The sequence below is a fragment of the Panthera tigris genome, chromosome B4, assembly GCF_018350195.1.
Source record: "Panthera tigris isolate Pti1 chromosome B4, P.tigris_Pti1_mat1.1, whole genome shotgun sequence".
NCBI lineage: Eukaryota > Metazoa > Chordata > Mammalia > Carnivora > Felidae > Panthera > Panthera tigris.
The window spans coordinates 26,845,894-26,917,982 of NC_056666.1; the positions used below are offsets into that span (position 1 = coordinate 26,845,894).

A 72,089-nucleotide genomic window follows, 5' to 3' on the forward strand; every position below is an offset into this window, starting at 1 on the left:
GTTATCTCCCCGGACTCTGTTCGTGCTTGTCTTATTTCAACTCCTTTCAGCACTCAGTATTGGCTTGCATTCCAGAAAGAAGGTGTTTTCAATTGTCTCCTTCATTCAGTCTCTCCCTTGATGGCTTCTACGCCTTAAGATGTTAAAAGGGTGGCGAATGATCTCACCTTGACATGTACTGTGTCTCAGTTACTTTGTATGCATCATCTCGCCTGACCTTCACATGCATGGGGTAAATACTCTTAACATCACCTTTTCAGGTAAGGACCTGGGGAGTCAGACCATTCGGGTTCACACTGGTGTAAGTTACGGATCCGTGTTTGTCCGATTCCAAAGTTCACAATCCTTTGCTGTATACAACATTGTCTTCCGATTGTATGATTTTATTCAGATTCAACCAGAGTACTGTCTTTCAAAAAGTCTGTATTTGGACATCGGAGTGTCTGAGGTGGGGACACCACACCTTACTTGATCTTAGCCAAAAGGCTGAGAAGCAAACGCCTACTTCTCTTCCAGAGCTCACAAGTCCAAGTTCTGATGGTGGATACTGCACGCAACACCCTTGGATGACAGGGTTTGTCCCCTAAGAATCTCTCCAGCCAAATGGGCTTCCCTTGAAGATTCTATTAAATTTTTTAAGAAAAACTCACCAGGCTGAAGGCTTTGTGGTTTTCCTATCACTGATCCAATTACATTTCTTATATCTCACTTTCAAAAATATCTATAATTTGAATCCATCCGGCCTCATCCTCCCATTGTAAACTATGACATAAGAGGCTTCTCTTCAGTGTCTTTTGGACCATGTTGCTTACAAATAGGACAGAACCAGTCAGAAAAACCTAAGCCTTCATTCTGGTTTTGACTCCTGGCAGCTGATGGTCTTTTAGACCATCTTGGAAGATTGTCCCAGCAGCTCTGAATTAACAGAATTCTACTAAATCCTTCCTAAGGTCTCTTTTTTGCTTTGAAAGTCAGTGATCTTTTCCCCCTTATTTGCTTTTCAAGGGTTTTGTAGCCTTAGACTTTTTTCAAAATGGTGCTAAAGCGTTCTCTTTAGTTCTGAATCCCGATATTAGTCCTGACTAGCTAATTCTAAATGCAGCAGTTTAGAATCAACACCGTTTTTCAGACTAGGAAAACTCATTTCTCCAAAGACTTAGATGCCAATGCTATCAGGTTTCTAGATGGGCAGGGAAAGAAAGAAAAGGCGTGGGAAGGAAGTGGTGAGGGCAAGTTACCGGTAGTATACTCAACAAGGTAAACAGTGGTCAGTGAAGTCCAGGGGAATTTCTCTCTCGGGCCCTGCAAACAGGACAGCACGCTAGAGTGATTCCCCTAGACACCTCTTCCAGAAGTGTCCCCGGTGCCCTCCACTGAGACCCGGCTGTGGGCCTTGACTGACCAACTGGTTCCCATCAAGTGGCCGGGGGAGCGGCTCTCACTCTTTCTCCCCTACTCTCCTTTTGAAATGGAATTTCAGCTTTGCGAGCAGTAAGGCTTTGAACGAAATTTGGTACAAATCCAGAAGCTCGTGTACTTACAAACCTGCAACTTCATAAAAATGCAAACAGATCAGTCGTCCAGAGCAACAGGGCATCGATGTGCTTGCAAGTCTTGGCGTAGCAGAGCCACTCAGATTTCAGCTGCTTCAGGGACCTTTTTATGTGCTTGGCTAATCAAACAAACTATTTCCAAGGTACACCCAAGCTCAATATTTAACATTTTAGGGAAACTTGAAGACAGACCAGTGAGGAAGACGAAGACAGGGGAAATCCACAGAACTCTGGGCAGCGGCATGGACCCAGCAGAGTCCTGGACCCCGATGGAAGCCTAGAGTTGCCTAGAATCCTATAGGTGCCCGGTGGAGATCTGAGACCCCTCCCCCCAACACCTCCTTCAGCGTGGACCGAACTTGCAGAAGCGTGGGGATACGGTTGCCAACCTAGTGTGCTGCGAAGGGCTTGAGAAGGATAATTATTCCTCTGTCCTTCCTGCAGGACAGTCTTCCTTACAATGCCTGCAATTTTGCTACCTGTCATTTGTTCTCCTTCGTCAAGCATTGCCCTCTCTCCAATTTTCATTCGAATTATAAATACTCTCGGAAAATAGATCACACTCACTCCCTGGTACTTTACTATGAATAAGTCTACCACGTGGTACCAAAAAGCAGGGAAGGCTGTGGGGACACAGATCAGATAGAAGGGGCAGGCGGTGTCTCACTAGGAGCAAGCCTTCTGCCCACATCACAGATTTGCCCGGAACCAGCCCCATCCCTATGCCGCACACTTTACTCCCACTGCGAAGGAAAGCCTGAGATCGTGGGTGTGTTTTCTTGAATCATTAAAGCATCTCCCAAAGATGGCCTCGATTTGGAAGCAATCTGGCAAAGGAAAGACACCAAGTAGAAAAACAGAGGAGCATCTCGCGTGGTACCTGTGGCCTCACGGGCGTTCAGTGACTACATGCTCCTTCCTTCTTTCTCTGGTGCTTCAGTGTCTCTGCTGTATTAATTCCTTCTCACAGAGTTAGATTCCTTCTGAGTGTAGCTTTCATGTCAGAAATGACCAGAAATTCCAAATAAGGCTCATAAGAAATTGATCTTTGGGAAGGAACCGTCGCCATGAAAATCAGGAACTCACACCTGTTCAACGTAGGCTTGGCTGCTTCCAGCTTCCAGTTTCACTGGAGGTGGGAGTGAAAGCCAGCAAAACAAGGAGGTCAAAACATTCTCGAGTCACGGGGAAGGCACTGCGATGGAGCTCGCTCCTCTCTACGTTATTTATTCCTGCAGATATCTCTATTGCCCTTCCATTTATAAGCGCTCTCACCATACAAGGCTGATTACATAACTCAATGTGATCCTAGCTCCTCGGCTTTCCATAGTAGTTGGTACATTTAAAGGAAACAGATCTTTCTTGTTTCCTTTCATGCATGTGGAATGGAGATCCCATCTTCACTAACCCCGCGAAGGTCTTCTCCAACTGATTCATTCCAATTCCCGTGACCGAATGCATGACCACGCTCAGTCTTTCCCGTCTCACATCTCCATCCCTGCAGCCTGTGCCTCTAGCCTTCACAGTGCATTTACAGCCCTCTTTCCTCTTTCACCATTTCTTGGCAGTTAATTTTTTTTAGGCCCTTGCTTGATTTTTCTGTTCTCTCTTTTCCCCGCTTTCATGCCACTTCCTGTGTTTCTACTCCTTACCCTTGCTTTTCTCCCTTAGTACGGAGACATTCATTTCTTAATGAATTCCCAGAACACACAGTAGTACATTCAGGGGAAACAGAAATGAAAGGCGCAGCCTTCCTCTAAGGGACTCACAGTTCAGGGTAACGGATGGGTGGACCACTCTTTGTCACACAGCACAAAGAACACAAGCCACAGAGGAGAGACAGAAGGTGGCAGGGACCCTTCCTAGAGAAGTTGACGCTTGAGCGGTTTCCTAAGAACCCAAATGCGTGGCGGTTAACCAGGCAGAGGAGGGGCTGGCGGGTGGGAAGGACATTCAGCGCAGAGAAATGAGTCTTGGTCAAGGCAGGACACAAGAGAAAGCATGCACAGAGCTGGTTGCCATGAGTCTCGCTGGAATGGGAAGGGCACGAGGGGGAGGGTGTTAGGAAACAAGCCTGGAGAAGTGCCAAGGCAAGGTCATTGTGCACTACGTGCAGGGTTAAGGAATTTTAATTTTATGTGGAAAGGATGGAGAGCCGTCATGCTTAAGTACAGAGAGGCTCGCTGAGAAGGACCATGGCCGGCAAGGCCTGCCAGGAGTCCCCAGGCGGGAGGAGGGAAGCAGAGGGGAGTCTGATACAGGTTCAAAGGCGGCAGTGCAGGGGTGGGTGACACAAGTCAGACACAGAAGATACAGCATTTGTGGGAGGAGTTGTGGCCAAGGAGAAAAGAAGAAAAGTTCCCTTCTGATCCATCCGTGACTCACACACGATGATCCGGGTGGGGGTGAACAGAGCTTGGAAGGGAGTCTGGGCTGGAGGGACCCAGTTAGGTCTCCGAGATGGGGTGGTGGCAGGTGGGTGCAGAGAAGGTAAACCAAGGGCTCTTCTCCCCAGAGCTGGCGGCCCTCTGTGACCTGGCCCCCACCCACCCTAACTCCCCCGAGCAGGACCGCCTCAGGAGCCGCTGCCACTTCTCACCAGCCCAGGGTGGCCAACAGTACCAGGCCCTGACGCGCCCCAACTCACCCAGCACATGTTTGCCACCAGGAGCGTGATGGCCGCCTATGACCCCGGCCCCCTGGCTGCCGCCTGACCGTGGCCTTTGTGGCAGGGGCCACATGGCCGTGAGGGAGGTAGATGAGCAGATGCTTAACGTCCAAAACGGGAACAGCAGCTATTTTGCTGAGTGAGTCCCCAGTAAAGTGAAAACAACTGTCTGTGACATCCTGCCCCTGGGGGCTAAAAATGTCCCCCACCTTCATGAGCAATAGCGCGGGCATCCAGGAGCCGTTCCCGTGCATCTGGAGCACTGGCACGTGGGCAGGGGCGTGGACCACATGGACTTCCCGAGGCCAAGAGCCGCACGGGCCTCTGGTGGCCGAGTCCCAGTAGGACAGGACTCCCCGCGGAGGAGGGAGAGCGTGCGGAGGGGGCCGGGGAGGAGGTGGCCTGGAGCCTCCTGGTACCCGGTAAAGCACGGAAGCCAGGCAAAGGCTCCGTCACTCACAACCTGTTCCTGACGGCCACGTGACACGTGTGGACACTCGCTCCCCTTCCCTCTGGGCCTCACACGCTGGACAGATCCACCATGCAAGCATCTGCTTAGCGAAAACAAAACAAAACAACACGTCAAACACACCAAGCTCTGTCCCACCCGAGGCCCCGCTGATCGCTATTCCGTCCGCCTGGAAAATTCTCCGGCTTGCCACCTACTTCGTTCTTCTGGTCTTTGCAGAGAGGACTTCCCCGCCCTTCCTGACAAGATAGGGGTAGCTGTTATTCTCGGTGCCAGCCCCCTGCCTGTTTCCTTCCTCGTACTCAGGACGATATGCGGTTTAGTCACTGACTGACTTCTCGGTTTTCTCTCCCTCATTTCGCTTCATGCGGGCAGGGATCCGCTCTGTCTTGCTCACCAGTGTATCCCTGCGCCTAGCACAGCGCCTGGCACACTGCAGGCCTCAACTGCCATCTGCCAAAGAAACGAACGAATAATGAACCCAAAGTCTCCACGAAAGAGGACTGCCGTCGCGAGGCCCCCGCTGGAAACAATGACAAACTGACATGAAGGGAAATTTAACGAAGTCACCGCTTTTCAAGACGTGGAAAGAGGGTAGAGAAACCAAACGGTGTAGTGCAGTCTGTCGGGGGAGGAGAAGTGGGTGCTCCATTACCGTCTGAAGGCCCAAGGGACGCGGAGGAAGTGGTCACCAGAGCCTGGAGAGAGAGCAAGCTAGGAGAAAAGGGCCATATGGCAGCACCTGGGATCTTAGTACGAGCAGAACCAAGGAACTAAGAGCCTGAGCTTATTCTTTTCCTCGTCTCCCACTGGCCCTCTTCATCCAAATGCAACTAGGAGCCAGGAAGGAGGGTGACAAGGGAGGCCACACACGCTAATGTGGTTGTACAGGTCGGTCCTCTCAGTAGAGGGCACTCACTGGAGCGGCACCTGGAGAATGCATGGTATAAGGACCATAGGACCCAAACACACACACACACACACACACACACACACACCCTGGGATTCCCTACTAGAGACTCTTATTAACCAAAAGAGCATGGCCGTATGTTCACACCCCTATTGCACAGGCTTCTAGAAGCAAAGGCAAAGAGGCACCCTCAACCCCAGAGAAAGTGGGTGTGTTCTAAGCAGCCAAGGACTAGATAGATTGCATTTTCTTAGATGTACATCACAAAAAGTTCTGCGTCGCCTAGAAAACGGGTACCGTAGTCAAGTAAGTTCAGAAAGTCCTGGGTGACATTCATTTTTCACTTCAAGGTCTGTGAAGCCCTTTACTATCCTAGTGTACATGGTTAATTTCCAAAATAGAGGGCTTCTCAGCAGCCTTGCATGGGCCAGTGTTTTGTTTTGTTTTGTTTTGTTTTGTTTTAATGTCTATTTTTGAGAGAGAGGAAGCTGGAGAGGGGGCAGAGAGAGGGAGACGGAGGATCCAAAATGGGGTCCTCACTGAGAGTGGAGAGGCCAACGCGGGGCTTGAACCCATGAACCGCGAGATCACGACCTGAGCCGAAGTGAGACGCCCAACCGACTGAGCCACCCAGGCGCCCCTGGAGCAGTGTGTTCTTTAAAATACACCTGAGCACCGCCTTGAGAATCGGGCCACTGCAGTTCTAGCTCTTGAACTCAACCCTGCGTGGACACGGCCAGCTGCTTAACTCCCTCGGATCTCCTTCGCACCGCCTGCCCAAGTTAAGGAGTGGCTCCTAGATGGTCATCTTTTCAGGATTCAATGTCTATCCCCGAGCCGAGTTGACCGGCACCCCTGGATTTCTCAGAGTACAAAGCATGAATCCTTCAGAGAACCTCAGAGCAACAGCCCCCTTGCGTGTCTGTCTTCTCCCCTTGACCTTGGTGAGTCCTGAACTTGTTTGTCATCAGGTCTGCACAGCTCTGGTCCTTGGCAGCGATGCATGCTGATCCGACTGTTTGCAGCAAATTACTCAGCCTCGGATTCTGCCCGGTCTGGTTCTACCTCCATGACTCACTCGGCTCCATCTGTGACACTTCAGTGTCCTCCAAGGTCATCCTCGAGGTGCCCACCAGGATCACATGTCCTTGTGGTTCTGAGCTCATCAGACCTCCTCAGCAGCTCCACCTGTCCTGTCCTCAACAGTGTTCTGCTGGCTGCTGGCTTTTTCCCGTATCATTTCGTTTTTTTCTTTACAGCTTCCTCTTCTTTTCCCTGCCAACAGTGGGCAGCAGCTTCATTTCTTCCCCCCTCTCTTCCCAAAGCTGTCACTTTCCTCCTCCTCTGCCTCTCGCTGCTCCCTTTCTGCAGAAGTTACCAACAACGGCCACGTTGGGACCTTAAACCCAACCCTCCCTTCAGCCGTGACACGGTGGTAAGTGAGCTATTCACTAAGGCCACCACAGAAGCTACCATTCAAACCAGGATACTTTTGAGTCAGAAAGAGGGTGCCGTCAGTCATCATGCCAAAACACTAGGTGTAAACCAGGACTGTCCCAAATGGGGTCTTATGGTCACCCTGGTGTTTGCAGACATACGACCTACCAGCTCATGCAGACTTCATGTAATTTTCTTTTATGAGAGGCATTTATGTCCTAATCCTGCAGATTTGATCGCTGTTCTTGACGGTATGGTTTCTTGAGTTACATGGATTGCATGTCTCAGACTGTCCCCGTCTAAATGACAAATTCCTCAGCTAAGCGACAGCAGCACGTGCCTCCTCGCCTTCTCTCCCTTCCCCCTCCCCAGGTTTCTTCGCTGCTTCCCTTACCCACCCTCCCCCCAACTTTCCAGGCACCTGCAGCAACATCCACCAGGACACCAGGACACTCCCAAAGTCACATGCAAGAATTTGTGGGTCATGAATCCCCGGACTGTCCCTCTTCCTCGGCAGCTAGATCCTTTCTGGCAAGTGCCACCCGCCTCCACCGGCCTCTGCGTACTGTTTCAGGGGTAGGGGATAGAAACCCAAGTCAAGCCAGTTTAGCTCCAAAGGGGGATTCATTGATTCAAGGACCAAAGTAAATTTTTGACAGTAGGAAGGTCAGGGATGCAGTGGAGCCTGAGGGAAGACCAGAACCAGAGATCTCGAGTGGCACCCGGACTCTGTCTGTGTCTCTTGTCCTATTTGGGGACACCAGCTTCAGTGTCCATGATGGCAAGCATTACCATTTGGCAGGAAATGTGGTTTCTGAGCTTTCAAGTGTTATTCCTTAGGGGTGTGTGTGTGTGTGTGTGTGTGTGTGTGTGTGTATGCACACACACGTGTGCAGACAGCCACAGGTATATTTCCATCAATTCCGCATGAAGTCGGGGCATGACAAGTTGGAGCCCTTGAGGTCACACAGGGCTAGGAGGACACAGGAGGTGTAGGCATATCCCCTCTTAAGAGTATTGGTGAGATCTCTGCTTGGATACAGGGGAGAGATCTCTCCAAGACATTTCCTGCCTTGGTTACTTAAGGCTTCTGCGAGAAATAGGTTTTCTACACTGGTACCCTGGTGATTTCAGCTCCTTCTCAGATTCTTAGAACTTATTTTGTTTAGCTGACGTGCTTGCTGAGTGTCCGGCACACCTTAATGCTTTTGACCCCGAGGGAACTAACTTCATGGCGGTGGGTCTCCAGCCCAAAGATCCAGGCAGAGCTTGGCTCTGACTTTACATAACTAAACACACCAGCCAGAGCTGGAGGAGAAGCACAGGGGCGGTTTCCAGGAAGGCAGATTTGCCAGACTGAGAGGGCCCGAGGCTCCCTGGACGCTGAGTGTTCTGGACCCCTGGGGAGCCAGCCACCTCAGCTGGGGGAGCCCTTCCAGCAGCCCCACGTCTCACGCCCCACCGCCTAGGGGGTGCTCTCTCCAGCCCAGCACGAAGCTTGCTGTCAGTAGAACTCCCACCAGCTTCCTTTGGTGGTGGTGTTTTATTTCGTTTGTTATCGTCAGCTGCTGCGAGGTTGTTATTTTAGGAAGGTCCTTACAAGCTGTCATTACAGGATTGCCCCAGCCTAGCACCAAACAAGCCAGAAGTTGTCCCTGACACTCACCTCCACCCAGTTTCTTCCAGCACAACAAACAACTTCTCACTTCCACGCCCTTGCCGGCTTCTCCAGTTCCTGCCTCCTTGGGCGGGACTGTGCCCCTCACATGCTGGGCTAGTCAACTGAGTGTCACCTCATGGTGATTTATTCATCTTTGATGAAGTCCCAAGTTTTCTTCACCTTTGACACCTTTTCTTCTGGCACCTTGCTCTTTTTTTTTTTTTGATAAAACTGGATGGTCCCTTTTGTCAACTTGCGTATACCTTTCTTTGAATTTCCCTGGGGCTCTTTTTTGAGGGCCTCATTGCCTGTGTTGTGATCCACACACCCACACACTCCCCACCACACATCACCACCACCACCACCGAGGACAACCTCAATTTCTTCAGACTCCCCTTCATCCCGCCTCCCTCCTTCTCTCTGTGGATCTAAACCAAGCAAGGCCATCCTTGTCCCCGTGGGGATGGTCGGCTCCAGGCTGCTCCTGTGACTTCTCCACATTACCCCTAGCATCCCTTCACATTTCGTCAGCATCCACTGGTATATCCCCATTTCTGCCGAAAACCTCTCTTGCAGGCTTTGCCCTCTCACCAAGTGGTCTCCTGCCTGCCCTGTAGGCAGGTGCTATCAGGCTCTGGCTTTCATTTCCCATCTCACTCCGTGCCTACCTCTCCTGTGGCTTGCACACGGGTAGTTTATATAAATGTCACTTCCCTCCACCCAAAGGTTACCCCAGCTTTTTTTCTTCTTAATTCAAGTCACAGTTACTGGCGCTATGCTTGAAACACTAACTCTCAACTGCATGGTTGAATTCAAAGAGTTTCCTCTTTTATGTTACATTTTAAAAATAACAAAGTGATTCTTTGTCTTTGTAAAAATAATACATGGTTGCAATAGAAATTTAGTAATTAAAATATTAGCGCTTTGTTGTAAGGTATGTCTTTCCTGTTGTTTAAAAGGTATAGTTTAAAAAAAATACTTTATATCACGCATACAGTGTGGGTCCTTCTATTTTTACTCAGGATGAAAACTGACTCATCAAATATTCATTAAGCATTTTTTATCTGTGAGGGATTGTGCAGGCTCTAGGGATACAAGTCTCCTGACCCTCACCAGCCTACTGTCTCCTGTCAGAAGTAAGGGGACAGTTATGACACTGTGCAGAAAGCAAGTGCCATGGCCCCGGTCTAGTCTCAGAGAAGGTGGTCGGGGAAGGCTTTCTGAGTGAAGTGAGGCCCAAGCCAGGATCTGAAGAATTAGCAGGAGTTGCCTGGGCAATAGGAAAGACCCTTCTAGGCAAAGAGAATAGCATGCATGCAAGACAGAAGGGAAGCGGGACAGAAGGTTTGAAGGTTGATTCTAGAGATAACAGACCATATAAACTAGGTTACTGAGTTTGAATTTTATCCTAAGATCAATGAAAACTTCCTTTTGAGCATAATCAGCCTTTCTGATCAGACATCGCTAGCTACAGTAATGGAGCATAGATCAACTCTTTTGTATAATTACTAACTCTTCCTAATACATATTTCTACTGATAATACAAGACTCATAAGTAAACATCCCATATTTACTTAATCGTTTCCCTGCTGTTATTAACATTTTACAATTACGTTGCAGTGAACATATTTCTCTTTGCCTCTCTCCTACGTAAACTAAAACTCTTTTTGGATGCCTAACCGAATAACCTCTTCTATGTAATCAGCCCTATCTATCTTTTCTTTTTTCCAATTTCAGTTCATATTTTATGCGTCCAATTCGAGCCCTGCCCTGGGCTACAAATTTAGCAGGGCCTATTAGGAATAGCAGCTAGATAGGCCGTCCCACCTGGCTCATGACCATCGATGCCTACCTACCCACGTCCACTACCAAACTTCCAACGGAGCACTCCCTATCACAGGAGAGACGGTGCATTTCACATCAAAAAGAAAGCCCCATGGGCCAGATTGCATGTGTTTCTGAAGTGAGCTGGGAGTCCTAGTGGGGAGAAAGCACAGTGATATAAGTTGCCAGCATAGACACTGTCCAAAAATGTACTGAAAATTCACACTAACCATTTTCACACACTTCCTCTTTTTTTTTTTTTTTTTTTTTGGACCTTTTTTTAGTTATCCCAGCTTCGTTCTTAATTACCATCAGTGAGTGTAGAAGGGGAAGGAAGCAAATACCACCCTTCTTGAGTAGTTCAGCTGTTTTAGGTCAGATGTGATGGATCCACAATTGAAGCTTTGAACTAAAAGTTTTATGAAGCTTTACACTAGCGTCATAAATTACTAAACCTCATTTCTCCGGTTTGGGTGTCAAAGAGCCCAAAACACATGTTGGCTATAACTCTTTAGGTAAGGTATCCCTCTTTGCCATGTTGTTTCCTACTCATTGCAAACTTTTTTTGCTATTTGCCTCTCTTTCTTGACCACTTAGCTTCCTCTCAAATTAAGGAAACAGGCTGTTTTTATAGTTCATAATTTTTTGCTAAGTAGGCTGTGTACAACCAAGATATTAAAAGCCACACCAACGTTTATAAATCTTCTGGAAACCTTACGCTGATAGACTATCTCATCCTTGGTAGATTATTAGTATATTTTTAAAACCCTTCGAAGTCCTATTAAGATTCCACATGCTCCTTTGTGCAGAGGGGGATTGCCAGATAGAAGAGTCCCTCATTCACTTATTCGTTCACTCATTTGTTCAAGAAATGTTTATTAAAGCACCTACTATGCGTGAGCTTTGTGATACACCCTCTCCTCTACCATAATCTAGCTAAAGCAAAACAAGATTCAAGTCCCAGCCTTAGTCTTAAAATCTGATCAAGAGATGGGGCTCCTGGGTGGCTCAGTCGGTTAAGTGTCCGATTTCAGCTCAGGTCATGGTCTCACAGTTCATGAGTGGGTTCAAGCCCCACATCGGGCTCTGTGCTGACAGCTCGGCACCTGGAGCCTGCTTCTGGATTCTGTGTTTCCCTCTCTCTCTGCCCCTCCCCTGCTCGTGCTCTGTCTCTCTCTCTCTCTCTCTCTCTCTCTCTCCCTCAAAAACAAATAAACATTTAAAAAAATACTTTAAAGAGTTAAGAAGCTATTCTATGTTATTCCATGAATACCTTGGCAGAAAAGGACCTCTTAGTACAACTTGCAAAGAGGAGTCTATCACAATGGCAGACCTAACATCACCCCCAGAGCAGATCACTTTTTAACACTTACTTCCTCTCTAGGACAGAATCATCTTCAGTCATGATCATAAAATGAAGTAAACTGTAGTTGTGACCAGAAAAGAAGCCTAGACAATGAAAAGAGTTTCTTATTAAACTTCAACTATGTAACCATGCCAGTAAAAATCAATAAAAATAAATATTACATTTAAGAAAGAAAAATGTAAAACATAAATGTCTTTAATTATATGAATGTATCTTTGAAAGAAGAAAAAACTATATTCTTTTCTGTTTCAGTAAAGAATAATAAATTACAGTCTCTGTTTTCCAGCTGTAACTCATGCAAATCATCCAATGACAGATTGACCTTTGATCGATCTTCTTTGCATATTTATATGCAATATATTCTATGTTATGGTCAGATTTATACATCTTTCTTCACTCATAGTTCATTGAAGAACAAAACTTATTAATTTAACTCTGGAAAGTTTCTTCTGCATGAGATAACAGATATACACCCAGTTACAAACATATAGTTTAACAGAGATTCATATAAATGGCATTTCACGATAAATTTCAGAAATTAGAATACTGTCCATTTTTTTTTCCCCTTGGGGGTTGGTCCCGGTGACTTTCAAAAGTCTTCGCATTAAAAAAATTTCCATTCTCTTGCAAATATCTTCTCTCGAAAATTCATCATAGATTTTTTCTACATGTGCCAAAAACTTTCAAAGTTTTCCTTCTTCTACAAAAATCAGAGCATGAACATTGACATGATCTGATCTACTCCTTTAGAACAAGTGTCTAGTTCTTGGGGCAAACAGTTGGGACATTCAGACACTGCCCTTTGGGTTTCTTCTGGCAATGGAAGGCCAGCATCCTTTGTCATTTCTCCACATCTTCTTCAAAATTTAATTCTATTTTCTTTTTTTTAAGTTTATGTATTTATTTTGAGAGAGAGAGAGAGAGAGGGCACCTGTGCATGTGGGCGCAAGATGTGGAGGGGCGGAGAGAGAGGGAGAGAGAATCCCAAGCAAGCTCTGCACTGTGAGCACAGAGCCTGATGCAGGGCTCAGACTCAGGGAACCGTGAGATCATGATCTGAGCCGAAATCAAGAGTCTTGACGCTTAACCGACTGAGCCACCCAGGCGCCCCTAATTCTGTTTGTTAGGGCAACAAGACTTGGTCACATTTTGTTGCTGCAGGGTTAAAGGCCTTCTTCATACAATCTAAACTGATCCTCCCAGCGTCAAAGTTGGGATTAATTTTTCAAAATTAGTCTTTGTGATATGCACAGCTTCATACCGAGCACTTTATTTATCTGGGAAGGGCTTTGGGGATTTGTTACCTACTGTCTGCAGAGTTTTTAATCGATGGGTGAGATTACTAAGAATGAATGAAATTTCCCATAATTCCAAAAAGGATCACATGTGAAAAAAACATGTCCCAAAGTGTAAACTACAAAGGTGCAGAGGATGATGTGCAGAAGGACCCAAATAAGAACCTGATCAGTCTCTGAGGTCTTTGCTGAACACCGATGCCACGTTGGGTGTGTCCACCCAGATCCATTGTTCCAAGATTTCTTTGATGTGTTCAGTAGCAATCTTCCCTGAAATACAACTGATGCTCAAAACTGGTTACTTTAGGGGCGCCTGGGTGGCTCAGTCGGTTGAGCGTCCGACTTGGGCTCAGGTCACGATGTCGCAGTATGTGAGGTCGAGCCCCACATCGGGCTCTGTGCTGGCAGCTCAGAGCCTGGAGCCTGTTTCAGATTCTGTGTCTCCCTCTCTCTCTCTGACCCTCCCCCATTCATGCTCTGTCTCTCTCTGTCTCAAAAATAAATAAATGTTAAAAATAAATAAATAAATAAATAAATTTTAAAAAAATTAAAAAAAAAACTGGTTACTTTACTGTAAAGTAATTTTCCATCTCCAATAAGGACACATCTGATCACTTCAGATATTGAATAAGTGAAAAGGATCAGAAAGCCAGGATATTCTGCTTTTTTTCTTAACCTTGGCCACTATTTTCAACTTGATGTCATTTCCCAGAAGGTAAGTGAATTGATTTCGAATATTTCAGAAATGTGCGTGAAATAAAGCTCTCTTCTGAAAGAATAGTGTGCTTACTTTTTACAAAATGTTCTTTCAAAACCAGATTGCATTTTGAGTCTGGAAATACCCACCGGAGCCAACAAATTTCTTTTGATTCAGGATGACCTATCTGCTTCTAAACCACAAGAAAAAAAAGTTTGGTTGGGCTAAAAACACAATTTGGTTCAACTGATGATATAAAATTTTTCACAAGTTTTTCTTTCTTTTTTAAAAACATTTTTTTAATGTTTTATTTTATTTCTGACAGAGAGAGAGAGGCAGAGTGTGAGAGAGGGAGGGGCAGAGAGAGAAGGAGAAATAGAACTCGAAGCAGGCTCCAAGCTGTCAGCACAGAGCCCGACGCGGGGCTCGAACCCACAAACCGTGAGATCATGACCTGAGCTGAAGTCGGATGTTCAACCGACTAAGCCACCCAGGCGCCCCAAGTTTTATTCTTTTTTTAAGTTTATTTATTTATTTTGAAAGAGAGTGAGAGAGTATGGGCACGCACACACACGTGCGTGCACACATGAGCTGAGGAGGGGGAGAGAGAGAGAGGAGAGAGAACCCCAAGTGTAGAGCTCAGCTCACGACTCCATCTTGCCGACTGTGAGATCATGACTTGAGCAGAAACCAATAGTTGGATGCTTAACCCACTGAGCCACCCAGGTGCCCCATCTATTTTTTCAGTTTTAAAACCAACAATTACTAATGTAACACTGTGTGTCCATTGTGCTTCCATAAAAAAAAAAATAAAACTAACAATTAGGAACTAGAAAATGATTTCAATTAAAAAAAAATTTTTTTTAACGGTTTATTTTATTTTTGAGACAGACAGAGACAGAGCATGAATGGGGGAGGGTCAGAGAGAGGAGACACAGAATCTGAAACAGGCTCCAGGCTCTGAGCGGTTAGCACAGAGCCCGACGCGGGGCTCGAGCTCACAGACCGTGAGATCATGACCTGAGCCGAAGTCGGACGCTCAACCGACTGAGCCACCCAGGCGCCCCTGATTTCAATTTTAAAGATGTCATTCAAATTTAAAATATTTCATGTATGAGCCAAAGTTTACACTTACCAAACAAAACTATTTCAGCTCACAGTGGGCCCTCTATTTTACTACTTTAAAAATTTTAAACAGAAATAAGAATTCCAAATGGTCACAAAGAACGACAGAATTAAAGTGTCTCAAGTCCTCTTTCTTTTTCTCTAAAACAGCTGGGCTGTCAATCATTGTTCATTTTGATTCTCCTGTTTAAGCACAGAGCTGTGTGAGGGGTGCCTGTGTGGCTCAGTCGGTTGAGTGACCGACTTCAGCTCAGGTCATGATCTCAAGGTTTGTGAGTTCAAGCCCCATGTTGGGCTCTGTGCTGAACACTTGCTTGGAAACAGAAAGACTGAGCATGAGCGGGGGAAGGGCAGAGAGAGAGAGAGGGAGACACGGAATCTGAACCAGGCTCCAAACTTTGAGCTGTCAGCACAGAGACCAATGGAGGGCTCGAACTCACAAACTGCGAGATCATGACCCGAGCCGAAGTCAGACGCTTAACGGACTGAGCCACCCAGGAACCCCTAAAAATAACTAATTATTTTTAAAAAAATAAAAAAGGATAGGTGATTAAAATGTGCTAACATTAAGCTCATATGTGTTGCTAAGAGTCAATAGTAATCACAGCAGTTGTTTAGAATTTAGACCAACGAAGGAGCATTTTATCACTGACCAGAGCATAATCGTAATCAAACGCACATAGACTTTTAGTTGATTTCATGATTGTCAGTTGTCTATAGACGCACCCCATTGTCCCCTGTGCTCTGGAGCCCCCCAGCCCCCCGCCCCCCCCTCCACCGCTGGCCCAGCTTTGGTGCACCATTGCTCTGTTCTTTCATGGGTGATGACCTTGGTCACACAAGTCAAGAAGAAGAGGCGATTAAGTAGTGGGTTATCCCTGGGGCGCCTGGGTGGCTCAGTCAGTTGAGCGTCCGACTTCAGCTCAGGTCACGATCTCACGGTCCGTGAGTTCGAGCCTCGCGTCAGGCTCTGGGCTGATGGCTCAGAGCCTGGAGCCTGCTTCCGATTCTGTGTCTCCCTCTCTCTCTGCCCCTCCCCTGTTCATGCTCTGTCTCTCTCTGTCTCAAAAATAAATAAAACGTTAAAAAAAAAAATTAAAAAAAAAAAAAAAAGTAGTGGGTTATCCCAAAGTCAACATGTCCCAGCCATCATCACTTCTGTCCCCATGCTTGCCCTAGAGGACCATCCACGTCACCTTCCTCTCTCGGTGAAGCACAATGCCTTTCCCGTCACCCAGACTTAACCATTTATGTTTTACCTGTTCGTTCCTCCAGCGATATGCAGCACCTACCAATTTTCCCTTTGACGCACGTCTTATGATTATATCCCCCGCCATATTTGAATCCACATCACTCCATTCTGTATTTATGTAACAGTTTCCCAGCCAGACACCCTGGATCCAATTCCCCTTTCTTGTAAAATGGATTCATTGTTCTGCCTCGGCTGATCTTACTGAGTCCTGCTTTCATCTCAGAACCTTCAATAGCAACCTCTTTCCTGCCACACCAAGGGGAAACGGCCCTGCCTGCTTTCGGTGCCCTTCAAAGGATGATCCCACCCATTTACCAGTATTTCTCACAATCCTTCGACTTCTGTTGGGTCAGGGTGACCCCATTGGTGCTCCACAAACTTGCCTTGCCCATCCCTGCCCCTGGGCATTTGTTTCCTCTGCTTGCCTTGCCTGTGGCTAGCTTCCCTGCGCGCAGCCACATCACCCTGCAAAGGTCTCTCCCAGTGCTAGAACCTCAAGCAAGCTACATCATCTCTCATCTAATTACAAAAAAAAAAAAAAAAAAAAAGGCAAGAGTGAGAAAGTCCTAGACAGTGCTCTCTGAAACCCTATGCTATAGATTTGCCAAATGTCCCTCCAGACCCAAAGTCCTCACTTCTCCACCCAGCTTTTAGCCCCATGGCAGAGCAGGGGTGAGGGGTGACCTGCTTGGACTACCTCCATAGCCTCTCATTCTCTGGCTTCTGATTGGAGTTGATATTTTCTGACTCCTTTGTGATATCGCCCTGGGGTTGGCCATGACTTTTGACCAAAGGTCACTGATCCCTTCAAGGTGACCTCTGCTACATGTCTATCTTTCTGAGCTTAGTCATTGCTCTCTCCCCTAATTCCTTCCAGCCTGGAGTTGATAACAGAGTGAAGGAATATCCCCCGTGGCTCCCCTACATTGCTGTCTCTGGAAGAGTGTCACTGAGAATAAATTTTTCTCAGATTACCTTATCTCTTGAATAGGATACTTTAGAATATCCCCTCTCTTTTGTCTTTGAACTCAGTATCAGATAACAATTTACACACCTCCTCAGATTCACTTGACCCCGCTTGTCTCCAGTGCCCTTGGTTTCTTCCTCGTGGAGACTCCCCCCTACCACCGCCCCGACCTTCTCCAAGTCTCCACCAAATTCCCACATGGCCTCTCTTGCTCCTGTTCCGGTGGGAGCCACAAGCAGCTCCGATGTCCACGCCGGACAGGACCCAAGAGGTTCCGGTCCCTCCCCTCCCTTATGGGTTTAGATGAAATGATCAATTGCAGCCCAGGGAAACCGGCTTCCCGGCAACTGCCCAAAGGTGTCTGGAGCCACAACCCAGACATGCAGGGAAGCTGACTCCCATGCAGCAACCTTGGCCAATGAGACGGGAGATAGGAGGGAGAGAGAATGAGTCTCTTTCCCATCATCCCTTCAGAGGGCTGTTCTGGGAGGTGGCATTCAGGAGGGCCCCTCTGAAGATACTCCAGGAGAGTGAGCAACCAGCTGTGTCTTTTCCTAAGGCTGTGGCCGGTTCAGTGATACTACAGTTTATCGCTTCCCGGCCTTTCCCGTTTTACTGCCCTCTTCCTTCTCTTTCCTCTTCCCTCACTCTCACAGCTCTAGGATTGTGTGTCCCATCGGCACGTAGACTCTGCCTCATGCTCTGTTTCCTAGGGAGCCTGGTCCCCAAGAAAGACCCTAGCTGATGCAGACTCCTTCCCGCTCTCATTACAGCTCTTGTTACTTTAACTTTATATTCGCTGTGGGCTTGTGCAGTACTCCGTGCCACGCAGGTAAGTTCTCAAATACACGGAGTAAAGTTTTTTATGAGCTAAGACCACATTCTCTACAGTTCTCCTCGTGCTGGAGAAGCGGATGTGCCCCAGTAACAAATATTATAATAATTCAAGTGACTTTATTTCTAGAGGTAGCCATAATGTAGGAGTCACAGGATTTGGATTCTCACCGTAATGAGGTTTCATAGATGAATTTCTTGCTTCTCATCCCTCCAGTGACATATGGGGAAGCAGTTGGGGTTAGTGAGAAGGGCATGACCTTTGGAACCCGAGGGACCGGGGTTCAGATCTCAGGTCTGCCATGTTCTAGCAGCATGTCCTCACATTGGTCACTCAACCTCTCAGTCTCAATTCCCTAATTTACTAACATGCCTAGACGTGATCACCCAGATGTCATTCACAGTGCCAGCACTCAGTAAATGTCAGCCTACATTTCTTGTGAGGCTGTTCCCTTACTTGACAATATGAAACCTCACACAACCGTGGTTCAGTGACTTTTGGGCCACTTCGGAGTGAACAGACTTTGTAAATCCTGAGCACAGCCTTCCCCTGCCCAGGCCAGGGCTCTGGTCGGCTTCCAGGAAACAAACACGATCCACTCTGGGCTCTGCGTTCTGAGTCTCCGCCACCCAGGCACCTGACAAAAGAAACACACTCGCAACATACCTGCCAACTCGAAGCTTAAAGTGAGTTTGGAGGAGCTTTGCTTCCAGGATATTTGGCATCACTTTGCTGAATTCACTATTGATTCTGGGATTCTACTGATTCTAAACAGAAATAATAATGCTGCGGTATTGGGATTTATAGTAAGAAATATATATTTGGTCTTTGTCTCCATTTCCCATCCTAAAACCCTTGGAATTTATAAGAGTGATAAAGTTGTCTTGATAGTCACAACAAACCCTTTTCAACCACACCTGAGTTTATGTTAATGAGGTCACTTTTGAAAAGTACCTAAGGATGGAAACCAGATGCCGGGAGGTTCAACCGTGTGGTTAGAGGGTTGTCAATTGCAGTCCCTCCCTCCCTAACCTCCAGGAGGGGAGAGGGGCCAAAGGTGAACCAATCCCCAATAGCCGAAGATTTAATCAACTGAACTTGTGTAATAAAACCTCTATAAAACCCAAAAAGGATAGGATACTGAGAGCTTCCAGCTTGGTGTACGAGAACACTTTTAAAGCTTATTTTTTTTAATTTTGTGAGGAGGAAGTGCAGAGAGAAAGAATCCCAAGCAGGCTTCGTGCTATCAGCGCAGAGCCCGACTCAGAGTTCGAACTTCCGAAACTTGAGACCATGACCTGAGCCAAAATCAAGAGTCAGACGCTTCACAGACTGAGCCACTCAGGCACGAGTTGTGTCAGACGCTTTTAGGCACCACCATGCCAGGCCCTAAACTCCAGGATGACAAAAAAAAAAGCTCCTTTGTTCAGAATTTCATCCTATGTATCTCTTCCTCGGGCTGTTGATTCATCACCTTTAATATCCTTTGTAATACACTGGTAATCTAACAAATAAAATGTTTCTCTGAGTTTTTTGAGCCGCTGTATTAATCGAACCCACGGAGTGGGTCATGGGGACCTCTGATTTATAGCCAGTAAGTCAGCAGGCTGGGTAACCACCTGGTCTTATAACTGGCATCTGAAGCATGTTTGTATGTGGGGGGGGGGGGGGGGGAGACAGTTTAGTCGGACTGAACCCTTACCCTGTAGGATCTGACACTGTCTCCAGGAAGGATGTGTCAGAACTGAGTTGAGTTATAGGGTGCCCAGAGGGTATCTGAGAATTGTTGGTGTTGTGGGGAAACCACCTTCTACATCGGAATTGGTGACTAGGTTTGGTTAAATGCCAAAATTACGGTATGGTTTACAGGGAAGGAGTTTGATTCCCATAGAGTTAGTTCATTGGAATATGACTGTAACCACAGCTACATCCCCAGATCTTGAGCTCACAGCTGGCACTTAGCAACACGCTTTGTTATCAACATTCGTTATTGAGCAGCCCATGGCTTTAATTTCTGTACCAAACACCGTCAATGCTTCTCCTTTACCATCACCCTGAATCTGTCTCTAGACGTGGAATCTTTTCTCCCCTGCCTCCTTTATCCCAGAACCTATTCTCATCCACGTAGATCACATCTCATGACATCAGCTAGAGACAGGATCCAGCCTCTTGGTAGCAGGAGAAAGGAAACTTGATCAGTCTAGACAGATAGTTCCTATCTATTCCCCATGCCCCAAAGCTAACATGGGCGTAAACTGCTCTCTTGTCCCTGCTGTGGGATTCCCCGGGCCCTTGACAGCCAGAAGGCAACAGTAGGCGGCAGACTGCAGTGTGCTCTTGGTGGCAAGGTCACAACGGGCAAGTCAGGGCTTTGGTTCCCATCCCTGCTCTCTGAACAACTACATTCAGACCTCAGATCCATTAACTTTTCGCCATTCCATTTCCTTTCCCATAAACTAAATTCTACACGTTTCAATGGCCAGAAGCAGCATTAACAGGTAGTTCTGCCCCTCATTCCCAGAGGAGAAAAGAAAAGAATAAGGAGAGCCAGATTCGTGACAGAAGTGGTCGCGAGAGGCTTTGTCTAAGACAAATGCAAGATTTACGTTAAGTAAGATTATTCTTATTAAAATATTTCCTTCCGTAATCTCTGGGAAATATTCTGTCAAAAAAAAACCAAGATGTAAACTATGTGTAAACCACGCTACCAGGTGCAGATTTTATTGTTGTTGTTTTACAAAGAAGGGTATTATATAATCACATGTTTGTAGCTGCGTAGACCGTCTTTTGCGAGCAGCAATTGCTTCTGGAGAGCAGAACCCGGCAACTGGGAGGCGCGGAGGTGTCAGGGGCGAGAGGCAAGGCTGAAATGGTGAATGAGGAAGACACCTGCCAAATCTTTCTGTTCGCTCTTGCCCGCCGGCCAGACGAAAAAAGGAACTCTGGGTTTCAGTGAGAAACTCTGAATCAATTACCACGTTTGTTCTCCTTCTTTCCTATGTAACTGAATTAAGATAGAAACAATTGGGCCTTTTGGCTCGCTGGCCCTTGGCATAGACGCACGTGTTAAGTCCACACAGGGAAGTTGTAAGAGTGACAGAGAGTCCCCTCGGTCCCGAGTCCCCACCCAGCCTTCTGTCTTATTGGGACCCAAACTTGGGCAAGACCCGAATTTCCGATCAGAAGAAATGCCTGGGCCGAAAGGGGGGCAGTTGTGCCAGTGGGGGTAATGCCAATGCCTTTTCACACAAGCCCAGAAGTTGTCAGAAGACCTTGATGGCCTCCCTGTTATCCCCTAACCTATCCGTTACCCCCACTGCCCGGGGGCTCACAGCTACCCAGTCCCCACAGGCGCTTTCGGAAAAAGCGATACTGAATGGGAAGTCAACGCCACTCCTAGCTCCAAGCAGGCTTTTGAAATTTACAAATGGTCCTCTACTTGTTTCCTGTGCCAACGAAATAAGCAAGACAGTCCCTGCCCTTTGAAGTTCTACGTGCCCGTGTGGGAAAGGTAGGCCCGAGGTATGTTAAGCTTCATCGAGAGAAAATTCAGCATGAGTTACAGCCAACGTTTGTACGGGAATTCTGTGACTCCTCTAATCCTTAGTGTTACTTGTGTGATGACACAATTACCAGGCCGACTCCGGGCACCTCCCTGTAGACACAGAACTGTAATAAGAGGACGCTGTGCTCTCTGGCGGATGCCTCAGTGGTTTGTATTTCCAGTCAGCTTCCCCCTTCCTGGGTCTGTTCACCGGAAAGAGCAGGACCTCACGGGATCAGCTATTGCGCTCTGGGCAGCCAGATAAGCAGCTCTTATCTCTCTGTCATTTGTGATTCAACAGATATGTCTGAATTGGTTAAGTACCCAGAACTTAAACCAGCACTGATCTCACATGGGATTGCTCCCGTCTAACTCTGATTTGAAGGGAGATGGGACAGATGACCCACAGCGAGGTTAAATGTGGGTCACATGGGAAGGCATTGTAGTCCGTGTGGAGGGATGAGCTAAACTCCAGTTGCCTGCTCCCAGGCTGAGGGCCCTTGAGCAGTGGAGTCCAGAGCATTGATTGCCGACCACACCAAGCTCTCTCCCTCTTCACTCCTCCCTGCACACCCTTTCCAGGGAGCCCAGCAAAAATCCTGGGGAGGGCGCATACAGAGGAGTACAAAAAGTGCTTTGTGCGCAGCTAGTTTGCATCTCTCCTCTCCCTGGCCCAAAGTGGGCTTTTGAAACCATGTTATTGTAATCATCGCTTTCTGGTGCATTTGAGATTACATCGACATTTAAAAATCTAGCTCGCAGGAAGTAGGTAAAACAGCAAGTGAATGCTTGGCCAAAACAGTCTTTGTTGACACGGCAGGGCCCGTATGTCAAAACAAAGAATCTTCGAACAGTTGCAAGGCGGAATGCGCTTCTTTTCAGCAGGGACTGGATTCGTGAGGGGCTGGGCCCTCACTTACTTACGCTCCTTGCAGGGACCAGCACAGTTCTTTGCCCAGCGTGGGTCCCCAGTAAGGCTTCAGCTCTCCACCAGAGTCGGCCTGTCCTCCACTAGATAGGTCTGCTCTCCCCCCGGTGCCTTCCCTCTTGGATACCCTGGAGGGCCTGGCCCTGGACCCGTGGCATCGAGCAATCTTTACTCCAAATCACACTGCAGAGCTACACAAAAAATTCCCCCCGGGCCCTCTAGAAAAACACTGGAGTTTTGTTCAGGGCAAATTAAGCTCAGAGACTGAGATTCTTTGCCAATGGTTTATTGGACACAGGCTCATTACGGGAATTACTATACTATTTCACAAGCCAATAGCACACCAGATAATGCCTCTTAAGAAGGCAATAAAGAAAGAACGTACTCCAAACCAGTGATAGATTAATTACACTATGGTTCCAGGCAAAGGGGAGGTGACAGAAAGAAAGGCCAAATTTCATTGAGGTGTACCTTTCTACAAGCTGGTTCTCAGTGGACTCAGTCCTTCCAATCAAAAGCTGGGGATCAGCTGCCAGATGAGGTCCCTCATCGTTGGGGCGTGTAGCTGGTGGGTGATGGCACCATCACTGGAAGGCAAGGGGGGGCGCTGTCCCACTGGTTACAACTCCAGCGACTGCTATGCAGCTTGTACTACTGCCTACGAGGAACAGACTCACCAAGACGGGAATAGACGTCCCGTTTCTTCCTGAGATTGTTGCATGGTTCAACAGCACTGCTGACCAGGAATACTCTGGCCACAGTAGGAGCAAGTGTCTCAAGATCTTTGGAGAGCTAATCAGATCAGGGAAAAGTACTCTCGTCAAGGCCAAACGCTCTCAAATAGCTGGTCCAACCTCTTGGCTTTTGCGGTTTAAAAGTCCCTCAAGTGACAGACGCCACTGCTGTCACTCTGGTGTTAATGACATAACGGTCCCTCCCACTCCAAGTGTGAGAGTTTGAGAACAAAGTCCTAATATCTAATCTCAAAACAATTTCACCAAAACAAGTGACTCAAAACAAGTTCAAACCACAAACAACTTTGTCCATGAAGAGCTTTCAAAACATGGAGTTGAAATCATAACACGTCTGTACACAGCAAATTGCTTTCATGTTAAGTTACACCGTGGAGATTTGCTCTCGATAAAAGATGGATTGGCTTCAGTCTGTCAGATAGTAGGCATGCACTAGGGAGGAACACGGGAGCTGACAGAAGTCAGTGTCACTGATTTCAAGTCCTACCATGGTGCTTAGCGCCATGATGGATATCTGGTGACGACTTAGCTCCAGAGGTATCTATGTAGTCACTGGCTGACCCCAGATGGGAACGATCTGTTCAAGGATGGGCAAATCCCCATGAGGTCCAGCAAATTCCTGGTAGGCAGTCTTCATCATCATGTTTCAGGTCATTTTACAGACCTCGAGGCAAGTACAAGGTTGGGGCGGGGGGCGGGGTTGGTGATGATCAGAAGACATGGCTTTAGCTTTTGCCATGTGATGACGAGCAAGTGTAGCTATATACTAACCTATCCAACGGGGGGCTGAGGCAAGGTGATCTCCAGGACCCGAACTGGAGAGGTCCCCATCTGTCTTCCATGAAGCATTCCAATGACCCTGCACAATCAGAAAGCTTTGCTGCCTGAAACAGGAATTCTCGGGGGCGGGGTGGGGTGGGGAGAGGGAAGGACAGAAGCTTTCAGGATATGATCATTCTGTCCCCGCTACATCCAAGCCCGAAAGCCCCACTGCTTGCCTTCTCAGGAAGCAAATGGTGGATTTCCTCAGAACCAACTCAGGGCCTCCTTCTCTCAAGCTGACTCTGGTGGCCCATCCCAGGCTGCAACTCTTTGCTTCCTAGGTCAACATCTCTTTGGGTGCTCAGCGCATAGGTCTCAGCCCTGAACCTGCCCTGCTAGCCCTCATGACCACTTTTTCGGCCACCACTGCCTATGGCCATCTTTTGGCAAACATTCCCAGATCTTTCCATGAGAGCTCCAATTTACTTAGAGAGCCTGTTTTCCCTCCGAGTGGAATTTGTTAACTGGAACTCAATTCATACGGACTGTTTTAGTTTTTCATGCAAATCATCCAAAATTACACACCTTGCCCCAGGGATGGGTCCAGGTTTTGTTGGACCTGATCTAGGTAGTATAAAAGCAGGCGCAGGGCCATGGGGCGGCATGCAAGTGATGGGCCCCGAGGCTGAAGCTTCATTAGCTTGGTGGTGAGTCCACTTTTGCCCTTATTTGGAGAACTGAATTCCAGTGAGAGCATCGTGCTTTCTCTGCAGCAAGATGATCTATCTCTTGTGATGGTCTATCACTTGTGAGCAGCACAGTATGAGGAAGAAAATACACACTGGGGACAGAAAGGCCTGGGTTCTGGCTCTTAACTCGCTCTGGGATCTTAAGCATAAAGTTGTCTATCCTCACAGTGTTTCGGGTCCCCCAAAATGGAGGTAACGGTGCATCTTTTATCCACGAGCTTGTGAGGGTTACGGAGATGGCTTTAGTAAAAACCTAACACACATAACACACGTAAAAGTATGTCACACGGGTCACTCGGTGAATGACAAATCAGACTCCTATCTGACACTTGTCGTTAGAATTTGTGTCCTCGACTGAAATCTACCTCACACGGTAAGGTTAGTTAATAACTAACACAAGGCAAGTTAGTTATTTACCCGACAAACGACAGACATAGAACATGCAAGCATATATTCAAAGGTAGTATAAATGTATAAAAACAAGATGCAAAATAGAACCAGGCTTGGTCTGCACCGGGGGCTAACAAGTGTGTTTCTGCACCACTGTGCCGAAGGCATGCGGTGTAACCCAGGTGACAACAATGGCTTAACGCAGCAGTGATAGACGAGGAGCATACGAACCGTTTGCAAAACGCTCAGGTGTTCTTTGCTTCCTCGTGATACATGTTCTCCTCCCACCTCTATCCCAACCCCCATAACCCACCCCCAGTCCCAGCTGAGAATCGCACTCTCCACAAGAATTAAGGCAAAATACTGAGTTTATTCAGTTGATTTGACCAATCACGCTGGATAAAAGTGCCGGTTTCATTTGCCTGGTGTAAAAACGTACTTTAGGTAGGAATACTGACGTAATTACAATGTTAAAAATATGTGTACGTGTAAGAAAGATTCATGAAGGCATTTGATATAAAACATACACAGTATGCTATTTTAATATACAAATGCTTACGAGGAAGTGTTCAGGAGAGTTACAAAAGTAGCATCATTAAGAATTTAGAAAAGTTCATTTTCCTTAAAGGTCACGTTCTCATCCTTTGGGATGTACAGAAATTATGTGGTTTAACACAGTTTTATCCACATTCAAAACACCATGTTTTAAATGTTTTAAGCATAGCATATACAGTACAAAATGTTTCCATAGGAACATAACAGAACCTGTCACTAGTGGCTTCTGTCAGATGGCTCCTGAACAAGGAGCCATTTTTGAGACACCAGTTCAGCTTATTGCTAGAAGATTCAAGTTGTTCTATTCACCCAAAATATGACGACTTTAATTTATACTAGAATCTACCCACAAAGGCTCGAGGAGTTATAATATACACCCATATATACAAGCCAACTATTCTGAGTTAAATGAAGTTCCCGTACTTAAATCAGAACCAAGAATGGTAATTTCAGGCTAACACATTATCCTTGTGGTTGGTATTTTGTAAATGGTGAGCAAAGTGCACAGTGAATGGAATCAGTCACTAGAAACGATCCTGCCATGAACCCTCAGCTCCCTTTGAGTCATACCATCTGAGAAATGAGAACCTTTAGACCTGGCAGCTACCAGGGCGGCTTCACACATCAAACCCATGGGAGCCATGTGGAGTCACATTCATGAGTCACGGGAGCCCACAGGGCCAAGCTAACAAATGGCACAGTTCGTTATCCAGAGCCCCAGTGTAGACTCAGCAGGACCAGCTTCCAGGAGACCAACGCTGAGTCTTGATTATTTAGAGAAAATGATAACATCAGTCAGCCATATTCTAGTGTTGGCGGACCCCGTACAAAGTTGAAATAGCCAGCCAGGGCCCCAAGGTCTATGTAGAGGGAACGCTGTCTCTTTAGCATCTCTGATTCCTCAGTGCTTCCTGTGCATGAAGAATCTGAAAAGGAAAACATTGAAAAAAATAAAATAAATGATCAGGTGACATGTTCAATAATAAATACCTGTTCCTTCCAGCTGGGGAGGGGGGGGAATGCAGGGCTGGGGGGGGGGGTGGTACGAGGAAACTTTGGTCTTAATGAAATAAGTGTTTGAGCTATGGTTTTATTAAAAAATGACAGACTTAGAGTTGAACATTATGGGCTAGTTTCTGTAATATGACACAGACAAAAGGGTTCGAAAAAAAGTCACCGATGACAAGAAATTAGCTAGAAATTCTAGCGTATTTTCCAATGCCCCAGATGGTTCTCTTTAAATACAGTAAAGTCAGACAAGAAGACAATGAAATGCAAATAAACATTCCAGGCTTGACATCTGGGTTTGGACCTAAATGGATTAAGAATGCCACAGATTTTAATAATAAAAATAGAAACACTCTCCGTGCATGTTCAGTGTTCCTGGAATGCATACTGACTTTCCTAAGTGGGAAAGATTCATAGCTGGCAAAGAGGTTTTAGGCAGAGGAAGACAAAAATGCAAGTTGACTTCAGACTCAGTATTTTATCTTGATGTTTCCAACCAAGGACTGATGTGGCTTTACCGTAACCGAATTAAATAAAAGTCTGTTCAGAACCAACAGCAAAACTGCCCTGCTTGATCCGTTTTTAAAGGCACATGATACTCCCTATTGCAAAAAAGCAAGTCAGAGGCAGTTCTCAAGGACTGCGGCTACCTGCATTTGCACTGAACCATGCCCAGATTTGCTGGTCGATTAGCCAATTTTTGTTTTTTTAAATGCTTTTGCTAAACTTCTTGCTTAAATTTCTCAAACAACTCTATGGCACTCGAGAAGTCACTCCAGTTTTTTGTTTCTGAGTGCTTTCGTGCACTCCATCAGAAGTCTGATGCAGACAGAAAAAGAAGGGAAGCAGGGGGGCATCGGGCACAGGAGGGTGTCCATACCAGCAATGTTCTCTGGAAGTTCCAACTCCTTCCTGCTCAGCAGCCTCTTCCGCTCAAGGAGGGCGGAGTCCAGACTCTGACAGCGCGGCTGATCCTCTCTGGGGGGGTTCAGGGCGTCATGTTTTAACAGGTCTGCTGCCCTCGGGCGGTGATTGGGGTTCCTCTCCAAGGCGGCCTCTATCAACTCTCTCATGCTGGGACTGCAATCATCTGCAATATCTTCCAGCGGAGGCGCCTGCTTGTGGATCTAGCAACAAACAAGCTCTCTTAAGCACCAGTAGTACGAAAATACACCCTCAACAGGAAAAGCGTTCCAGTTACCAGGACCTGGAAAGTCGTTTTGCCTCCCACCGCACGCCCCGCACCATTACGGTCCTGTCTTAACCACATTTGCCCGGCATGTCTTAAGAGCCCCCAGATTAAACGAATTCTGTGGGTTAACGATGTTCAAGGGTCACCGTGCCATAACGGGGACGTATCTGCTCTCTCTCGATGGTAAAATGGAAGTTGCAGGGTTCGCTATGTGCCAGGCTGCCTTGGGGATCTATAATCTAACATGTCTTTTCTGAAAGTGGACAAAGAACAGACACAGCTTCTTTGGCTCGGAGATGTATGCTACTCGGACGGTGCTAAGTGGCACTGTAGGATGACACGTATAACAGAATATCATGCAACTGACGCCCAGTGCAGATTTTATTAAATGCCCAGCAACGCATTCTCTGCAGGAATGGGATTCTGCTCCACACGGGAAGAACTTTCCAGTTCCGTCTCATGGGTCACCAGTTCACATCTTCCCCTAGGGTGGGCTACAGGAGGGACGGCGGCTCTCCCGAGCGGGCAAAACTCCCCCGCGCCCCCAGCCCTGGTTGACCCTCTACTTACTATGTACAGGTAGGAGGGATAGGCAGAGCGAGGGTAGCGCTTCACCCAGGGCGGGGTGCCTGTCTGCATGTGGATGAGTGTGGCCCCCAGGCTGTAGATGTCTGCTTTGGTTGAATGACCTCTGCATAGGATCACCTCTGGGCTCATATAAATCTAAAAAAGAAGCAGAAAACATCAGTCTGACTCCCTCCATTTGTCTGGGGGTCCATTTCCCTCAGCCAGTTCTGGAAGCTAGCTCCCCCAGCTTTACCGTATTTATTGCACGCTTCAGTCCTTCAAAAGACTGTGTCACTGCTGTGTTCCCTGATGCTAGGGAGAGTGACACAGACACCCTCGGGGAGCCAGCAACTTTGGCCCGAGATGTCTCTGCAGCCTAATGAAAAGCACCGCTTTTGAACATACTGAACACGCGGCAGCCAAGGACCCACCTGGGACACCCACTCGCCAAGGTTCTGGAAGGCACCCACCTTGGTTTAATTGTTCTATTAAAACACCAATTCCTTGCATATTTAAATGGATACTACAGATCCACTTTTTCACTTCATGTTTGTCATTAAACTGCCGACCCTCTAATGATCTGCAGTAATAAAAGGTAGCAGAAATACCTAGGGTATTAACACCCATCACACGGGAGAGAGAAACTTAAAATAGCATGTAATGTTGTAAAAGTGGTCCTGTCATTGATATGAACTACTTTTTCTTCTTCTTTTTTTAATGTTTATTTATTTTTAAGAGAGAGAGAGAGAGAGAGAGAGCACAAGCAGGAGAGGGGCAGAGAGAGAGAGAGAGAGAGAGAGAGAGAGAGAGAGAGAGAGATTGACACACAGAATCCGAAACAGGTTCCAGGCTCTGAGCTGTCAGCACAGAGCCCGACGTGGGGCTCGAACCCACGAACTGTGAGATCATGACCTAAGTCAAAGTTGGACATTTAACCGACTGAGCCACCCAGGTGCCCCTACGTGAACTACTTCTTATTTCTACCTACGAGGTAGCCGGTGACTAAATATTAAAGGTGTGACATTTTATCACTCTGTAAGTTCTATTTGGTTTCATGCTGGAAAAGTAGGGCTAGTTTCAGAAACAGTTTCTCTAAGAAGCGTTTGCTTCTCAACTTAAAAAAGAAAGAAAGAGAGCAAACACTCGTAGCCAATGATCCATATTTATGGCTGGTACAGACATAAATATAGAGTAAATATCCATATTTAGCATTAAGAAATTTTCATGCTGTCCATCATTTGAATATGGAGAAAGGGGTAAGTGTTCCTGGAATATACTTCAGAGTTAATAAGTAAAACAACTGGCTTACAAAAACTGGGGAAATTTCCCAGTTTCCCCATCCTAACCATCCTGAACAGTATCCTACAACACACTTCCTGGCCTCCCTTGCTCATTCTGTCTGTCTGTCTCACCAAACAGGCTACACTGAGCTCCCTGTTCTCAAGCATTTCCTAAAGTAAAGGCACCACCTTTGCATCCCAACAGACTTTCTTACTAAATATCATCACAAAGCAAAACGACAGATGCAGCGGGAAGGCTTAGCTGTCAATGGAGGATGATCGTCTCCTCCCTGCTGGCTTGCTCTCCTAGGCAAAGATCAGGCCACCTATGGCTCCTTGGCGTGGGCGACGTCAGCTCTGGAGGCTGTCAGTGGTGGATTTGGGGATGCAGCGTCCCACCCACCTGGCGACCTGACCGCTGCCCGCGCCGGGCAGGTCCCCCAGAGTTCCGTGGCTCAGAGCTCCTGCTTCCTCAAGCTCTAGGAGAGCGAGAGCGGCAGGGCATGGCGTTCGAGAACTCTTCAGGCTGGCCGACGGCAAGCATGAAACAGGCCCAGTGGGAACCACGGAAGGCTCTCGGAGACCTGCACCCCCTCAGGCCTGGGGCACTAGAGCAAGGGAACCTGTCGGTTGGGGGTCAAGGCTTCACCTCTCAACACGTGTATCAGAAACAGAAAGAGACTGTGCAAAGTGTGTGTGTGTGTGCGTGCGTGCGCGCGATGATTAATGTGTTAACCTCTATCAAGTAAGACCAAACACAGACTCAGAAGGAAATAAGAACTTTTAAAAAAGAACCATGCTATAAAAGTTGTTCCAATTAGCTATTTGCATTCATTATTTATTCTTTCTCTCTGCCATGTAATTAAAAAACAATAGATTGAACATATGCCAGATTAGCCCTGTTCCGAATCTGAATGCTGGGAGAGAGATCAAAGACAGGTGACCAGTGTTTGCACTCATGAGTTACACAGCAGGGATCAGAAATCATCTCTGGCTATGCAGTAGCCAAGTAATCCAAGTTCCTTTTTTTTGTTTGTTTGTTTTTTTTAATTTTTAATGTTTATTTTTGAGAGACAGAGCATGAGCGGGGGAGGGGCAGAGAGAGAGGGAGACACAGAATCCAAAGCACAGGCCCCAGGCTCTGAGCTGTCAGCACAGAGCCCAATGTGGGGCTCGAACCCACAAACCATGAGATCATCACCTGAGTTGAAGTCAGATGTTTAATCAACTGAGGCACCCAGGCACCCCCCCCCGCCCCGACAAGTGATCAAGTTCTAATGGAAAGTAACTCTGCTCAGTTGACTTTGGCAAATGACATCTTATTGACCCTTTAAAGATGAAGAGTCTTGCTAAAAGCTTTTAATGGTGACTTTACCACCTTACTCATCAAATTTTGACTTGTGAGTACCATACACAGAGAGTAAATGCAGATAGGCTGATTTGAAGAAAGTTGATAACTCTGGACATTAAAGTCAGTTGAGCACTCTGTAAAAAGCAATTTACATTTGCTGAAAATAACTCAATCCAAATACTATTTAAGAGCAAACGCTATGCCATTATCTCACATCCAAGCACACACACTCTGTCTGCTAGAGAATCCCAGAGAAGACATATCTTCCTCCAGCCATTGCAAAATGTTCAATTTGATCACACTGCCGGGAAGAGAAAGGTATTTTCTATCTATAATACCATAAATAGTTTGTTTCTCAAACCGACTCCAGGAAAAAGGGTAGAATGTCACGTATCTGAACTTCTGACTAATGCCAAAATATGCTGAGACATTTCCCAAAAAAAACATGTCGTAAGCATTAAGTCTTAATTAAATTTTGTGCTCTGGTGAAGTGTTCTTAAGATCTGGGGACTAAAACATTCTTTTAAAGAAGTTTACAGTTTTCTCTTCTAAATATTACTCTGCTCACAGACAACTTATCAAGGATCGTTTCTCAAGTATTTTCCGGAATAACTTCAGTACTATCAGCAATTTCTGCCGCTGCCCAGGAGAAGTCTTTGCTTTGAGAGAGTTACGAAAAAGCTCCCACAATCTTGGTTTAAGATGAAGTCTGCCTGCTTGTTTTTATACCGCGGTTGGGTTCAGTGCGCTGAGCCTACCAGCTGGACTAACGGTTGTCATCTGATTGAACACCAAGACTGACCCGGTGATCTTAAGGTAAAGGTGCAGCCAAGGGCCCTCTCCCCATTTGCTGGGGACATTTTCAGCAGGGAGAGAACCTGGGGCTGGGAGGCTCTAATAGTTAAGCACCCTACCGTGGTGGACACGAACCAGACAGGAGGCTTCCATACCCATTTACCTTACCATTTGCATCCAACCCCACGCCCATCATAGTCTACTATGAACTAAACTGTTGCTTTTTGAAGAATTCGGGTAACTTTAAAACAGGTCCCTTCACCAAAGAGTGGGGCTGCTGAAATACCACCAAAGGCATGGTCCCTGCTGGCCTTGTCCAGTGGTCCATCCCTGATACCTACAACAGCCTGACACATAGCTATGCTCAACAGACGCTTGTTATACGAATCAACTGTTCAGCCTAATCATGCGTACGTTAAATTAAATACGTTAGCTGAAAGCTCATGCATGCATCTCATTTACATCCAGAAATGGCTGTGGTTTGGTTTTGCTTTTGCTTGACCACTGACTTAATTATAGCTAGTTTGGATCTTCGAATACAATTTATTTGCGCTATAATAAATTTGAGATTCATTACAGGTTCTCTAGAATGAAAGGTAAGCCTAAAATGTGGTTGGTCCTCAATATATACTATTAGTAACTACGTCAGTTATGGCTATACTTGAACCAAGACGGTAATACAAGTTACACTGAGACTGTATATATATATATATTAGTTATCGTAAAAAGTGACGATATTTAGGCTCCGAAAAAAATTGGTTTAAGTACCGGATCTGTCACTTGCTGAGTAACTTTGGGCCCTTTATTTTAACCCCTCCAAGCATATTCCCTTATTGTAAAATGGGAATCCTAATAGTGTTTGCCTACGAGAACAATATTTACCAATAACGAGGTAATTTGTTACGAGGATTAAATAATATAATTCATTTAAAATGCTAAAATTAGTACTTGGCACAGAGCAAGTGCTCACTAAATATGCTCCAGTGATAATCCTATTTGATGCAATGGTTTTTCACCCCCTTTTCCGTCCTTTCTGCAAGAACGCTAGAACATTTTTTATTTTTACTCTTAAAAAGACATCGACCATCCCTGGGGGAATAGAATTACCTCTGTTCCACGGAGGTCCTTAGGAAAATAGATATCTTCAGTCATTTGAACACTTAGGCCAAAATCCACCAAAACGGCTTTTGTGGACATGAAAACAATGTTGCTAGCTATAAGAAGAAGACAATTTTTTAGTATCAAACTGTCTATATACCCATAAATAAAATAAAAACATCATCCAAAACAGTGAGTCCCAAATCAGAATAGACTAAAATGCGCTCCCCTACCAGGATGATCATATTATACTCAAAAGAGCAGGATAAATCTGGGTGAGAATTTAAGTGAAAATCGCTTCAGATGTGCCAAGAACGCAGTCGATGTGGGTGTAAATGGTTGCACACACTAATAATGCTCAAGATACAATGGCCGAGTCATGGAAACGATTTAAGGGTACATGATGGAAGAGTGGATAAAGAAAATATGATATGTGTGTATATGCAATATAATAGAACGTTACTCGGCCATAAAAAAGAATGAAATCCTGCCTTTCACAACAACATGGAAGAACCTTGAAGATCCAAGTGCAATGACTGAAATAAGTCAGACAGAGAAAGATGAAAGCTGTATGAATCCCACTAGTATGTGCAATCTCAAAACAACTAAACTCATAGAAATAGACAACAGATCGTGATGGCCAGGGGCTGGGGGTTCGGGGAAACGGGTGAAGGTGGTCAAAGTGCACAAAACTGCAGTGGTAAAATGAACCAGTTTTGGGGGTAAAATATACACCGTGGGTGACTATAGTTAATAATACTGTATTGTATATTTAAATGTTGCTGAGTCGATTAAAATTTTTTTTAGTTTTATTTTTTGAGAGAGAGAGAGAGAGAGAGAGAGAGAGAGAGCGCGCGCGCAAGTAGGGGAGGGGCAGAGAGAAAGGGAGACACAGAATCTGAAACAGATTCCAGGCTCAGAACTGTCAGCACAGAGCCCGATGCAGGCCTCAAACCCACAAATGCGAGATCATGACCTGAGTCAAAGCGGGATGCTTAACCAGCTGAGCCACCCAGGCACCCCAAGTCAATTTTAAAAGTTCTCACCACACACACACACACACAAATTATAACTCTGTGAGGTGATGGATGTATTAACTAATCTCATTGTGTTAATCATTTTGCAATATACACATACATCAAATCATTACATCACATACCTTAAACTTACACAATGTTATATGTTAATTAGATCTCAATAAAGCTGGAAAAATATAATGCTTGCGAGCTTGGCTTTCAAATTCTAAGATATAAGCATATGATTATCATGCCACTTTCCTAAAATGAAAAAGTAAAATACCCATTTTTTGTTAAAGTAATAGTTTCACTAGTGCGATTTAGCATTAAATATTAAGGGTTTACAGTGGGTCTCTGTGTTGTATTTCCCACCATCTCTTACCCCTAGAAAGCAGTCAGCGAACGCCTGTTTAACGAATTATTGGCAAAATGGTGTTCAAAATTAAAAAGCCATTTGTTTCCCAAAAACGACTGGACTCTGTGTGTGTTTAAAGTAAATTACTATTTTTGAAAGCCTTATTAACAAGGGCATAGCCAGGACTCAACAGATGTGTGGCTCTAATCTTCCACAACTGGATAATCCTCCTTCCTTATGACTTTGAAAGCTTTAGTGAACCCTATTGCGTTCTAAAACATGTTTCAGGAGCGCAGGGGAGGACAGTGAAAAGTGCTCCAGGGCAGCTGCCCTCCCCTCCACTGAGGATCTTTGGATTAAAGACGGGAGGAGTCCATTTGCCTCCTATCTAAGAGCCTAAAAGGTTCACATGCAAAGGTTACTCACGTTTAATATCATGATGAATCACTTTCTTTGAGTGCAGAAAATCAAGTCCCTTGAGAACATGCTTTGTCACCCAAATAATTTCAAATTCTCTCATTGGTCCACAGCTCTCCAGTTTCTCTAGGACAGACCCTCCCTCGCCTGCTTCCATGAAGAGGTGCACGGTTTCACCCCATAGGACTGCGCCATATAACTCGGCGATGTTCTCATGCCGGAAGCAAGCCTGGATTTCCACATCGGATGGCTTAAATTGATCTACTGGGATCTAGGACACAGAAACTCCAGTAAGATGCTAACCAACCCAGGACAGTGAAAGAATATCTATAATAGAGGTCAACCCACAAACCAGAAGGCAAATAAATGCCCCCAAGGATCCCTCAAGGATCTGCATGAAATTATACTGCCAAGTTCAAATAATGTTGACTTCAAACCTGCATTTACATTATGTCCGCTTTAGGTGATGGCCGGGGCCTGGGGGCTTGGGGAAATAGGTGAAGGTGGTCAAAGCGTACAAACTTGTACAATTCACAAGAAGAAAATAACAACATATAAAGTATTATTTTCATTTAAAATGTAGCAATCCAACCAAAGAATTATCCATGATTGAATCGAAAGGGTGATAATTTCCCATCCATTTTACATACACTTTTTACGGCACCTAGATTTTTAGGCTCTAGCATCAATATTTCAACTTGTCACAAAATAATATGATGTCTTTGGATCCACAGCTCATGCTCTAGCACTGGCCATCTATTCTATGGAAAATCAAAGTTACTAATAAAGAAAAAAGTAGATCTTTCAGTGCAGATGGAAATGGAATGTCTCCAAAATCTAGTGTTAGACAAAGAAAGCAAAATGCAAAAGTACATATTTTATGCTCCCACTTGTAAAAAACTTTTAAGCTATACATACACATGTCCACAGACATTTGGAAAGACACAGAACTCGTTAACAGTAGCTGCCTCAACCAAAGGGGTCTCATTCTTCAATCTACATTCTTTTGAATCTGCTAGGGGTTGTTAATCACCCTGTATGTTCTTAAGACAAAAAAATACAGCTTAAAAATTGAATGTCAGTATTCTGAGAACAACAAAGGTATTTTTTCATGCCTTTTCTGACAAAACTGTACAACAGGGCACTTTGGTTCTAAGCTTTTTCTAAAATGTCCCCAGATTCTTTTAAGACAACTGAGACACGTCTCCTCTAAATGCAACCTTCAAATGGCTTGTGATAACACCTCCGTTTTTTCTTTTGATAACAGATACTCTAGCAAATCTCTATGAAGGAATAAATGAGGCCAGTATATTGGTGAGCTTTTAATTACAATAACATAGACTAAGGCCATAGTCAACAAATCAAAAGTGACTTCAATTTACTGCACTTCTAAAAACCTTTTAAAGTAAACCAGACATACAAAAAAGCACAAAACTGGTTAACTAGCAAATTCAACGAATTTTCAGCTGAACACACCCATGTAACCACCACCTGGATCAAGAAGCAAAACTCTACCAGCACCCCAGGAACCCCTTCCTGACCTCTGCCAGTCACTGCCTCCCAAGAGCACCCACTATCCTGACTTCCAGCAGCATGGATCTATTTAGCCTATTTTGGGCCTTTATAGAAGTGGAATCTCACAGAGCAGATTGCTGTCTGGCTGTTTTGGCTTAACATGTGTTTATGAGTTTCGTCTACATTACTACAGGTATAAATCATGTGTTCTCTTCACTGTACAGCATCCCATTGTATAAAGAGACCATGCTGCAACATCTAGAAACTTCCCAGTTTGGGACTATTACAAATAGTGCTCTGATGAAAATTCTAGTACACAGCTTTTGGTGACCACGTGTACATGCCTATGGGGTGTGTACCTATAGGAGCAGAATTGCTGGGTCATGGGGTGTGTATACGTGCCCAGCTTAGGCAGGTACATGTCCAAAGCAGGGGTACCTCAGCAATGACCGTTTAATAACAAGTGATGGCACCTTTACAAGAATTGACCTATTTAAGTTCATCCCTTTATTATTTTTTATTTTCTTTTAAGTTACTATTTATTTTTGAGACAGAGAGAGAGAAAAGGAAGGAGGGAGGGGGAGGGAGGGGGAGAGAGAGAGACAGGGCATTAATGGGAGGTACAGAATGAGAGGGAGACACAGAATCTGAAGCAGGCTCCAGGCTCTGAGCTGTCAGCACAGAGCCCAATGCAGGGCTCGAACTGATGAACTATGAGATCACGACCTGAGCCCAAGTCAGACACTTAACTGACTGAGCCACCCAGGGGCCCCTAAATTCAGCCCTTTAATCTACAGTCTTGAGAAGCCTGGCAGCTTGCCCAGCTTCTGCTTCCCTACCTGGCCCCTTCCCCAGTGGGTGGGATTAAAGGAGCAGCACACAGATTTGCTCCTGCAGGATAGCTCCCCTCCACTCCACCCTACCACAAGAGGGATGATGATATCCAAGCCGGGTACAGAAGCCAGCGGCATTTTCTTTTTTATCAAGGCAAACTAGAGTAAAACCAACTATGCACTTAAGCAGAGTTAGGGGCTGAACAGCCACAGGCAGCAAGCAAATCCAAAAGGGAAAAAAAAAAAAAAAAGAGACAGCAAAAGGAAAAGAGGATGAAAAAGAGAAAGAGAAAGACGAAGAGAAAAAGAGAAAAGGTGACTTTGGACAGGGCACTCGTACATTAAATCCAGTCAAATGGTAACAACTTCTGAGTAATGCAAACGAGTAAGAGCCACAATGCCGAACATAGGAACATACGAATAGTAAGTACTATTTTTATCTCCATTTTACAGGATGTCTGGTTATGAAGTACATACCAATTTACAAGCCATTCTTTTCTTAGTCTTTATATCTTGTGCTAAGTATACTTTTCCAAACGCCCCCCGAGGTATGAAATCAGAGCCAATATTCCTGTAGGTCAGCTTCCAAGGGATGAGGAGAACATCAGAGTCTATTTGATAGCGTCCATTTTGGGGAGTGATTACCTACAACAACAACAAAAAAAGGTGGGAGGGTGAGAACTTCAGCAAACTCCTTTTCTAAGACACACCCTTCAGACTGGTTACTTTAGATTGCATTCCTCCACGCAGTGTTTGAAATTAATGTCACTGTTGTGTAATCCTAACAGTGTACAGAGACTATATTTAGAGCTGCAGCAAGACAGAGAAAGCATGTAACAGAAACACATCCCTGGTCGGACCTGATCGTATTTCCACCTACTGGTGAGTAATTCATTGTCAAACAAAACTTTAAAAATTATTTATCGAAGGGAGCATGACTACAGCGACCAAAAGGCTGAAAATAAAGATTGCATAAATATAAGCTATGACTGCAAGTTGACTTGCTTCCAATTAAAATGTGCTAACCTGTTAGTCCGCATAGCTATTACTCACACATGACGCATACAGAGAGAGCGTGGAAATCAACTGGTGATCGTGGAGGATTCTGGAAAATAATGTGGTATGCCAGAGCTATGAGTTGACAGTGCTGCGTAAATAAAGTAAGGGCAGAATTATCCCTCATCTACTCGCCCACTGAATAATTTACTGAGCGCAGATTATGTGCTGGCCACTGTGTTCGGTGGTGAGGAGGCAGCTATGAGACCCTTAACCTCCAAGAGCTCCCGAGCAGGCAAACACACTGGGAGTTTCAAAACCAATCGATTCAAATATTAAAAGAGATGAATCCCGGGGCACCTGGGTGGCTCAGCTGGTTAATGGTCCAACTCTTGATTTCAGCTCTGGTCGTGATCTCAGTTCGTGGGTTCGAGCCCCGTGTCAGGCTCTAAGCTGACAGTGCAGAGCTTGCTTGGGATTTTCTCTCTCTCTCTGCCCCTCCCTAACTTGCGCTCTCTCTCTTTCTCAAAATAAATAAATAAACTTAAAAAAATAAATAAAAGAATTGCATCCTGGTAGCAGTGTGGACTGCAAGGGTATGTGCTTTTGTCAAAACTCAACAAACTGGACAATTAAGGTCTCTGTATTTTGCTGCACATCAAGAATATCTCAATTGTAAGAGAGCAAAAAATTACAAGGGGAAATAATTATAAGTATAATGAAAACAAAGTAATAAGATAGTCCACGGGAATTATGACCTGGAGCACATGCCTAAAACAGGTTTAAAATATTCTTTCAAGGGATAAACGGTCTCAAAAATACAAATTTTTCCTCACTGCAATTAGCAGTATTAGGACTTCAGTTTAAGAATTCAGGAACTATGAAACTGTCGTGACATTAAGTTATTTCAAGTGCAGAAGAGGCCAAAGGGGAACGTGGACCACATGGGAAAAGAATGAACACCTGATTCATGTGCAGATGCGTGGGCCTGTCGTAAGGTCACTGCTGCGGGAATAGTTCTAATAATCCCAGGGTTATTCATTCCGTCTCCATTACCGCCTATCTTAGCTGCACCCCCCCCCCCCAACAGATGCGTGTGCTATTAGTCAGGCAGTGAAGCAGAGGACAGCTCCAATACTAAGAAGTGTGAAGTCACTAAATTTAAAATGAAATATTTCCTGAGCACTCCCCGGAGCCAGCTCCTGCACGGAGTCCCAGCAGGAAATCGAATACGAATACTTACGACAGCCCATAGACTTGCCTCGTTTGAAATATGACCTCCTTTCGAGAAGTGTCTCACCTCCAGTGACTGGAGGCCTCTTTTTACAGCATGCTAAGAACGTGATAAATTTAGTCCCTTTCCACATTTAGACAGAACCATACCCACGGCACTCCACTGTACATGCTTATTGCTTCTTTCTTGTTATTAAATATTTACATATCCCACGTCACCTAGACTCCAGTTATCCACTTCAGGGTATCATTCGCCTTCGTAGAAGTTTTACTTCTGTCCAACTTTGTTATAACCCAACCTGATCCAAGGGATAAAGGAGAATAACAGCAGCCGTATGTTGGGTGATTAATTTAAAAAAATTTTTTTTAAGTTTATTTTTGAGAGAGAGAGAGAGAGAGAGAGAGAGAGAGAGAGAGAGAGAGAGAGAGAGACGGAATCCAAAGCAGGCTCCAGGCGCCGAGCTGTCAGCACAGAGCCTGACAGGGGGCTCGAACTCACGGACCATGAGATCATGACCCGAGCTGAAGTTGGACGCCCAACCGACTGAGCCACCCAGGTGCCCCTGTTGGGTGCTAATTATAAACCAGGCACTGTGCTGCGGCCTTATCAAAGGCTCACAACGATCCTGTGAGGTAAGTATGATTTTTATCTCCATTTTACAGATAAGGAAACCTGTTTCAAGAAGTTAAGTAACTCACTAGGCAATGGCAGAGTCAGCATTCGAACTCAGGTCTGTCTGACCCCAAAGCCACAGCTCTTGCGTGCCTCTGATCTTCTAGAAGACTGGAATTAAAGCTAAGCCATGATCAAAAGCCAGTTATTAAAAGTCTGCACTCACAAGTCACTGAGCACTTAGCCTTCGCCTCTTTAGAGGGAATACCGCCAAGTTCCTCCGGCCCTATTTTGCAACCTTGCATGTTCTGGGGACCCTCCTCCGAGGGCCGGTTCTCCTTTGATGATAAACCCCGAAACACACAGTGTGATACGCAAGCACCAACTAGTCTATAGTTCTGCAAAGTCCCTGGTTCTTCCCCTGGCCCTAGACCTTCCCTTATTTGGGTTTGCAATGTTTTTTTTTTTCCTTCTTCTTTTAGGGTCCCTGCAAGATAATCTTCTGGAAGTCCACACTGCTCATCTCTTGCCAGTTCTTCAGCTTACCAAAGCCACCATTAAGTGCAGACATATAAGCACGCTTTGGATCTCCTTCTCCAGATCAGTGACGCTCAACAATACTGGGCCCAACAGCAGGACTTGAGAAAAACTCTTAGGTATTTTAAGAAGAATAAACTCCGTAGGGAGCCTGTGTTTATGGCTGCTACAACACGAATACAACTTAGAAGAGGCATATTATGGGGAACACAGGCAAAGCTGGCTCTTTTCCACTCTGCTGATCGCACAACAAAGGGACTGCCACATTCAGGTTCTGGGCTGTAAGACAGGCACTGACCCAGGCTGGAGTTCAGAAGGTGCTGCCCAGGTGACAACGACAGTTAATGATCCAGTGAGTGACAAGTAGCACAATGAGAAGTGTTTGGGACGGAGGAGAGAAGATGTGGGGAACATTAAAGTTTCAAAATACTGGAAAGACTGGGGCGCCTGGGTGATTCAGTTGGTTAAGCAACCGACTTTGGCTCAGGTTGTGATCTCACAGTTCGTGAGTTCGAGCCCCATGTCAGGCTCTGCGCCACGGAGCCTGGAGCCTGCTTCGGATTCTGTGTCTTCCTCTCCCTCTCTGCCCCTCCCCGGCTCATGTTCCGTCTCTCTCTCTATCAAAAATAAATAAACGTTAAAAAAATAAATAAATAAAATATAGGAAAGACTGTCCTAAGGAAGGAGAGTAATAGCTGTGGACAACAACGGCCATGACAACAGCTGGCATCCTTTCAACACTCACAATACATAAACAGCTCACGTGCCTTCGTTGTTTGTCCCACACGACACCCCCACAGAGTAAGTGTTACGATGCTGCCCATTTTACAGATGAGTCAACTGAGCCATCGAGGGGTGTAATGACTAGCCCCAAATCACAGAGCTAAAGCCAGAGCTGAAATACACACCCAGGCACTTTCATTCATGGGCCTGCACCCTCACACTACCCAACATATACACTTTTTTATGGCTGAAAAGTAGGACTAGGGCTAAGGGGACTCAGAGATTTTAGTTCTCTAGAAGGCAGGAAGGACTTTCCTACAATCGGAACGGGCTAAGTATGAAACTTAATGCCCCAGTATGCGATCAACTCTTCGTCACGGGACATTTTCAGGCACAGACCAGAATGTTCCAACAATTATTGGATAGACCGGGATGATTCCAGCATCAGACAAAGGGCTTGACTCAAGTATCTTTAAGGGTTTTTTCAGGCCTGAGAAGCCAAGAGCGAGCCCTCTGGGGCCCTGCAGCGCCCATACAATCACCAATGAGTCTGGTGGTGGCAACCCATTTTCGGTTATTCATCCCCCACTCCGGTTACGAATTGTCTGGAGTGTAAACAACTCACAGCACTGTCCTACAAAGCAATGCCCAGGTTAGTCTACAAAAGCTTCTTCTCCAGGTCCTGCTGGACGTGGGTGGAATCTTTATGAATATTATTTTTAGAAAAACAGCACGCACTTGCATACGCGTGCAGGCCAATTAGATGCCTAGGCTGGGGGATATTTTTGCAATTCCTGGTCCTCCGCCCAGTCTCATTAACTCCACGGGCTTTACTGTTGTTGGTTGCCAGAAACACACGACGTCTCCATGCCTCTGGGCTTTCGTATGTGCTATTCCCTACACCTGGAACACTCTCCTCCTCTCTCCATCCCCTTTTATCTGGAGGACTCCAGCTCGAGAGCTCAGGCACCAATTCCTTGTAGAAGCCTGTCTGGCATTGTCTCTTCCCCCTCCCCACCCTCACGGCTATGTAAAGTCAAGGCGTCCCGTCTGAGCAGCCCCACTGCAATCAAGGTGTAGTTGTACTGGGAAGTAGCACGCTGCATTCATTGTAATTGCCTGTTTACTTTTCTCCCACATTCACCAGACAGTAAGCTACCCGAGAGCACAGATTCTTCCATACTGGATCTATAGCACCTGGAAAAGTACCTGATACGCTGTAGATATTTGACCTACGTCTAGCGAATGAATGGATGAATCCTGGAAAGGAAAGCATTTGGTCCATGTGTAGATGCACTTCATAGATCAATTTGACTTCGGAATCTATCCGGCTGTTAGATAATTAGCTATCGTTTTTTAAAGCAAAGAGACAGCAGTAAATGAAGCCCCGAGTGGAAAAGCTTTGATAAGGGTATTAGGAGGAGGGCCACAGGAAGACAAAGGTCTTACCCAGGGGATGGTTCCCAGGGGAGCACCACATGCGGATGAATGGGAGTCAAAAGCCGGCTGTCCCTCCTTCCTCATCTTGCCTCCGACTGCCAAAGACCAAGCACTGCAAATCACGATTCCTAAGCCATTATTTATAAAGCACGAGCCTGGCATAGGTTACTAGCAGTCATGGGAGGTATCCGATTCTGAAGCTTAGTGACAGAAAAGTCAACCACAGCCCCGAGAGCCACTGACCACTGGGCTGATTTGCCCAGGGAGGCCTGGTCTACATTCCTGTGGATTTTAAGGTTCTTCTGTTATTCTACTCCAGTTTTAAATCTCCTTGCTTTATGTTCTTGATCATTTTTAAATTGAAAAGCTTTCTAAAGTCTTAAAGGTCCCTGCTTTTATCATCTGTCCTATTCTTAAATTTTCTCCTGAATAAGCATCCGTTCATTTATAGAGCACGGGCCCCATGGCAGGGACTGGCAACATACTACTCTCAGCCTTTGCTGATAGAATTGCTACTTCCTTTTAATGTCTTTGTTTCTCCCCTTTTCTGCATTGGCTCCCCCCCCCCCCCCACACTCAAACCCTTCCAGAAGCTGTTTCTTTGTATTCTTTATAATTTTTCTGAATTCCTTTCTGTACACCCCCAATGAACTTCTATGGCCCATCTCTCATCAATCTGATGGACCGGAGGAAATGTTCCTAAGTCTCTGCATATTTATAAGCAAAAGAATTTTGTGTATTCTGCATGTGTTCCCTTAAAATACCCATCTTAACATATGCGTAGATTAAAAAAACATACGATTATTTCTCATTATAGGTACTTTTTAACCAGAGCTCTCCACCTAAATTTTAGTTAAGAAAACACGTAGTGCTCCTAGCTGAGGATTACCTCCATGTAGAAGAAGAGCTAATATTATCAAGGTAAAGTACTTCGTCAACTGTTACATACAACTTGGAACCAAAACAAGTCACGCAAGGATGCAAAACGTAACCTTGCTCCAAACTGAGCTAGAGCTGAACACGACTGGTTTCTAACAAAACAGTATACTACAAAGCTGACCTAAATTACTGTGTTGTTTTTTAATTGAATGTAGTACACGAAACAAAAAAAAAAAAAAGAAAGAAAGCAAAACCCAACAACGAAATAATTAAGTACTTTGTCCAGACTCTAATCATTCAACACTGACCTTCCCCCGACATTATCCATTTTGCCACACAGATGCACCAAAGGAAAAGGAGTTACTTTCATTAATATACACATTTTGCACATTATTACCTCCTCCTTTGCCAATTGTCCTTTTTAAAAAACTCAGTGACTTTTACCCAGCACCTATATTCACCTCTGACCCACTAAGACTGCCAGAATCCCAGACCCACCCAAACACATCATCTGATCAACTTCTGTGACAAAGTACTGTCACAACATTTTGGATTATTTGCATACCTGGTATGACTAAGGAGGTATTTCATTTGTCATTCATACTTTGCCAATTAAAGAGAGTGAATCTGTGGATAGCTATTTATGGCCTGCAAACTACATTTCTGCAAGAACTCAAGTTAGCCAGTATTAACATCGGGACATTCCCAAGATGTGACAAGAGACGAGCAAAAAATTCAGCTTTCAAAAATATTAATTAAAGTCTGCATCCCCCTCTCAGATGAAGGATTCTCATTAAGGCTTTTTCTTCTGCCTAACTAACGAATGAACTTGCTAATGAATTGTTAGGTTAAAATATGTTCTTCTTAATGGCCTGTTTGTACAACGGACAGATGGAAAAGGTTCTTTAAGTGGAACTCCTCATGAAGACCTTTCCTGCATCTTTAACACAGAGGTGATTCTCACGGACACCACATTTTTAAAAGTCATACCTGGCAGCCAGTCTAAGCCTGGTTCAAATGCCCCTCTGCATTAAATGAAACTGCCGTAGCAAAGCTGAACCCACAGCACTCAACGATCGGGGAAAAAACATACCATATTTAATAAAATTCCAGATTCCTGTGGTCGGTGTCCGTAAAAACGCTTTGCCGTGTTGGATATATGGTTTGCAAAGGCAAGCAAATCCTCCACGGTGCCATATCTGACGGAGGACAACCAAGGCACCTCCTGGCCACTGAGCAGCAGAGATTCTGAACGCTCCTCATTTTGATTACTGTCTTGACACATGGTCATCAGACTGGGCTCATAAACCGCTGGCTCTTCACTCGTGTAAAGATTTTCCATAATGTCTATGACATCGGACACGTTCAAGTGTTTAATTAATAAATCGATCTCTTCTTTATCGTCACTTCCAGTGCTCATGTACTCCATCACTGTTACGCTTTTTAGAGAGTCTGCAAAAGAAAACACGAACGCTTAGTGACGGTGTTTGTATTTGCGTTTAAGATCAATGGGAAACGGACATAAAAGGATCGGGAACAGGCTTCCATGCGCCTGTTGGTGAAAGGAGGGCTCTGTGTCAACAGTGTAAATTCAAGTTGACAGTGAAGAAAGGGACCTTAGATAACCTTCAGTCCAGCTGTTCGCTTTACAGAGGGGAAACCTGAGATCCAGAGAGCTTACTCCTTACTCACTCACTCACTCACTCACTGAACTGGTGGCATCAGCTACAGCCACTGGAAACAAACCTTCAGGAAATACCAAGGCTCCTGGCCCTTGACAGCTTCCAACCCTACCATTCCCCACGAGACCAACCCTCCCCGCACAGATCTCTGTGGCTTCCCAGCCTTGGGTGACTTTAAAGGAAAAGAACAATTTTATCAAATTCAGGAGCTCACTTGGCAAATACAATTCAGGCCTTGGAGCCAAAAACATGTAAAACGGATTCTAATGTGAGTAAGCTGATGGTGACAGGTCAAGTTTCAGGAATAATTCTGATGCAAATGAGTTAAACAGCTCCTGTAGACTGGGGACCACAAGCTTCAAATCCTACCAGCCAGGAGTGTGAGAGAGGGGAAGATTTCTTTTAGCCTGTGAAATCAGCCGTCCCCTCTTGAGACCAGAATTCCTTAACAGCACAAAGCGTGTATCTCAATGGCCCAAGAAAGTTAATCTAATACTTAGATTGATCACCCTCTAGAAGTTGTGGTGTTATGGAGAGGCCTGCAAAGCCTAATCAGTCCTAAGCAAGACATGGGTAAGGCCAGCTAACTACATACCTGCTAATATTGTATTTCAGTTCTTATATGCAAATTGAGGGCTACACCTCGGGATCCATAAATGAGAAAAAGAAGGTAAAGCAAGGGTAAAAAAAAAAAAAAGAGGCTGTTCCTCAGGATTTTAGAACAACTCCGTTCTAGCCAGAGGATTAAAGATAAAAGGATTTACTTAAGACATCTAAGAGAATTCAGAGGCATGAATGTCTCCCTGAACTATTGTGCTCCTGAAGGCACAGCCTCTCTGAAAGATGTTTCTGGCTTTTTTCTTTTTTAATATTTTTTTAGGTTTATTTATTTTGAGAAAGAGAGAGAGAGAGAGCAAGGAAGAGAGCACAAGTAGGGGAGGTGCAGCCAGAGAAGGAGTAAGAGAGCATCCCAAGCAGGCTCCTGACTGTCAGCGCAGAGCCAGATGCTGGGCTCGAACCCATGAACTATGAGATCACGAGACCATGACCTGGGCCCAAATCAAGAGTCAGACACAACTGACTGAGCCACCCAGGCGCCCCCATGTTTCTGGTTCTTAAAAGCACAACCGTTTAACACCTTCAACACTCCATGCTAAAGCCACGGGCCTCCACCTAACTGGAGCTCAAGTACAAAGCTCCAGGAAATGTTCTACCTCGGGGACCCACCTGCAACACAGGAACCCACCGTGGGCCTCGGAGTGAATTTCATTTGAGAAAAGAACCAGGCAATCGGGTGTCGCTAGTCACTTACTCCATGACCATTTTCTGCTGCGCAAGTTGTGTCGGCAGAGAGCAATCCCACACCCTGCAGCCTGATGCTCCACTTGGCTCAGACTGCTGGGGATGGGCTCCCAGCCCTCCTTCACTGCCTCCCGACCTTGGGCAAGCACCTGAACCACTCTGCACCTCTACTTCCCCTATCCGCAAAATGGAAGCATAACAGCACCTACCTCATAGGGCGGTTGTGAGGTTTAAAGAAGTTCAGGTGTGCAAGGTATCTGCTGCACGGTTAATAAGCTCTGTCATCTGTGGTTGCTGGTCCCTGCATAAAAGAAGTACTGAGTAAGACTCCTGGCTTTGCAGATACGCTTGGGCCTTTCTTATCTGTAAATGGGATGTGGCTACCAATCCCCGGGGCTTCTTCACTTTTTTTTTTTTTAATGCTTATTTATTTTTGAGAGAGAGAGAGCTTGAGACGGAGAGACAAAGTGCGAGTGGGGGAGGTGAAGAGAAGAGAGGGAGACACAGAATGAGAAGCAGGCTCCAGGCTCTGAGCTGTCAGCACAGAGCCCGATGCGGGGCTGGAACCCACGGATCGCGAGATCATGACCCGAGCGGTCAAAGTCGGGCGCTCAACCGACTGAGCCACCCAGGCGCCCCCACGGTTAGGTTCTAAAGGCTGTATCTAGAATAAGAGACAAAGTTAAAAAAAAAAAAAAAGGTAGAAACCTCTGAAATGCTTTGATAGCTTGTTACCACCACAGTTATATCTAGAGAGCTCCTCTCAGAGACCTCCCTGTGTCTTTGAGAGAGACTGTGATGCAGGCTCTTGGAGTCTTGAGTTACGAAAGGAATTTCTTAGGTTAATGGAGGAACATTCGCCTTTAATTTCGTTGGGCCATTCAGTTGCAGTTTCAGCCCGTAGAATTTACTGAGAAAAGGAAGTTAAAGCAAAACCAGCCTGACTGAGGACCCCCACTGGCTTGAAAAGTTCCAAGGCTCCTGGACTTAGCAAATGGCTGACTGGAGAGAAAATAAAGTTCCTAGTAGCAACGTGACTCAGGAAAGAAAGAGAAAAAAAAGCCCACGCAGTTTACAAGTCAGATGATCCAGAGAGGAAAGACAGGTTTTGATTTTTACACTGTGCAGAAAGTCTCAAGCATTCATACCCGAAGCCTAAGAGGTTTGAGTGCACACACTCCTAAGTTTCCTGATGAGGGAGGGGGGAAGGAAGAGAGGAGGAGCAGAGGAGAGGGAGAGGGGGAAGGAGAGAGGGAGGGCAGGGGAGGCGGAGAAGTGCAGGACACTGAAGCCAGGCCTAATTCCTTAGCAACACAGCCTCCTGCCACGCAAATCAGTGCACCCCAGCAACCCCAGGACCCGGCAGCCTGCTAAAAGCCCCTGCTAAAGCCTCAGCACTTTCAGGCCTTAATTAAGCAGACAACACACTTAATGATTTCGGAGTTCTACAGATGACTACCCATGTAGAAAAAGCGTGGCTTGTGAAGCTATTCTATTTCACCAATAAAGACTCTCCCCCACAGAGGTTACTATAAAAATCCTCATGACGCCCCCACCTGTCAACGGAGTGGACAAATACAACAATCTTAGATATGGAGAAATGGGCAGATACAGCCCAAATTATTTGCTTTGAATTATTTCAGAAATCAGCAAGAGGAAATCCTATGCTAAGCATTAACCTTACCCTCTTGGCTGCTTCTATCTATGTAAACAAAAGTTGAGAAATCCCTAGCAAGTGTGAATGAAAAATGGCCAAGGTTATCGGCATATGCCTCTGCCTAACAAAGGATAATTACACCTTGAGTTACCTCCCACTCGAAAGATTTTTCTGCCAGTTTTCGGTACATTGCCCCTCGGGGCCCACCTTATTATATCTATCTTCTCCAAAAGCCCCAGAATTACACATTCTAGCTGTAGACGAGCACAGCCAATCTGCTTCCAAACCTCTAGATACCTCAACTATCCAGTTTGCCTTATAAGAAAGAAAAAGTCCTAAAGGGCCATCTGCCGGAAGTAAGGCATACAAACCTCAATCCATCAGAGTTGGGATCAGATTATACTCCACTTGGCAAATACGTGAGACTCAGGCTACAGACGCCTAATGCAACTGTAGTAGTGTTTCTTTCCCTGTTTTTATTAGGAGCACTTCTTATTTCTGTGCCAAAATCTCTTCCCGAAAGTGAAATAGACGTTTCTCTTAAAGACACCTCCTGGCCTTCCTTGTCAACTTTTGGGACAAGCCCTATGCACGCCGTTCTTTCTAAGCGTCGTTTTCCGCCCAGACACAGAAGAATTTCGGAGCTCTGATATCGCATGACCAGCGGGAAACATCCGTGAAATAACTTTTTCCTTAACACTCTCTCTTAGACCAAAAGCCCAGCATTCGCGTTCTGCTACAACGACCCTTTAATCGCAGAAGAGCGTCCGGGTTACATAAGCACGAAATTAAGTTTCAGCTATTCAAAAAGTTCTCTGCTCCGCCAACCGCCAACCCCGTCTCCCCTCCTCCTATTCTCCAAAGCCCGGGAAGCCTACCAGGACTTGTAAATGATAAAAGCCCCCACGATTTGGGCGGGCGGCTGCCGGGTCTCCAGCCTCCGAAGCGCACTCGCCGGGGTCGGCGGGGAGAGTGCGGCCGGCCGGGCGGCGTACGCAGCGGGAGGCGCGGTGACAGCGGGTCTCTGCGTCCCAGCGCACTGCTCGGACCTACCCTGCTCGCGCGCTAGGGATCCGGGAAGGAGGAGGAAGGGGGAGGAGTCGGAGTCTGCACCCCGTGAGACCCTTGCGCAAGGTGCTTTCCAGCTGTGCCGGCTGCAGCCGGGACGCGCGAACCGCGGAAGCGCAGCAGCGCGGGCGGCGGCCACGCCCCCACCTCCCAGAGCCCCGCAGTTTGCCCCCCAGTCGGAGGTGGGGGGGGGGCGCGCCACCAGGAGGGCTGCGACCACAAAGACCCCCCCCCGGAAGCCCCCGAATGCAGGGTTACCTGGCGGACGGAGCGCTGCAGCCGCGGCCCCACGACGGCTCGGTGCGCCGCTGGTGGCCGGCCCACCGGAGTCGGGCGCGCAGGGGCAGCCAGATCCGGCGGCAGCAGACGCCGGAGCCAGGGCGATCGGCCCCAGAGCGTGGCGCGTCGTCCGGACCCGAGCGTACCAGTGAGCGCGGGGCCGCCAGCTCAGGCCGCACGTCCTGGCCGCCCTCGTCGGCCCCTGACTCACGGCGTCTGAGCCGGCTGAGGGGCGGTGCAGCGGACGCCAGCCGCCGCCTCCCCGCCTTTTCCATTTCCCCTTTCACTCCGTAAACAGAAAGAGACTGCCGCGTTGCGGGGAAGCCGGAGCCCCCGCTCTGGGAAATTCCGTCCCCCCCCCCCCCCCCCCCGCCCCGTTTGTCCTCGGGGCGCCCGGGCGGAGCGGAAGGCGGGACTAGGGAGGAGCGGAGCGCCGCGAGGGGAGGGGCGCTGGCGGATTACTGGAGTTGGGACTCGCCACGCCACCTGGGGAGCGCTACCCTCACCCCCCCCACCCCCCATCCCGGACTGTAGCCGCGGCTCCCGATGGTGGCCTGCGACACCTAGGGATTTTCCCTCGGGCTGGGGACCCGACCACCTGGTGGCGTAAGATGCCCCGCGGCCGTGTCACTGCACCCCTTCCTAGTCCCGGAAAGAAGATCGTATTTCCTAGCGTGCTCCAGCCGTCCGCGCTACCCCGGAATCCCAGGCCGCGGCGGGGTGGGCGAGCGGCCCCACCCCTTCCCTGCGCCCATTCCCACGTTCCGGGAGGACTGAGCCGAGGTGGGCTTCTGGATTTCTTTCTCTCAGAACCGGGTCCGTGCACCCCATTGCGGGTAGCGCGGCATTCCCGGCCAGGTTTCGGTTCACGTCCACTTACAATGAGTGCCGTGATCCGTAGTAGTTCGCACGCAAGGCCTCCCGTTTAAAGGTTTGGGAGAGGTTGGCGACAGGTGGGCGAGAACGTGGCGAAGGAGCACCCGGAGAGGGGCAGTGTACCCCGCCAGCAAAACCTGGTCTTGTTCTCGGCAGTCTTGGAACTGGGCATTTGGTGGCACCGTCCCATTAGGAAATATACCTGTACTCCTCTCCACCTCCTAACCCCGGGTGCAAGTCTGGGGTTTTCTGCACAGCTTGGAAAGATCAAAGTTTGTTTGTAGCATTCTTCCTTCTCGAGGGGAAAGCGTTTCCTCCAGGGGAAGCGGGAAGCGAGTTCCAGGGAAAATAGCGCCTCTGTCCACGAAATCCACTTTGCCGGCCTTTCACAGTACCTGAGTTGCAACTCCCCACCTTCTCGTCCCTCAATACTTCCCTAGTATCAAGCACCTACTATCAGCTAGATATTCTGCAAGACAGCCCAGAGAAAGAGAGAGAATGTAAGGTAGGAATTCTCTAGGTCTTACAGACCTGGACGTTGGGGGTCCCGGGCGTAGCCCAGATTCAAACGCCCCACGACTTTGAGTCCACGCCCTGTCCTCTCCAGTCCCCACACTCATTCTACCCCCGCGGTTTCAAAACTGCATCGGACCCGCTCTAGAGTTTTCCATGTTTCTTCTGTGGAAAGTGAGTTGCTGTTCCGATCCAAAGAAGTCGTGTGAAAATTGCTGATGGACCTAGGCCTGCTTAGGTGGGAAGCACGGCCCTCTTTGCAGGGCCTTGACTTCTATAATCTCTTTGTGCTTCCGGTCAGGCAGGGACGAGGCTGATAAAGTGATTGACAAGTAGCTGAGCCCATCAGTAAAAATGAGCCCAGCTAGCAAATAAAACGGGCAGGACTGATTGACTCGTCACTAACCCCCCCCCCCCCCCATTATTTTAGCTACTGCAGTGCTGTGACATGAATGATGCGGGATGTATGCGAACCTCTGGAACTGTCCAGGTGGTCCCGGGCAGTGAAGGGGTCCCCGGCGCAGGAAGGAGAAGCCCTTCTGGACGACCGGGCTTTTCTGCTCTTGGAGGGAGGGACCGACTTCGCTGCTGTGACTCGGGGGAGACAACGTGTGCAGAAACCGAAGTAGAAACTGCTCTCTAGCTTTTTCTCTGGGAACGGTTGACGCGATTGTTATCTCCAGTGGGAACGTGAAAGATGTCTCTCCCTCATCTGTTGTCTTTGAGCAGCAAGGGATGATCTTTATAAGCATTTTAAAAATAGAAACATGGAACCACTCCCGCCTCCACCCTTTGAATGAGCTCATTAAAACCACACCTCATCTTCTGGGAACTAAGTATTAGCCTTGTACTTCCTACAAAGAAGACTCCCAAATACAGCTGCATTTTAAGGAGCCCGTGAAATGGCTGCTCCAGAAGGTTCTGATTGGCTGTTAATGACTTCTAGGATGGTACATTTCCTCTGGTGGGGTGAATTGAGAGGAAGTATTCTATTAAAAAAAAAGAATTTTTTTTTTTTTTTAAGTCGAGCAAAGATTGGATCTGGTGTCCTGGAAGAGACTGAAGAAAGAGAACAATGGAATGGAAAGAAAAAGTTTGCAGACTCCTTGCATTTTACTTGGTCAGGACTTGGTTACATGGTCTTGCAAAAGCAATCCTGCTTTTTTAGGAGCTTGCTAGCCAAGTGAGGTTTAAACTTGACAAGGAGAAACCACCTGACCCAACGTGTGCACAACCCATAGGAGAGTTACCCACGAAACCATCATGAAGTTCATTACAAAACAGGTCTTTTGAAGCTGTTCGGCAGCCAACAAAATGCACTTTAAAATTGAGTTGCAACCTGTTACAGTTTACTTGATGCTTTCTCCGCTTACAGGTCGGGACAATAATGGGTTTGTAATCTGCAGTTTGCAAATCAGAACTCATTTACTCATGGAAACAAAATGATTAACTATGGGTAGATCAGCAGTCAGAGCATTGACCTTAGGTAACTCCAATGGGGCTCTCTACTAATAAACAGAATCTAGGACACTGCTTTCCAACGTTTTGCATATTCATAAAGTATAATGATTAGAGAATACTGGAATTAACTGGAATAAGTTGGGGGATATCTATAGATCACTTGGTGAAAAATGTGTTTCATTTTCTTAAATTATAATAACAGTAAAATACAAAGTATTTGAAGATAATTTGTGAATTTGAATAAAGCTTTGAATAATATTTTTTTTACATATTTTTAAATTATTGATTTATTTTTGAGAGCGAGACAGACAGTGTGAGTGGGGGAGGGGCAGAGAGAGAGGAAGACACAGAATTTGAAGCAGGTTCCTGGCTCTGAGCTATCAGCAGAGCCTGACTTGGGGCTTGAACTTATGAACCTCGAGATCATGACCTGAGCTGAAGTCAGATGCCTAACCAACTGAGTCACCCAGATGCCCCTAAATAAGATATTTTTAAAGTTAAGAGGAACTTGAGACTGATTTCATGAGCATAACTTTTTAACTTTTTTCTATATTGTAACAATTACACATATTTACCACTTACGATGTTTGAATAATGATCTGTCCAAACTTCTGATAATAAACTTCGGATGAGACCCTATACAGGCAGACACGTGAGTAAATTTAGAATCGTTATACTCTTCAACAAATTTCTTTAAGTTTACTTATTTATTGTGAGAGAGAGAGTGAAAAAGAGTGCGAGTAGGGGAGGGGCAGAGAGAGGAGTGAGAGAGAATCCCAAGTAGGCTCTCTGTCAGTGCGTAGCCCGATGTGGGGCTCAACCCCGCCAACTGTGAGATCATGACCTGAACCGAAATCAAGAGTTGGACGCTTAACTGCTTAACCGACTGAGCCGCCCAGGCTCCCTGACCTTTAAAACAATTTTTAAAGTTGAAATGGTGTTTTAAAAATCCAGTAACTCTTTTCCCTTCATGGGCGTATGTAAGTTTCTTATGATAAGTGTGAGAGTTTCAAATTATAATTGGACTTTTTCGTGTTAAGTCTTTCAAAATGACAAAGCTTCAATCTGCAGAACAGCCATGCCCTGTCGAAGCAGTCAGCTTGGACAACACTAAAAAGACACATTAGCCTAAAGGATGAAGTATCCAGTAGAGGAGGAGATTCAGGGCTGACTCCCCCTGCTCAGGGACCTCCAGACCTCAGGCCCTGCCCCCACGGCCAACTGCTCTGGGGCCTTTGGCCAGGCTTCTCTGGTACCTGAAACAAACCGATTCCTCTGTCACAGCCTGGGTCACTGCAGCTGCTGGCTGTGGACCTGCTTGGCCTCACTCACCCTCTGAGGTGGATTAGGGATGCCCCTTAGACCTGTAGAGACTGCGTGGTGAGTCATTAAATTCTGCTCTGCCCCGGCAGCACCCATCCCAGATGAAACTCCATCCCTGGAGCTCTGGGCCACTCGTGATTACCTTAAGAAGCAAGGGGTGAGCATCTATGATGCATTCAGGACACAACTGTGTGCAAGGCTGTGCCCTCAGCTCCTGCAGCCCTCTCCCCGGCTCCCTAGGACTCTTGGTGGGGGAGTGCAGCCAAGGATGAAAGGGACCGTGTCTCTGTCCTCCTCCTTATTTTTGCCTTCTCACCTTTTGGAATACTGTACTCATCAACTTTGGTCAGCAGTATGCAAAGTGGGAACAGCAACTGAACAAGGAAAATGGGGCCTCACGTGGGGGGAAGGGGAGGAAAATCCCCCAGTAAGCCATGGGGAGGGAGGGGAAGTTCCGGAATACTCTGAGCTGTGGCCACTGTTTATCTATGAGGGCTGTGTGTAAAACTGGGCCTGTGTGTGAATCAGAGACCTTCTGTTCTCCTGTGCAGAAAGCTAAAACGTAGGTCTTTCAAAGTGCCTGAATTGTGTAATTCTGTGTGACATGTATTATGTTTTTATTAACTGCTTTGTGCTATGACTTCCTCAAATTTGAGGTCCTGGAACCATACTCTGAAAATAGAAACTACCCTATGCTTCTCCCTTCCACCTCCCAAATAGAAAGTCCTGGTACAGCATTTCTTAATCTTGGGCTTCCGAAATTGCCACATGGTTCAGGATGCCCCCCAGGAGCTGTGCAAAGCTCTGTCCTTCAGGCTGGTGCAAATGCTTTCATTTTTCACATTTAAAAAAAATGTTTATTTTTGGGAGAGAGAGAGAGAGAGAGACTGCAGGGGAGGGGCCGAGAGAGAGGGGCACAGAGAATCCCAACCAGGCTCACGCTGTCAGCTCGGAGCCCAATGCTGGGCTCAAAACCCCTAACCGGAGATCATGACCTGAGCGGAAGTCAGATGCTAAACCGACTGAGCCATCCAGGTGCCCCCATTTTTCAATTTTTTTAAGAGGAGGAGAAAGGCTCAGCAGTGCAGCTCCCCCAAACTGCCTGGAGGAATCCCAGGTGGATTTGTGGAGATTACCCACAGGTCCCGCCTGTCACTTGTTTTATTAACCTCAGCCCCCCACCACCCTCCCCTGCCCAGGACTGTGCAATCGCCTGCAAATGCTGCAGAGAAAAGGCCGTCCCGGTGATGTGAGGGAAGTGTGGACAACATACTGTTTGCTGAGGGAAGGCATTGGTTCCAAAAGGTAAGCACAGGGAGGGCACTGAGTAATGGACAGCAATGTTGAATCAATATATTGCACATCTGATGCTAATGTAACATGTACATTAACTATACTGGAATTAAAAAAACCTTTTAAATATACTGGGATTAAAAAATAAAAAATAATAATCGCGAATGGAAATGCATAGTAGAAAAAACATGCTAGAATAGCATACTCCCTGCCCAAACACTTTAACACTCCTCCTTTGAAATAGTATTCTTCACACACAGCATGTTAGGAAACAGGTCGTGTTATTTCAACAGCCTGTGAGAGTTATGGCATGCTTATCTTCATGTGATTTTTTTTTCAATTATTAATTTTTTCAGAGAGAGAGAGAGAGAGAGAGAGAGAGAGAGAGAGAGAATCCTAAGCAGGCTCTGTGCCGAGGGGCTCAAACTCATAAACCGTGAGATCGTGACCTGAGCCAAAATCAGGAGTCTCTGACACATAACTGACTGAACCACCCAGGTGGCCCCCATGTGATTTTTTAAAATCAAGTGAGTTAGGGGCACCTGGGTGGCTCAGTCGGTTAAGCCTCCGACTTCAGCTCAGGTCACGATTTCACGGTCCGTGAGTTTGAGCCCCGCATCGGGCTCTGGGCTGATGGCTCGGAGCCTGGAGCTTGCTTCCGATTCTGTGTCTCCCTCTCTCTCTGCCCCTCTCCCGTTCATGCTCTGTCTCTCTCTGTCTCAAAAATAAATAAACGTAAAAAAAAAATTAAAAAAAAAATAAAATCAAGTGAGTTAAATGCATTTTGTGTTTTGCCCTTGTGGTTACATTACTGCACTAGAAATAATTGCCAACAGATTCCATTGTTTTAGTGTGTGTGCAGGGGGTAGGGGTATACTTCTCTCTCACTTTTTAATTTTTTTATCTTTATTTAAAAATTTTTTTCTAACGTTTATTTATTTTTGCGAGACATAGGGAGACAGAACAAGCAGCAGAGGAACAGAGAGAGAGGGAGACACAGAATCCGAAGCAGGCTCCAGGCTCTGAGCTATCAGCCCAGAGTCCGACACAGGGCTCGAACCCATGAACCGTGAGATCATGACCTGAGCCGAAGTCAGTTGCTTAACCAACTGAGCCACCCAGGTGCCCCTATCTTTATTTTTAAGTAGGCTCCATGCGGGGCTTGAACTCAGGACCATGAGATCAAGACCTGGGCTGAGATCAAGAGTCAAATGCTCCACTGACTGAGCCACCCTTTTTCCCTTAGTTAAAGCCATAGATTACTATTCATCACTTTTTTCTTTAACTTTTTTTCTTAGTATCAAGATGCTTTGGTGGATGGATTTCATAATCCTGAAGTATCACTATACGCTTAGACCATATGAAAATAACTATAATAATAGCTATTGTGTTTCAAGCATTTACCATGACCTAGACACTCCCTTTAGCTAGATTACTTCACAGCAGTCCTGACGTGGGACTAGTGTCTCCTTTTGCATGGGGGGGATTTACATGCATTTAAAGAGGTTAAGTATTGTGTCCAAGGAAACTGGATTCTGACCCATGCCTGTTTGACCCCCAACCTAAATAATAACTTTCTGCATTAACCAGCACGTGGTTACCTCCCACAGCAAAAGCACTGAGGTGCCAGCTGGAAGAAAACAGGACTGACCATAGGCAAAATTGTGAAATGCCCCAGATTGCTTTCCTATCCTGGCCACTCCTCTCCTTTCCTCCAGCCTCTGGCCCCCTTCCTCAAGATGTGAATGGATTTCAGGCATACCTCAGCCAGGTGTGTGTGTGTGTGTGTGTGTGTGTGTGTGTGTGTTGTTTGTAAAATTTTTTAATATTTATTTTTGGGAGGGGGGAGAGGGACAGAGAGACACGGGGACACTGAATCTGAAGGAGGTTCCAGGCTCGGAGCTGTCAGCACAAAGGCTGGCACGGGGCTCAAACCCACGAACCATGAGATCATCACCGGATTCAAAATCCGAGGTTTAATGGACAGCGCCACCCAGGCCCCCCTAGGTGTTTATATTCTTAATCTTTTATCTCTAATTGTGACAGGAGAAGTTCTGAAGGAATTTTAGCTGTCTTCCAGGGGTAGAGATGTCAGGGATCGCTGAGCTCAGGAAGCCTCAAATATGGAACACCAGTTTTGCTTGTACTTAAAGTAACTCCTCTTGGGGTCTGCAGGAACCCAGAGAGACTTCCTGCCCCACTCACCCCCCTTCTGGGCATGATGGTAGGCTTGTGGAGGTGTTGCTGTGTCCTAAAATGTTCTCAAGGCCGGCAAGCAGCTGGTTCCACTTACCCGACCATCTCTACCACAGATGTGCAGTCCCTAGGCTAGCACTGTCCCCCACACGCTGAGTAGAGCCCGTTTTTACCAGCTTACAGTGCCACCAGTATTAAACTTTTCAGGATCTGCGAGAACTGGTTGCTGAACAGTCAGTATTGAAAATAAAATTACATGAAATCAAAAGTGAGTAAGATAGATATTAAAGACAAAGGTAAGAGATCCTAAAACCCTGAAAACTTACGCCTGATTATTTTGTTGCACTTCACTATTTTCCAGGCTCCTGAGGTTACCCATGCCTGTTCCGTGTGTGTGGTGGAAATACTACCGTATGACGGGCTTCAGCACAGTTGTTTGCAACTCTGCATTCGGTGGCCTCACATTGGTGGCTTAAAATAGGCTGAGGTGGGAGTATTCACACCACGGAAACCAGCAAATGCTACAAACCAGGGCAAGCTTTTGAGAAGACTGGTTATTAAATATTTAGTGGCACACCATTGCCTATAGATAAAATTTATGTTTTCGGGCACTTCGGATACATTTCAGGTAATTAATTGTGTGGGTTTTTTTATTTAAAAAAATTTTTTTTTCTTAATGTTTTTATTTGTTTTTGAGACAGAGAGAGACAGAGCATGAGCAGGGAAGGGGCAGAGAGAGAGGGAGACACAGAATCAGAAGTAGGCTCCAGGCTCTGAGCCATCAGCACAGAGCCCGATGCAGGGCTTGAACTCATAGACTGTGAGATCATGACCTGAGCTGAAGTCGGACGCTCAACCGACTGAGCCACCCCAGCACCCCATTAATTGTGTTTTTAAAAATTTTTTTACTGTTTATTTATTTTCGAGAGAGACAGAGTGTGAGTGGGGGAGGGCAGAGAGAGAGGGAGACACAGAATCCGAAGCAGGCTCCAGGTTCTGAGCTGTCAGCACAGAGCCCAACGCAGGGCTCAAACTCACAAACTGTGAGATCATGACATGAGCTGAAGTCAGAGGCCTAACGGACTGAGCCACCGAGGCGCCCCAATTAATTGTGTTTTTGTGATCTACTTTTGCTTTTTGAATATTCGGTGATACATCTGAATATCTCATTTCCACCCAAGTAGCAAAATCTCCAATGATGAAGGCTGGCGGTTGGCCTCCACCTTATGCTGGTAGAGGGCTTCCTGTATAGTTCTATCCTATTCTAACAACAGAGCTGGGAAGGGGAAAAGACCACCAGTGGCCATCAGATGGTCCAGGCACAGTGGGCCTGGTCCCCAGCAGTGGGAGAAGGCACTTTCATTCATAATCTGAACCCTCACGCTGTCCCTGGCTGGGCTTGGGATCAGCAGTCCGCATCCGCCTGTAGGAATCGCCTGAGGAATTCTCATTTAGTAGATGAAGGCTCAAGGACCTCAGTTTTGGAAAGCTCCAGGAGAATGTTACTGGGAAACACCGGGCTTTTGGGACAGAGGGCTTTTGGGGATTCAGACCTCTGCTTTGTCACTTTCTGTCCATGTGACCCTGTGCTGATCACTTCAAGTCATGGAGCCTTCGGTTTTTGTGTGTGTGTGTGTGTGGAAAGGAAAACAAAAGCTACTCTGTTTTCATTTTACTTTTTACAATTTCAAAAGCTGATAACAACCCACAGCTTTGACATTGGGAGAAAACTTAAAGCAATTATTATTGTGAATTTATACCACTTTACAATACTTTAGAAACAAACATAATAATAATTTCATCTACTTATCAGTTTTTAATCACTGATACAGTAACCCTGAAAGCTGCTGTAGTTTGCCCTAAAACCTAGAGATTAGTGACCCAAGTTACTCAGATAATATACCGAGCCCAAATTCTTTTTTTTTATTTTTTATTTTTTTTTAACGTTTATTTATTTTTGAGACAGAGAGAGACAGAGCATGAACAGGGGAGGGGCAGAGAGAGAGGGAGACACAGAACCGGAAGCAGGATCTAGGCTCTGAGCCATCAGCCCAGAGCCCGATGCAGGGCTCGAACTCACAGACCGCGAGATCGTGACCTGAGCTGAAGTCGGACACTTAACCGACTGAGCCACCCAGGCGCCCCCCCCTTTTTTTTTTTTTTTAATTTTTAAAAGTTTGTTTATTTTTGAGAGAGGAAGAAAGAGAGAACGCGTGTACATGAGCAGGGGAGGGGCAGAGAGAGAGAGGGGAGGGAGAAAGAGAGAATCCCGGGCAGGCTCACAGCTGTTAGCGCAGAATCTGACGTGGGGCTCGAACTCACAAAACCGTGAGATCACGACCTCAACTGAAATCAAAAGTTGGATGAATAGCCGACTGAGCCATTCTGGCACCCCCCAGAGTCCAAATTCTAACCCAGATGTGTTGCTTTCAGAATCATGTAGGCATTAGATTATGATATTCTTGGAGTTAGCAGGTGCTAAATCACTGATTCAAGAGATACTTATGGGGATTGATAGACTCTAGGAACACAACTCACGTTGTCTAGCTGCGGCTATTTATAGTCCACGGAACTGCTGGCCAGTCCGCCCCACTTCTGTTGCAGCCCTGCTCTGAGTCTACACCAGCTTGCTCCCACCTCCTTGCTTGCTCTCAAAACCTCTCACCACAAGGGGTCCTAGTCAAGTGAATTGCTGTCAGGTCAGCTCCCCTACTTCACCCATCAGATCCAGGATTTCTAAGCAAAGTCTGCGGCACAGACCTCCAAGGGGGGCTGGAATAATGAGATGCATCTTCCTACCCCCAGTGACTCAAAGATGGGGAAGCTCCAAGTGTGCCACACAGTTCCCATGAAGACCCCCGTCCCAATGCACAGGTTACAACGATCCCGCTATGAGAATACCAGATTAGCGCATCAAAAGCTTGTACTTTTTAAAGACTTAAATCTGATTGCAACACAATTCGTGTTGGGTAAAGACATTTTAGAAAATAGAGACAGTGAAATTTACATGGAACCCACCCCCCACCCCTGCCCCATCCCAGATCGGAGATAATGACCGTCAGCGTTTGAGTGAACACCATTCTGATTTTCTGTGTCATTCACAGAAATTAAGATTTTGTTGCCTTTATCTCTGGCAACTGCTTCTAAAATTAACTTTACAAGTGAGAAACAAGGAATAACCACCACGTTATTTCAAAGGCAATCTGCTCACTCATTCATTCATTTAACACATCCTTGAGTATGTATTAAATTCATTTCTAACTTCTGGGAAATAGCACTAGACAAACTCAGCGGCTTTCAGGGAGCTTATAGCTAGGGGAGCGAGAGACACATACAAGGGTATAGTTTGTGACCAGCATTTCCTGAAAGAAATGAACAAGGTGGAGGAAGTTAGGGGGTGGAGAGAGGCTTATGGACTAGGCTTTGCTTAGATCAGAGAGGACTTTTCTGAGAATGTGCACCTCACATAAAGATAATGATGTAGATTATGGCAAACTGGTACAGGTCAAAAGTTGCCATGTAGGAATAACTGTTTGTCACTTAAACCCATGCTTCAATTGTGTTATTAGTTGATGTGGCTAGATTCTCAAAGTAAGCAAAGATGTTAGAGGTGATTTAATCCAACACCTTCAATTTGTAAATGATGAAAATGAGGTCAAGGGAATCACTTAGCCAGAGTCGCGTTATTGGCAAATAACAGAACTGTGTTCAGAGGCTAGCTTTTTAGACCCACAAATCCCACGTGTTATTATTGTAACACGTAGCTCCTTTTATTTATTGATTGATTAAAATTTTTTTTTATTGTTTGTTTATTTTTGAGAGAGACAGAGCATGAGTGGGGAGGGGCAGAGAGCGAGGGAGACACAGAATCTGAAGCAGGCTCCAGGCTCTGAGCCCGACATGGGGCTTGAACCCACGAATTGTGAGATCATGACCTGAGCCCGAGTCAGATGCTCAACCGACTGAGCCACCCAGGTGCCCCTGGGGCTCCTTTTAGAGAAGAATAATATAAAGAAATGTTGCTTTATCTAGTTCCCATAAATATACTGTAATCAAATATAATCAACTGCACAATCTTTTTTTCCTGATACTAGTCTGGGGTGAAAGAACATGATTTAGTGCTATGTAATGTCCAGATGTGTTTTTTTTTTCTTTTTTTGCCTTTTATTTGCTGTGTGATTTGGAAAAGCTACTTCATCCTTCTGAGCTGTGGTTTTCTTATTCAGGAAACCAGAATGCTTAGTAAATATGGTTACCATTCCAACGTTTAAATGGAGAAAATAGTAAGAGAGGAAAATGGCATATAGGGTAAAAAAATTTAATATCCTCCACGGGGCGGGTGGGGGGGGGGGGGATAGAATAGAACTTGGTGGTGGTTGGGATTTTCTTTCACCTGAATTGGGCTCTGGTTAGGAACAGAAACCCCGGGTCAGTGCGTGGAGAAACCTGGGGAACCGATTCAGTGGGTCTAAGTAATCTTGCTGTGGCTTTTCTTTTTAAGATACCAAACCTTCCGGTTTTCTTCAGTGCTGCTTTTATTATACTTTATTTCTTGCATCATTAGTTATGTGGTAATGGTTTCATTTTTACCATGTAAACTGGATTATCCCTCTGCAAATCTCCCGAGGGTTCTTGGGAAAATATCTAAAATTGATAAGGAACAGGACATTTTTAAGGAAAAACCCAACTAAGAAATCATTGAATGTTTTACATAGTGTGCAGAGGTTTTAGGAAGGTCTTGCCAGCCTCTTTAGAAAGGTCCATATAAAGGCCTAGTTTATGTCTCAGGGAACTGAATGGAGGGCTTATTTTTTAGAATACTGGGACAGATTGGAATAAGCCTAACTTTTAATGTCTCGGAGCCTGTAGCTACGAGGCTCAACAGGCAGGCTTCTCTTTTCCTAGCCCAGCTGGGTTGCCACAGACCAAGCAGAAGTGGCTTGATGAGGAGGTGGGGGGTGGGGGTGGAAATGCGGGCTCTGTCCCCAGGGGAAGGATCATACTGTTCCCAGACAATGGTCTTCGTCCAGCTGGAGGCTGGTTTCCTCTGCCTTGCTGCCCGGTGCAGGCATTTCTGATCACAGGAAGACAGTCTCCCTGTAGCTTGGTGGCTGCAACATTTTCTCAGGGGTGGGCAAAGGAGCCAGTGACAGATGGCTCTGAGAGTGAGCAACCCACAGAAGAAAGCAATGCGGCAAAGCAAACTCACTTCCCTCTTCCCTCTTCAAAGGATCTTTTCTTTGTTCTTTCTTCCTTTCCTTTTTCAAAGAAAATACAGTATTAAATGTGGCAAGAAGAGGGGCGCCTGGGTGGCTCAGTTGGGTAAGCGTCCGACTTCAGCTCAGTTCGTGAGTTCGAGCCCCGCGTCGGGCTCCGTGCTGACAGCTCAGAACCTGGAGCCTGCTTCACATTCTGTATCTCCCTCTCTCTCTGCCCCTCCTCAACTTGTGCTCTGTCACTCTCTCTCTCTCGAAAATAAATAAATACTAAAATTTTTTTAAAATGTGGCAACAAGAGGGGCGCCTGGGCGGCACAGTCGGTGTAGTCGGTCTCTTTGGTTCAGGTCATGATCTCATGCTTTGTGAGTTCAAGCCCCCACATGGGGCTCCGTGTCGACAGCGTAGAGTCTGCTTGAGATTCTCCGTCTCCTTCTCTCTGGCCCCACCCCTTCACTCTCTCTTTCTCTGTCTCTCAAAAATAAATACAAACTTAAAGAAAATGTGGCAAGAAGAGAAATGCGTATTTCTGCCCTGATGACTGTGTGTCTGAGTGCGTGGGCTGGTTAGGATCTAAGTTCATAGAACTCCGTATTAAAGTTGGCTTCACAATCAAAATTGACATACAGTATCTACGAATCTGTAGAACTCTTTGTAATCCGAGCAAAAAATTAGTATAAGCGAATTCAGCAGCTGTAACAGTTATTATTAGTATTGTTACTGTTGTTGTTGTTGTTGTTGTTGTTGTTGTTATTCTGCATATGGCAAGAAAGCATTAACCTGTTCTCCAGGGAGAAAAGCAACAGTAATCTAGCGATAACTCGACTATGTGAGGTGTTTTTCACGTGGTAAAACAACCTCTTCAGAAAAGCTAGACTTCCATGGGATCACATACACATGCAGTGATGGCCTTCAGCGGTGCCTCTCAAGTTTTAGCACACCTAACAGCTTCCAAAAAATGCAGATTCCTGAATCCCACCCCTAGACAGTCAGATTAATAAGCCTGCAGGTAACGCCCAGAACTCTTGTATTTTAATAAGCTTACCAGATGCTTCTGAAGCGAGAATCAGGTCCCTGGACCAACTTTAGAAAGCCTATCCTCCCAAAAAGAGAAAAAAACACTTAGTCTAGAATATGCAAACTCAAACTGCAGCCACATTAGGGTGACATCCCAAAAGCTGACGTTCACATTTTCAAAACATTTATTTATAAGCACTTGTATATGAGGCTAAATCCAATCGACCATTCATAGTCTCAAAATAGCAGTAATTGCTTAGGAAAAAAAAAAAATCATACAGGAGGGGCACCTGGGTGGCTCAGTCAGTGAACATCTGACTCTTGGTTTTGGTTCAGGTCATGATCTCATGGCTCATGAGTTCGAGCCCCATGTCAGGCAGCTAAGAGGCTGCTCGGGATTCTCTGTCTCCCTTTCTCTCTACCCCTCCCCTGCTAGAGCTCTCCTCTCTCTCTCTCTCTCTCTCTCTCAAAATAAATAAATAAAAATTTTTTAAGAGAAAAAAATCATAAAGAGAAAAGTTGTCAATGCTACTTATTTGCATAAAGCATTTCAGAGGGTAGTGAAGAAGATACAGAACTCTCTTTTTTAAATTTTTTTAATATTTATTTATTTTTGAGAGAGAAAGAATGAATGAATCAATGAATGAATGAGTGGGAGAAGGGCAGAGAGAGCGGGAGAAAGAAAATCCCAAGTAGGCTCTGTGCTCTCAACCCAGGGCTCAAACCCACGAGCCGTGAGATCATGACCTGAGCTGAAGTCGGTCGCTCAACCGACTGAGCCATTCAGGTGGCCCAGAACTCTTTCTTTGTAGCTCAGAGTTCTATGCAATTCATTGAATTAAAGACATTCTTATAGTCCGGATGGAAATGTTTCCTATGATTTCAGGCCTGTCCAAAAGTCCTCCATGTATTCTGACGTGCCCAAATCACTTTGAGGATCTTAGGTAGTTTTTATTTTTTTAATATTGTTAAAATATTATACTTTTCCTTCAGAGAGAGGTAGAGAGAGACACACAGAGATCTATCAAGATGGGACTGTTGAACACTGATCACTGTTCTGTCTTTGCTTACAGTCTTTTGTTTTGTTTTTAAACATGGAGCAAATTATTTAATCTCGCTGTGCCTCAGTTTCCTTACCCATAGAACAAGAGGTAATAGCTTATTTTAGTAAGTCTAAGATAAACACTTTCCCCATATTTTAAAATCTCCGAAACCAAAGTGTGCTTACCCATATTTTAAAATCTCTAAAACCATCGACAGTGAAAAAGCATTGTGTCCCAGGTTAATTGGCAGCATTTTTCTCAGTGGTACCTAAAATAATGGAGTGTTTTATAATAATGGAATACCTATATCCTAGGGTCTTGTGGGGGTTACCTGAGTCAAGAAACGAGATACTTAGAGCTGTGACTGGCTGGTATTATTCACTTAATAAATTAATGTATTAGATTCTAAATGAATTAGTCACTCCTTGTTGAACCTCTAGATTGTCTCTAATAACCCTACATCATATACTGTGTTGAAAGCCTTGTGTGTAAACCTTGAAGTGTATCTCTAATCCAGAAGTAGAATTACTAGGTCACAAGCACAAACATATTGAAGGGATGGACTTATAATCGTGGTGACTAGAAAGTCAGTCAGACCTGAGAGTGACAACTTTGCGATCTTGGTCATTTTACCTCATCTTTCCACATGTGTTTTTGCATCTATAAAGTAGGAACAATAATAACATTCACGGGCGTATTGTGAGGTTTAAGTAAGACGATGCAGTTAGACACAATGTAGCATAGGTCCGTAGTGAGTTACAAATCAGTGTAAGGTATTTTTTTAAACATGTATTTATTTTTGAGAGAGAAAGAGAGACAGAGCGTGAGCGAGGGACTCGCAGAGAGAGGGGGAGACACAGAATCCGAAGCAGGCTCCAGGCTCTGAACTGTCAGCCCAGAGCTGGATGCGGGGCTCGAACTCATGGACTGTGAGATCATGACCTGAGCCGAAGTTGGACACTCAACCGACTGAGCCACCCAGGTGCCCCAGAATAAGCTATTTTCATTAGGACATTGGGACACAGGTATGACTGCATAACCTCATGCTAGCTTTGGATGATTCTGATCTCCAGTTTTCAACAGTGTCCCCATGTGGCCATAACTGGAACAGCAGCAGCAGAGAACGGGCGAGCGTAGTCAGAAATGGTCAGATTCATCTGTTCTGGTGGTGCTGACAGAACATTTGGAAGGCAGAAGCCTGTGCAGAGGATTCGTGCATATCTGAGGTAGACAGACTCGGGAAACAATGAATGCTGCCAATCTGAATATGAGAGCCTGAGCGATTGCTCTAAATATTGAAAGACGATCTCATTTATATCTCATAGATATATGAGAACTGGTGAAAGATTACAACATCCTTTCTATGGATACACCATAGGAACAGTTTATTTCTCTGCATAATATAACCATGAGAAATCACTTAGACAATTTTATTTGGAGCCTATAAATTCTGGAAAATTCTAAGAAGACTGAATTTTAGTGAGTGGTCGGGATCAGCATGCTGATATCCAAGCTGCAATTCATGATAGGCCTCCTGGCTTGAACTTCTGGAAAAAAATGGGATGCCTAGAGCTCAGAAAGACAACCAGAGGACTTCAACATATCTTTTTTGGAGGACACAATTCAGTCCTTAATAGTAGATACACTTAGTAAACAAAAAAATTCAGGCCACTATCTGTAACAAATATTCAGTAGTACCTGGAAGTTTGGTTCTTTCTTCCTGTATTTGAGAGAATCTATGCAGACAGTTATTGATAGACATAGAGAAACCCGAATGAACTGACCTCAGCTAACTAGAACCCCCAACTTTTGAACAAAGATTTATTTGCACTAGCCTTTTCTTTTTTTTTAAGTTTATTTTACTTATTTTGGGAGAGAGAGAGCAAGCACAGGAGGGGCAAAGAGAGAAGGAGAGAGAGAATCCCAAGCAGGCTCCACACTGTCTGCACAGAGCCCGATGTGGGGCTCGAACTCATGAGTTCATGACCTGAGCCAAAATACAGAGTCGGTTGCTTAACCAACTGAGCCATACAGGTACCCCAGTATTAGCCTATTTAAAGAGAAGTCATTAGGGGCTCCTGGGTGGCTCATTCAGTTGAGCGTCTGGCTTCAGCTCAGGTCATGATCTCGCAGACTGTGAGTTCGAGCCCCATGTCGGGCTCTGTGCTGACAGCTCAGAGCCTGGAGCCTGCTTCGGATTCTGTGTCCCTCTCTCTCTCTCTGCCCCTCCCCCACTCATGCTCTGTCTCTCTTTGTCTCAGAAATAAATAAACATTAAAAAAAATTAAAGAGAAGTCATTAACAATAAAAGAATCAGGTATCATGGGTATAACTTTTATTAAATATTAAGTAGATACAAAATAATATTTACAAATATGTGTATAGTAAGAAGAATTCTAATGTAGTGAACACACGTGGCCCTGCCACACAGTTTAAAAAATAAAACATTACCATATCTTTGAAATGTCCTATATGGAATTTTTTAATGGTAAAGTTAATATATTGAGACATGCTTACTGTAAAATACTGTATATAGTTAGAATTCTATGATGTAAAAATTTGAAGTCTTCTCATGACAAAAGTACTCTCTAGGCAAAGTAACTCATTCTTTGTAATAAAGGAAGAGAGTTTCATGGTATGTCTGTACCCTAGCAGATATAACCAACAACTGATACTGAAGTTATTTCCATTTTTCTGCTTTTACATTTAATGCTGCGGTGAACCTGATTGTATACATAATATTGCTCACTTGTGCAAGTCTATCTATAGGGTAAACTCCCAGAAATGGAAATGGTGGGTAAAAGTCATGAATGTGTATTTTAAATTTACATAATTTGAGTTGGTTTTCTGATATATCACATTAAAGTGCTTCCACGTAAAAGAATTGTTGCAACAGTCTCTAGAAAATGATAACAAGTCAGCCCTTGAACCAAATTTAATATGGTAGACTATAACCTAGTTGACTATACTACATACAAAGATGACTTCAGTTCACAAAGGAGATCAGGGAAAGCCCCATGATGCAGGGCCACTCGTTGGAATTTTCTGGGGCAAGTACTTTACTATTTGGATCAACCGTGAGTCATTCGTTTAACAAACATACTGTCTACTTACATCGTTTCCACAGGGTACAGATTTCTAAGTCCAGTCCCTCCACTTGGGAACTAGATTCCATCCTCTCACAAGAACTACTAGAGGACGTAGCTCAGCAATTTTCTCTTCTGTCTACCATAGCGCCTATGTTCTAGCTCTGCCGGATTGCTTTGATCAGCGAACAAACATGCTATTTCTTCATAACCCACTTCTCTACTCACCTACTCACTCACCTTAGTAGTAAAATCCCTAAAACAGTTTTCTGTGTTATCAGTTTTGTCTCCTCTCATTTGCATTTGAACCCATTCCAATTGGGTTTTCATTATCCATCTTCCATTAAAACTGCTTTTATCAACAATATTAGTGGCCTCCATATTTTTTTGCAAAATCTTTCTCTATTCTACTTATCACCACTGACATACTCTCTATTTTAATTATATTTGTTTATTGAATGTCTCTCCCTACTAAAAGATAAGCTTCATAAGAGCTTGTTTTTGTTTTCATTTTATCTCCAGCATCTAGAACATTGCCCATAGTATTAAATCAATAATATTTGTCCAATAAATATGTAAACATATTTAATTGAGCTTATGCTGTACTTGAAGAAAAACAGGTAATAAGTAAAACAAGCATATAAATATATATAGAATGTCAGGTGGCAAAATATGCTATCAAAAAAGAGCAGGTTAGGAGGATGGGGAATACCAAGCCATATTTGGGGGGTAAAAGCATTGTTATTGTATAAGGTGATCAAAAAAATTCTTCTCTCATGAGGCAATATTTGAAGAGACATGAAGGAAGTAAAGCAGTAAGGCATATGGGAGAAAAACAACCAAGGAAGAGAATACAGCAAATGCTAATGTCCTGAGGTGCAAACTTTCTTGGAATTTTGAGAAATATCAAGGAGACTAGTATTAGAAAGAGCAGAGTAGATGGGGCAGAGAGTGACAGGAAATGTGCTCTAGAAGAAGTGGAAGGCTGGCTTACAACAGATCTTGTAAGTTTTTAGCTTTTACTCTGGAGTGGGAAGAAGTCCCTGGAGGGTTTTGAAAATATCTACACATTCAATGCAATCCCAGTCAAAATTGCACCAGCATTCTTCTCGAAGCTAGAACAAGTAATCCTAAAATTCATATCGAACCACAAAAGGCCCCGAATAGCCAAAGTAATTTTGAAGAAGAAGACCAAAGCAGGAGGCATCACAATCCCAGACTTTAGCCTGTACTACAAACCTGTCATCATCAAGACAGCATGGTATTGGCACAAAAACAGACACATACACCAATGGAATAGAATAGAAACACCAGAACTAGACCCATAAAAGTATGGCCAACTCATCTTTGACAAAGCAGGAAAGAATATCCAATGGAAAAAAGACAGTCTCTTTAACAAATGGTGCTGGGAGAACTGGACAGCAACATGCAGAAAGTTGAAACTAGACCACTTTCTCACACCATTCACAAAAATAAACTCAAAGTGGATAAAGGGCCTGAATGTGAGACAGGAAACCATCAAAACCCTAGAGGAGAAAACAGGAAAAGACCTCTCTGACCTCAGCCGTAGCAATTTCTTACTTGACATATCCCCAAAGGCAAGGGAATTAAAAGCAAAAATGAACTATCGGGACCTCACGAAGGTAAAAAGCTTCTGCACAGCAAAGGAAACAATGAACAAAACTAAAAGACAACCAACGGAATGGGAAAAGATATTTGCAAATGACATCGGACAAAGGGCTAGTATCCAAAATCTATAAAGAACTCACCAAACTCCACACCCGAAAAACAAATAATCCAGTGAAGAAATGGGCAGAAAACATGAATACACACTTCTCTAAAGAAGACATCCGGATGGCCAACAGGCACATGAAAAGATGTTCAACGTCGCTCCTTACCAGGGAAATACAAATCAAAACCACACTCAGATATCACCTCACGCCAGTCAGAGTGGCCAAAATGAAGAAATCAGGAGACTATAGATGCTGGAGAGGATGTGGAGAAACGGGAACCCTCCTGCACTGTTGCTGGGAATGCAAACTGGTCCAGCCGCTCTGGAAAACAGTGTGGAGGTTCCTCAAAAAATTAAAAATAGACCTACCCTATGACCCAGCAGTAGCACTGCTAGGAATTTACCCAAGGGACACTTGTACCCCAATGTTTATAGCAGCACTCTCAACAATAGCCAAATTATGGAAAGAGCCTAAATGTCCATCACCTGATGAATGGATAAAGAAATTGTGGTTTATATACACAATGGAGTACTACCTGGCAATGAGAAAGAATGAAATATGGCCCTTTGTAGCAATGTGGATGGAACTGGAGAGTGTTATGCTAAGTGAAATAAGCTATACAGAGAAAGACAGATGCCATATGTTTTCACTCTTATGTGGATCCTGAGAAACTTAACAGAAACCCATGGGGGAGGGGAAGGAAAAAAAAAAGAGAGAGAGAGGTTAGAGTGGGAGAGAGCCAAAGCATAAGAGACTCTTAAAAACTGAGAACAAACTGAGGGCTCATGGGGGGTGGAAGGGAGGGGAGGGTGAGTGATGGGTATTGAAGAGGGCAACTCTTGGGATGAACACTGGGTGTTGTATGGTTACCAATGTGACAATAAATTTCATATATTTAAATAAATATATAAATAAATAAAGTGGAGAAAAATGAAAAGAAGAATGGAATGATCACTACACTGTAGCCAATGGGATGAGAACAGACTGTATGGAGCATGAGAGAGAGGCAAACTGGTTAAGAGGTTAGAGCAAAACTACAGGTAAGCTGAATGCAGCAACATGTAAAAAGAATTACACACCATGACCAGTAGGATTATTAGAGAAATGCAAGATTGGTTTAAAGGCTGAATATTAATTAATGTTATATGCCACATTAAAAGAATGCACTTATCATCTCAATAGATGTAGGAAAAAAACAAAACAATCCAATGTCCTTTCATGATAAAAATGCTTAACAAACAGAAAGGGAAGAGAACTTCTTCAACCTGGTAAAGGGTATTTACAAAACACCCACAACTAACATCATAAACTATACAGGAAGACTGGATGCTTTTCCACTAAGAACAGGAACAATACAGGATGGTCATTCTCACCACTTCAATTCAACATTTCGCTGGAGGTTCTAGCCAGAGTGATTAAGTAAGAAAATTAAATAAAAGCTTCCAAACCATAAAGGAAGAAATAAAACTGTCTCTCTTTGCAGATTATCTTGTATATAGAAAAATCTAACACAGCTACAAACAAAACAAAACAAAAACAAAAAACAAAAATTATTAAAGCTGAAACTGAGTCATCAATGCTACTGGATACAATATAAACATACAAAAACCAATTGTGTTTCTACACCCTTGCAATGAACAATCTAAAGAAAAATAAGAAAATAATTCCATCTATAGTAGCATCACAAAGAATAAAATACTTAGAAATAAGTACATTTAATAAGTACAAGACTTATACACTGAACACTGGAAAACATTGTTGAAAGAAATTAAAGAAGACCTAAGCAAATGGAAGGCCCTCCCATGTTCACATTTTAGATCTAATGTTGTTAAAGATGACGATACTCCTGAAGTTGATCTACAGATTCAGCACAATTACTCTCAAAATCTCAGCTGCCTTTTTGGAAGCAACTGAGAAGCTGATAATAAAATTTATATGGAAATACAGGGGCTCATAACAGTTTCTAAAGTAATTTTGGAAAAAATGAACAAGGTTGGAAAACTCACTTCTCAATTTTAAAAAACTTTCTGCAAAGCAACATTGATCAAGACAGGGTGGTACTGATGTAAGGATAAACATATAGATCAATGAAATAGAATTGAGAATCCAGAAATAAGCACAGGTATCTGTGATCATCTGACTTCAACAAATATGCCAATGCCATTTAATGGGCAAAGTAGAGTCTTTTAAACAAATAGTACTGGGACAAATTGAATATCCACATCCAAAACCATGAAATCAGATGCCTAACTCATACTATATACAAAAATTTACTCAAAATTAATCAAAGACCTAAATGTATGAGCTAAAAATGTTAAAATCTTAGAAGCAAACATAGGGATAAATCTTCACAACCTTGGGGTAGGCAATGTTTCTTAGATATAACACTAAAACCCAAGCAACAAAAGAAAAAAATTAGATTTCATCAAAATCAACTTTTATGTTTCAAAGGACACTATCAAGTAAATGAAGTTAAACCCACAGAATAGGATCAAGTGTTTGCAAATCATACATCTGATAAAGACATATCCAGAGTATGTAAAGAACTCTTAAAACAGTAGTAAAATAATTCAGTTAAAAATGGGCAAAGGATCTCAATAAACATTTTTCCAAAGAAAATACACAAATGACCAATAATCCTATGAAGAGAGCTCAACATTCATCAAATGCAAATCAAAAGTGGGATACCACTCATACCCATTAGCAAGGCTATTAAAACACACACAAAAAAAACCCCAGAAGGGCTACCTGGGTGGCT

At 45.1% G+C, this 72,089-nt stretch overlaps 1 protein-coding gene across 4 annotated transcripts; it reads right to left on the reverse strand.

The window, feature by feature from the left end:
- Positions 1–25,533: 25,533 nt before the first annotated feature.
- Positions 25,534–49,896, reverse strand: MAP3K8 (mitogen-activated protein kinase kinase kinase 8). 4 transcript variants are annotated; one of them, XM_042991315.1, is made up of 10 exons: positions 49,106–49,280; positions 48,599–48,974; positions 46,780–46,871; positions 44,680–45,038; positions 37,643–37,810; positions 34,827–35,088; positions 33,039–33,145; positions 28,509–28,661; positions 27,627–27,873; positions 25,534–26,664 (listed from the first exon to the last, which is right to left on the reverse strand). In XM_042991315.1, the coding sequence occupies exons 4-10, from the start codon at positions 45,013–45,015 to the stop codon at positions 26,534–26,536; spliced, it is 1,404 nt and encodes a 467-aa protein (XP_042847249.1). In that variant the 5' UTR covers positions 45,016–45,038; positions 46,780–46,871; positions 48,599–48,974; positions 49,106–49,280; the 3' UTR covers positions 25,534–26,533. The 4 variants fall into 4 exon arrangements, with proteins under 4 accessions (XP_042847249.1, XP_042847247.1, XP_042847248.1 ...); XM_042991313.1 differs by lacking the exons at positions 48,599–48,974; positions 49,106–49,280 and adding an exon at positions 49,554–49,896; XM_042991314.1 differs by lacking the exon at positions 48,599–48,974.
- Positions 49,897–72,089: the final 22,193 nt, after the last annotated feature.

Excerpts from the sequence above, each read along its gene's own strand:
- MAP3K8 (XM_042991316.1), bottom strand. The coding sequence starts at position 45,015 with ATGGAGTACATGAGCACTGGAAGTGACGATAAAGAAGAGATCGATTTA. Across the intron at positions 37,811-44,679 it reads CTGGAATTTTATTAAATATG|GTAATCACTCCCCAAAATGG; the intron begins GTATGTTTTTTC and ends TTGTTGTTGTAG. Across the intron at positions 35,089-37,642 it reads AAAGAATGGCTTGTAAATTG|ATCCCAGTAGATCAATTTAA; the intron begins GTATGTACTTCA and ends TCTGTGTCCTAG.